We start from the raw sequence: 72,089 nt of genomic DNA on the forward strand, positions 1-72,089 counted from the left end.
CAGGGCGGTGAGGTCACAGACAGACAAGCAGAATTAATGGTGGTGTCCAGGTATCCCCTACACCCCCCTTTCAGGACGGGGTGTGGATACACCACCACAACAAGCCTTAATTCCATTGTTTCCTAACTTCTGCCTCTGCGTCATTGATGATACATTTTTTAATGCAGCTTTTTGCATGTGATAGGTTTGTAGGAGGACAAGAAAAAACACAGGACTCCCTTTATAAGTCAGTTGGACATAGGAGCATCTTTTGGTATTGGGACTGAAAATGTGTAAAAACTGATAACGCTTACTAAGGCTGCTCCCACTGTGACTCCAGAGCTAAGACAGAGGAGGAGACGATTTAGATCTGTACTTAACACCACAGTAGTGTGCACACTTGTCCCCTGTGAGGCTGTGCAATTATGACTAGAAACTGAAAACAGAAAGACACTGCATTCCTCCAGCTATGCACTAAGAATACCTACGATAGCAGAAAGGAATTTCACACTCTTCCGAGTGCCACTTCTTGGCTATGGATAAGAATAGTAAAGCTTGCTGGAGAGCCAATTAAAACCTGGCAGAGCTGACTTGACATTAAAATACCTAGCTCAACTTGCTCTAATCTTGCAAGATGGAGCCATTGCCTCAGTGTGAAACCTCAGCTGAGGGTGAGGTGTTACAATACTGTAATAACTTCTCTCCATAGAAACTGGGGGACTCTCTTTTCAAAATGGTAATTTCCTAATGTAATTTAACAAATGCAGCTGAGAAGGGTGCAGGGAAGGCATGAGGACTGTCGCTTACTCTGATTTTCAGGATAATGAGGATGATCGGAACTGCCACACTAGATCCGAGCTATGATCCATCTAGGTCAGTATCCTGTCCCTGACAATGGACCATACCAGATGCTTCAAAGGAAGGTGAGAAACCCCCTTTAGGTATAATTCTGCAGTAACCCAACCAGGGAGACACAGGTTCATAATGCATTGGGTAAAAAAGATACTGCCTTTTATCATTTTTAAATGAGTTTACATTTACTTCTTTTGGCCATCACCTTGTTGTTGTTGTTTGCAGTGAAAATAGGAGTGTTCAACTGGCTTCCTTTATGCCATTCCTTATTTATATGCCTTTATCATGTCTCCTTTTATTAATCTCAGAAAACATTTTCTAAAGCACCTGAATGACTTAGGAGCCTAAATCTCCTTGATTGCAGATGGGAATTAGGCCCCTAAGGTGCTTTGGTAAACCAACAGCAGTTCCATGGAGGCTTTGAAGAAGAAAACTGAAACCTTGAGTGTGGGGCAGTATTCAGGGAGAGGCAATGGGGAGGAGCTAGAGTGATGGATTTCACTGTCTAATTTGAAAAGTATGAGGGGCCCAGACTCCAGGAGTGTTTCAGTTCCTGACTCTGTTGGTACCCAGGAGCAGCAAGAAGTGTAGGAGATCCCCCAGGCTACATTTAACAATCTGAGGGCTGATGCCCTCCACAAAGGTTGATGTTACAAAGGCGGCGAGTTCTTCAAAGTGCTTCCCCGTCCTCACTAGCATCACTTCTGCCTTTTCCTGGAGTCACATTCAGCCAGCTGACCTTCATCCAAATGCTGCTCCCAGCAGAAGGAGCTGGGAGATAGTAGTCCTTGATTTTGACGAGAAGCTGGCTGGCTGTCATCCACATACTGCTGTCATTTTAGTCCAGGACGGCTCAGTCTCCCCTAGCAACTTCATACAGATCATGTAGAGGGGAAGGATCCTTGTGGAACTCAACAGCAGAATGCTCTGGAGCCTGGGGAGCAGTTGCATATCATGACTCTCTTGGTAAGACCTGACAGCAGTACTTGATGATCTCTCACCATAATCCGTCTACCTGACCCCTGGCACATCCCTGAGGCAGGATGTCAATATACTATACTCTCTTGAATCAAATGCTGCAAACAGGTCGAGCAGAACATACAGAGACAGTGATCCATAAGTATAAGGGTGGTGAAACACTGGAATGCGTTACCTAGGGAGGTGGTGGAATCTCCTTCCTTAGACTTTTTAAGGTCAGGCTTGACAAAGCCCTGGCTGGGATGATTTAGTTGGGGATTGGTCCTGCTTTGAGTAGGGGATTGGACTAGATGACCTCCTGAAGTCCCTTCCAGCCCTGATATTCTATGATCCCACAGTAGCCAATAAGCAATGTTCTTGCAAAGGCAAGAAGGCAAAAAACAACCCTATATTGCACATGGATCAAATACTCATAAAGCAGTTAATAATCTTTCCTGACCCATGGAGACAATTCTTTCCTGACCCCATGCAGAAGCATATGGGCATGAATTACTCTTGTCAGTCTTAGCTTTCATGGCTATAAATTTCATTCTTATGGAGTCTTTTAACTCTGCCCAACTCCTGTTCTAAAGGTTTTGGAGGGGTGGTGGTGAGTCACTCATCATGGGAAAGCCTCTTTCCCTTCCCAGAGACACTCTCCTAGCACTTGAGATCTTTCCTATTAGGCCAATGTGAAATTTGGGAAAGGTTAATGCTAAAACTCAGGATGACAGGAGAGCTACCCCCAAATCTCTCATTGCCCCAACACCATGAAAGTAGCTCCATGATGGAGAGAGAATGGGGAAGTTAAGTTTTCCTAACATATGCACCCTCAGCCTAACCAAGGGTGAACTTTTGCTTGCCCATCTCATGTTGAGTGGCACCATGCTAACACACCCTCTGGCATCAGGCTCAAAGCAGTTATTTCTGGGCAGCCCCGCAGGTCCAGTCAAGGCCTGCCTGTACCTTAAACCAGGGGATCTTGGATATATGGTGTTGCACTCAAAATGAGTTAAAGTGCCTCTCGTGAGATTGAGCTGTTTTGGTGGCTTGTGACTTCTGGAAAGTGTCATGGTGACCACACAGATCTCCAGAAATTTTTTTCAGACAGAGGCAGCAGTGGCATGACACCAGGGAAGGCATGATCCCTTATCCAACAGGACCACACTGCATGGGGAAGAGACTCTGAGAATCTTTCAAAGGGGATGCTCCTGTTTTCCTTCCAGGAGATCTCTCTTTAAGTCCTGTTATTACGATCTGCTTTGAAGGAACATCATGCTCTTGATAGTGTGTACCAAGTAGGTGTACCTAGTAGCTGGTAGTGTATAGTTTAGCACCGCAATTTTGTGGTGGCCCCACTCTTCTTCAAAGGGTAATTAATCCAGCTCTCCTCCTCCTGTCTCACCTCCCTCACCACCAAACTGTAGACTGCAGATACATTGGTAATTGAAAAAAGAAGTTTTCACTAGAGATGGATTTTAGTTTTGCAAAACCCAAATTAGGGTAGTTCAGATTTAGCTCCCTTTATACAACTCCACCCTTGTGGACAGGGAGAGGTGTGTGGCTAAAAGATTATCAGTTTGGCCTAGCTCTAGTTTTCAGACACCTCATTTCTGTGTCTATCATTCTGTTACCATAACCACACAAGAAAAATGGGGACATAACCCCCCTGGATTTAATATTTAGCAACAAATATGGCACCCAAAAGATCTAAAAATCAAATTGCTCGGCTCCTGTGAAGGGCAACACATTAATTTTGCTGTGAATACTATCAGCACTGTGGAAGAATAAAGGGGATGGGCATCATAATTTCCCTCCCTCCATTTCCCTCCACCCTCTATGACTATATTTCAAGGCAGGTCCTTTTTTGTTTAATTTATCCTTCATCTGCCTTTGAGATAACAACATCAGGCAGACAGAAGAGTTCTCATTTTATTATTTATTTATTTATTTTGTTGCCTCAGTGGGGAAAGGTTTTAATTGCCAATTCCAGAGTTGGAGGGGGAGGTGGGGAAGGAGAACATGAAAACATTTGCATGGCTAATGTATGAATCTAGTAATCAAAGGATAGTCCTGTCATCCCTCCCTATTAGAATTTAGAACAAAGAGACATCTGGAAAACCACAGAACTGGAAGAGGAGAAGGCACCTTACCTAAGGCTAGTGATTGTGGGGGCACGAGGTCTCCACTTCTGTGGTGGTACACAGGAGCCAACCAGGCAGGAATTGTAGAAACCTGGAATAAGACTTGGTGCTAAGGTTTCGCCTATTCTGCTTCAGGAGGATAGGATGCTAAGTAGCAACCTCCCTTGTGATGCTGTCAGGTGCCAGCTCATGGCCTGAGTCTCAACTAAACGCTGACAAATACGTATGTGGGATTAGTCTGGCTCACCTGTGTGTTAGTGTTAAAATAGGGATTAAAATGATAAGAATGTGTTTAGACTTTACTGAATGCTTGTGAATTGCTGAATGCATTAATCTTACCTATGACATCCATATCCCATATCGTAAGGTAATATTTGAGTGGTTGGATTGTGTCTGGTGATTTACACAGTCACAGAGAGACACTAAATCGTGTGAAGTGCTGATTTTCAACGAAAGGTGTTACATCCTGCCTAGCAGAAAATGTGCAGCAACACCAGATAGACTATTATGGGATGTTACAGAGGACAAAAGCCATTTGTTGTTCTGTTTCCTCCCCTCCACCTGTGAATATGGTTTCCTCCCAGAAGCACAGCTTGTAGCTCAAAGCACAAGGCAGGAGGAGGAGAAGAAGGAACTGATTATTTCTATGCTGCTTGGACTCTGGGGCAAGGGATTTCTAGGCATGAGCAAGAGATCTCCAGCTGCTTAGCCTGAATTAGTCCTAAAGGACATATAAAGTTTGCTGAAAAGACGCTTCTATTACCTTTTGAAACTTAAGTCTGTAAAGCATTTGTGTATATATGTTTACCTGTTTTAACCTAGTAAATAATTCTCTACTTTCCTTTTCCTATTTAATCTTTATATAGCTTATTATAAGAGTGTCTGCAAGCGCTTCCTTTGGTGTGAGAGCTAAAATGAAATTGATCTGCAGTAAGTGACTGGGAATAACCTGAATATTGCTATGATTCTTGGTGTAAGGGATCATCTATCAAGCTGGGTAGCATAATAGAGTGGCGTATGCCCGGGAGCTGTTTGTGACAGCGCCTGAGGAGTTTACACCTGATAACTGGTCAGTGAAATCTATAAAATTCACAGCCCATTTGGGGGGGTGTGCCCTGTTTCCTAACAGTCTGCCCTGAGGTTAGTCCTCACGCTCTGGAGTCTCGGCGGGCGGCATTACACCCATGTTTAGGTGCCTGTCAATTCACTAAGTAATAAGAGAACCATCTATCACTGGATCTCTTCAAAATGGCATGTTGGCAGGTCAGAACCCCTGGAGCGAGGCTGACTTGGGTCCTGTGGTTACGGTAGGCTACGTCTAACTAGCACATTTGTCAGCATAATTTATGTCCCTCGGAGGTGTGAGAAAACATCCCCCTGAGCAACATAAGTTACACTGACAGAAGCGCCGGTGTGGACAGTGCTATATCAGTGGGAGACACTCTCCGGCCGACATAGGTCCCGCCACTTGTTGGGGGAGGTTTAGTTATGTTGACTGGAGAGCTCTCTCCCATTGGCATGGAGTGGCTACCTGGGAGACCTTAGAGTGACACAGCTGTACCGCTGCAAGGCTTCTAGTGTAGACATGGCCTTAGTTACCTCTCAGGTGGATGGGGAGTCGGAACAAGCCCCTGTCTTTACTTAACGCTGATTAATGAGAGAGCAGTGTTTAAGGTATCGACGAACCATCCACAATGTAATTAAGGATGAACCTCCCAGTTTTGCAGTCCTACAATCGGAGGGTTAGAAGGGACCGCAAGGGTCATCTGGTCGAGGGCTTGGATGAGCCCGCAGGACCAGTTCTGAAACAGTGAACTCTGTCTTGGTGCTTGGGGCAGTATGACGTGGGAATCGATGCGGGGCAGGAGGGGAACGTGACCACGTTTGTAACATCCAAGCAAAAGGGGAGGATATCTCCTGCTACCAAACCAATCTCTAGACAGAGTGCCCAGGATGTAGTTTGGGGTGAAGATCCACTGCCCTTCTTTTAGTGGTTCCACCTTGTCACCCATGCTGTTCGATGTGTATATGGCATTGATGGGATGGTTACAGAGTATGGTGCGGATATCTGGTCCCACCAGCAGCAGAGTCCTGGCTGGAGCAGTGATGCACAGTGGCAAATGACAGCACTGTATTGTTGCTAGCCAGCTGCCTGAACTGTAAAACTAGCATGATCTAGCAGGCTGAGGGGCCCATTTAAGGGTGGGTAGCACCAAAAGAATCTCCTTGGAGGAGGGGAGGACTTGTTGTGGAGCAGTCAGTTAGGTCCAGGAGTTTTGGGGTGGAAGGGGGGTTAGGGTGCAAAGGAAAGGAAGCCTGATATTTTTATGCATGTGCACTACAGTTAATCAAAAGTTATTCCGCTATTTTTTCCTTTGTCTATTTCCTTTAGTAATAGCTTGAACCAAATCCAAACAGCCTTCCATGGTGGGGGAAGTCAAATCTAGATTTAAATGTGGATCCAAACATTGACCCTTATGCCCGTCTCTATTTAATTCCTGGGTTCATTGAGCTGGTAAAGGATTGCATTTTAGGAGCACTACGAAGCCAAAAAAGCAGCACTTTCACCTGGAATTGGTCAGCTGAGAGAGCAACAGACTAGAAAGCATTTGCAATGCTCATGAGACCCCTTGGAGCAGATCAGAGAGTCCGATTTTCACACCCTACTTGGAGAGAGGCTGAAATTGTATTGGTGTGTTTGTCTTGACTAACTGGTTCAGCAGGCTCTTTAAGGCAGGGCCAGTTATTACTTGTATTCTGTAAAAATAGTGTGCATAACTGTAGTGCTAGAGAGAGGATTTATAATCCTACTCTCCCTTTTCCCCCTTGTGAGATTCTGAAATAAAAGACCATGTGCATCCTGAGTGCAGGTCAAAGGGTCTTGTAGATTTCCACTTTGCTTAAGTGGCTAACTATTATAACGCAGCATAATATAACCAGGTCTAATCTAGGCATTCAGTATTTCCTTTAGAAATGTGCCAGATTTCCTCATTCCCAATATTTGGCGCCTAAAAACAAATGAGGAATGGAAATGCAGTTGGACAAATAAAGAAAATGATTAATATGAAAATCAGCTTGTCCCATGTGTGAAAACATCTCATTTGCATTCAGGTTCTGTTACCCCTGCCTACTCTTTTGTTTCCAAAGTGACAAATGGTCTTCCTCTCCCCCCGCCTTCCAGAATCTCATTAAGAGGTGTAGAAATGGGGCTTGAACAGCCCTGTGACCTTCCTTCCTTGGGGGGGTCACATGCAGAACACAATTCAATCTGTCAAGCTGGCATATTTTATCAAGAGCCAGCTCATCAGAAGAGGGTATGTCCAGCTCAGAGTGACCTAGAATGCGACTGCTACAATACGCACAGAGATACACATGCCATCACTGCCAGCAATATACTCAGCTTGCACACAGATTGCCGTATAATGGGATTTCCCATCAATGAAAGGGAGTTTGAACAATAAAAGGGCTCCATCACAAACATGAATGCCACATATTGTGTTTTGAGACATGAGCTCTTCCCCACTGCCCCAAAGTTGTCATTTGCAGTACACTCTTTTCCCCTCTAACAACAATAGACAGGCTTGTTTATTTCTGGTTTGCTTTACTCCTTTTTTTTATGTAAAAGGATGGGGAAGAATAGCATGGCATTCAAAGTGATTACATTCTAAGTAAGGTTGAGAGGCGCGCGCAGTGTTCGTAACAGTCATGGAAATTGCATTTGAGAGACAGAGAATTACATAAAAGTAAATGGATGAGAGCCAGGATCATTATAATAAATTGTGCTCTCTCTCTCTCTCTCTATATATATATATATACATACATATATAGTTTAAGAAGTAGTGTAGCTGAAATCTGGCAGAGAATGAGTTTGTTTCAAAATCGCATTCTCAAAGCCTGACAAGTTCTCAACATTGTCTCAATTCAGGAATTGTCAATGAGGTGTGTCCAGGACAGATGCACACCATTTGGTGTAATTATTTCTTAAATATTTCAGGAATTCCATGATGGGCTTTGCTAAGAAACCCCCTCACTCTGTTAGGAGAAACTTATTACTGTTGGCCTACAAGAGATGTTTCCTATTACTATACCTTTGCAGTTAGAGATATCTATAAGTCCATTGTTTTCTATCTTTTATTAGGCAATAAAATTAAAGGGTGCATTTGGCTAATAATGATTACTTACTTTCATTTGATTCAGTTTGTTCTTTGGATATCCATTTGGGCACTTGGTCTAGGTGAAGGTGTTTCTGTAAAGAACGATTGAAAGGGCAGGCTATTTGTTTTTTGATGTGGAAGTGAAATTATGCATTCATCTTGACTGATGAAGCAATCTTTGTAAGCCATCTGTTTATAAGTCAGTATGCAAATTACATACTGCACACAATGGAAGAAAGCATAGTGAAGTGATTTTTTTCAGAGAACAACTTCACCATGGACAAAATTCTCCTCACCATGATTCCATCTCTGAAACTTGCCCTGCCTTCACAGAATTCCCATTAACGACCAGAGGAATTCTATGCTTATTGCAAGAACAGAATATTGGAGCCAAGATACGCTGGGCAAGTCTGAGGTTTAAGCTCATTGAAAATACAATTGGCACAGTCAGTCGGAGGCTGTGGTGGGTGAAGTGGGCCACCTTAGTACCTAGACAGATACAGATCACATTGAAATAATTTGGGACTTCCATTCCACTTCATTACTAAATGGAATTTCATTATATCTGAAGTCACAATAGATTAATGAGTCTTTAGTATCAGTCTGGACTGAGTAAGGACTTTATGATGGTCTGTTAAGTTCATGATGGCTTTAATATTCTGTGAATGGGCCAATGGTAAGTGCCTGATAGATTGCTCATGCCTGTATGCTAAGACCATAGAGAGATGTTTTCAACTGGGATAAGAAAATCTGCTCCAAGCATGGCAGGTCTTAGTGTGAAGTCATTTTTCCCCCTTCACGTAAAATCTGAGGATGGAGTGAAAAAAAACAAATAATTCAGCAATATTTAATCTTTCCTGCTCAAAAGTTTGTATTTTAAGAGACAAACACATGGTTTAGATCAGGGGTCTCAAACACACAGCCCGCAGGGGTTCTTTTGTGCAGCCTGCCAAGCTCCCTGCACCCTCCCTCTCCCACCTACCTCCAGGCCAGTGGTGGGCAAACTACAGCCTGTGGGCTGAATCCAGCTGAGGGATCGTGCCCTCCCCTTTCCCCCCTGTGGTGCGCGGAACCATGTCCCTGCGGCCCTGGGTTGGGGGGGGGGGAGGGGGCAGAGGACTCTGTGTGTTGCTCTCGCCTCCAGGCACCGCCAACCGCAGCTCCCATTGGCCAGGAATGGGTAAACATGGTCAGTGGGAGCTTTGGGGGAGGTACCTGGAAGTGAGAGCAACGCAGAGCCCTCTGCCCCTTCCCCTTCCTCTCCCCCCCCCCCCGGGGCTGCAGAGACATGGTTCCATGCGCCATGGGGGGGGGGCGATCCCCTGGGGAAGGGGTTGGAATGGGGGCAGGGAAGGGGTGGGAAGAGGCGGGGCAGGGCCTCATGGAAGGGGTGGAGTGGAGGTGGGGCAGCAAGGGAGGGTGTCAGTGATGCAGCCCTCGGGCCAACGCACTAGTCCTTATGTGGCCCTCATGGTCATTTGAGTTTGAGACCCTTGGTTTAGACCTTCAAACCAGTCAGTCAGATCTTCAAGAGAGCTCAGCATTCAACAATTCCCAGAGAGTAGTTATCAGTGATTCACAGTCAAGCTGGAAGGGGTTGCAAGTGCTTTGGAGGATAGGATGAAAATTCAAAGTGATCTGAACAAATTGGAGAAATGGTCTGAAATAAATAAGATGAAATTTGGTAAGGACAAATGCAAAGTACGTCATTTAGGAAGGAACAATCAGTTGCACACATACAAAATGGGAAATGACTGCTTAGGAAGGAGTACTGCGGAAAAGGATCTGGGGGTCATCGTGGATCACAAGCTAAATAGGAGTCAACAGTGCAATGCTATTGTTAAAAAAAACAAAACAAACATCATTCTGGGATGTATTCGCTGGAGTGTTATAATCAAGACACGAGAAGTAATTCTTCCGCTCTTCTCTGCGCTGATTAGACTTCAACTGGAATATTGTGTCCAGTTTTGGGTGCCACATTTCAGGAAAGATGTGGACAAATTGAAGAAAGTAAATAAAGATCTAGAAAACATGACCTATAAGGTAAGATTGAAAAAAATTGGGTTTGTTTAGTCTGGAGAAAAGAAGATTGAGAGGGCACAGGATAACAGTTTTCAAGTACATACAAGATTTTTACAAGGAGGAGGGAGAAAAAAATATTCTCCTTAACTGGGCTTAAGTTGCAGCAAGGGAGGTTTAGTTGGACATTGGGGAAAACTTCCTGTCAGGGTGGTTAACCACTGGAATAAATTGCCGAGGGAGATTGTGGAATCTCCATCACTTGAGATTTTTAAGAGCGGGTTAGACAAACATCTTTCAGGAATGGCCTAGATAATACTTAGTCCTGCCAAGTGTGCAAGGGACTGGACGGATAACCTCGAGATCCCTTCCAATCCTTGGATTCTAATCCCCATTTAGGAACCTAGATAAGAGGCCAGATGTTTAGAAGTGCTCAGCTACTCACATGGAGATCAATAGGAGCTGGTAAAACTCAGTACTTTTGACAATCTGGCCACTTCATCTACTGGGAGCTGAGCTCTTTTGAAAACCTGGCTCTAACTGTGGATGCTGCACAATTACTGAATCTGTCCCCTAAATTCCATAATGTACTGGAAATAAACATTACTTCAAAATCTTCACCTGCCCCGCCATACTGCCGCATATGGAATAAGAGGCAATATACCATTAAATGGCAAATGCTCACAATTGGAATGGACAATGCAAAGAAGGTATATTAAGTGCATAGACAATAAGAATAATACAAACTCCCATAAACACCAACTCTTAATAATTACTTCAAGGGGACAAAAAAGAGACCTGACAATATTTGTCTAGGCTGCATCTCTTTTATATTTGTGAGAAAGCCACACTGAACCAGACATTTGTAGTAACTAAAGAAAAAGTCTGTCAGTTTGTAACTCCCAGTTAAGTTAATGCCATAAAAATATTTGTTGTTTTAAGGTGATGGTGCTGTAGGGAAGAAGCACAGCCTTAATTATAGTAAACTGAGCCACCTCCTAGACAAAGTTTGTCATCTCCTTTTATATATTGCCATGTTCATGGCCAAAATCTAAAAATCAAGAACTATTACGGAGGTAAGAAATGGGGTCATGTGACACAGGGCTGGAAGGAGTCTGTTGCTCCATTGGCCACAGCACAAGGCATTGATTTTCAAAAGCACCTTCATGACTTAGAAGTCCAAGTCCCATTATCTAAGAGACAGGATCCTCAGATCCACTTTTTAAAAAGACTTAAGTCATCTATGTGCTTTTTGAAAATTTTACTCTGTGTGTGTGTGGGGGGGGGGGGCCAGGAGGAGATATTGGGGCGGGGGGACACATTCATCAGTGAAATTTGAATCAGAAGGCTCAATTTTAAAAAAAAAATCATACAATGTTTTAGGAGACTGGTGAACAAGGAATAGCATCCAGAACAATGGGGCAGTGCAGCCACCCCCAGGAAGAGGAGCTGCACAAGTATGGATTACAGTGCTTCTGAACAGCCATCGTCCTTGCAGCACTATTTGAAGGCAAGGTCTTCTTCTAGAGCTACCACAGCTCTTGGGGACTTCTCCATTTTTGCTGGACCTCTCGCACTCTTGCTCCACAATGGCTTGGGTCAGGCTATGGGGGAAGGCTGGAAGGAGGAAGAGGAGGGTCTAGCTGATGGAAGTGTCCATGGCAGCTGCCTGTCACAGAGATTTTTCCCTTCATAGTCAGATTCCTCCACCACTCCGTGTATGAAACCCATACAAGAGATGAGACTGCAGGGCTGTGAAGTATCCATATCTCTCTGGACCTGAGGCACTCTCTCTCTCGCTTCTCTGACTCTGGCTTTTTTGGCTCAGAAGGAGAGAGCTCCCATTCTGCTTGCCTTTCAGGGATCAGTTTCGTCATGAGAAGACACCATATGACAGTGGACCATGCAGGTGTGAAGAGAGCCATATGTATGTGTTACTTATGCAGCCTATGCCCTCAGAGATTCTAGTAGCTGCAGATTGAACAATAAAAGAATGAGGGGCAATGGGGGCACACTCACCCTTGGAGCTCCCCCTGGCATCGGTGAGTGACATCACTGGTGTCTTTTTTCCAGCAGGCCATCTGCCTCTTACTGGGTCTTCCATTGCTCAGCCTTCTGGCCAAGTCACATGAAATTCAACTTCCTACTGAGGTAACCAAAAGATCCAAATGAAAGCCCAAACAAAATCTGAATAAGTCTTCTACTCCCTGGGGCTACTGAAGTTTTCTGCTTTCATTTATAAACCCTGTCTCAGGGCTCCCTCCCACAGGAACCTACAGTGCCTACCTGTGGGTCACTTCCCACCTGCTGCTGGCCCTAATTAATGGCTCCCCCTGCATAGGAACCTACTCTCTCAGAGAGAGAATCGCATGGGGAAGAGAGTCCTGCCTCCTCTGCAGTCTCTCTCTGGATTGTGCCCCCTTTCCAGGATCCATACAGGGATCAATTCTGTCCCTGCAGCCTTCTTTGGTCTGCCTACCCCAGGCCCTTCCCCAAGAGAGGGAATGCCCTACCCACCTCCTCTCTCCTGGGTCTTCTCCCTTCAGCTGAGCTCCCTCAGCTCCTTACAAGGCCTAGTTCCACCTCTTCTGTCCAGAAGGCAATTAGTTAATCAACGCCCAGGTGCACAGCATGCCTAATTGAGATTCTTACCCTTGCCTAGCAGGTGATAGTGCCTAATTTTCTGGTGCAGGTTCTGGATATGGAATTCTTATGTCTGGGTTTAAAATTAAGAGCCATTTTGCTACACTAGTCCAGTCTATTCTGTTTCTGCTACCACACGCAGCACCATGACACCTGGTATCCTGACAGAAACAGTGCTTCCGTCATAGCAACTAACTTGAAATCTTTACAGCACGACAGTCACATATTGCACGTGCGCATTTAGTAATGCGCCCTTCCTTGTGCATTGATGCACCATAGTATTTCTCCTAAAGCAGAGAACTACTATGGCATGTTTGCGGATACCCGAATGCAGTGAAAAACAGGCACATCTGAACGCCTCCTCCCCATCAAACGTCACAGCCCAAACTGTCATACTTGGATGCCTAAAGTAAGGTTTCCATATCCACATTTGGACACCTAATGAAAAATGACTTGATTTTCAGTGGAACTGACCTCCAGAATCCCCAGTGAGAGCCCCTAGGTTTGAACATTTAGGCTCCTACCCCTCTGTATTTTGCAGCAAGATCAGTGGAGCCCAGCTTTTCCCTCTCATACCACTCACATGAAGCTTTTATTTAAAAAAACAAAACAAAACACCACACTCACACCCAAAAAACAACCACCCCACCTCTGGAAATTCAACAGCTTTAATTTCGATTAACGTAACGTGTATTTCACAAGAGGCCGCCAATCAGATCATTTCCAGTCTGAGCCTTTTATGATTCCTTGCCACACAATTCATTTGGAAATGCTGTTTCGCTTGATAAAGTGCCAGTGATGCACAAACAAATGTATGTTATCTATAATAAGAGGCATTTTCGAATGGCGAAAAAGCAATCATGGGGGAATCTAGTTGCTGTGACTCACTTATGATCCTGGGAGATCACAAATATTCAGCTAAACTCAAAGGTGCCCTGCTAAACTCAAGATTTAGCATGATGGTTTTTGGTTTATGAGTTTCTCTCTCTCTCTTTTTATGTCATCTTAGGGCCAAAGACCCCTATCCAAAATCAGTGAGAGTCTTCTCAATTTTAACGGGCTTTCAATCAGGCCCCAAGCTTGCTGGGGGCAGGTAGTCTGATAACGTGTTGACAAAGAATCAAACACTAGCATCATTTTTCAGCTCAATGCCAAACAATGCACTTTCTGAGAGCTAGGTATTGTTTGTCTTTGAGAAATATTGGATTGTTTTTCTCCCTATAAGAGAGAACACTGCCACCCTCAAAATACTAAATGAAAACTCCCTTTGTAGGAGACAGAGGCCAGTGCAGTAAGGGAAGACCACCACTTGGCAATTGCACATGTTTCTGAGCAGTAGGATAATTTGGATGGCGTCTGCGGTGCAACTGGAAGCCCAACAGAGAAGGGAACGGATCAGAAACCAGCTTCACTCTGATATGACTCACTCTTTTCAGGCTGAAGTATTCTGAAGTCTAGTCATGACCTCCTGTGCTGTTCTCATGGGGGAGCACTCTTGTTGGCCTTATTCACAGCTGTCCAAATTCTTAGCTGGTGCAATGGCTAACAACATAAGCAAAGTAAAAGACATTGAGGACCATATTAGGGATTTTGCCTTCCTGCAAGACAATCTACCCTTGATCTCCAGGAAGCACAGGGGAAAGTCAGTATTTAAGCTACCCTTGGGTATCCATTGAAATTCAGCCATCAGAGATTTCAGTACGGGTGCAGTGATCTGGTACATCATCTAGCTCTATAACACCATACACTTCCTGAGCTGCATTGGGTGCCTGTAGAGCTTCTGGCAGAGGAGAGTTTCTGGGTGCCTTGTAACACTGCATACTTAAGAAGGGCTTTCCACCACCGGCAGTCCTCCATCAAAGTGTGCACCAGCCAACCCCTAGAGTGAATAATTGCTCCCTACATTTTATCTGGAAGGCAGTGTTCCGCAGTTACACCCAGGCCAGGGAAGCTAATGATCCAAACAGTGGACCAAATTTGGTGATGACTCTTGGTCACGTGCCTCCTGAGGCACGTTGCGCATATGCTAAGAAGATGACCCCGTTTATCACTCGCATTACAGTGGCACTCAGAGGCCCTCAACCAAGATCAGTTCCCCATTGCTCTGGGAGCTATCTACACACATCGTAAGAGACAGCCCCTGCTTTGACAGATAATGGCTACACCCACTGTACAGGTGTGTAAACTGAGCCTTGGAGTAATAAAGTGAAAGGTCCATAGTCAAGAGGGGATTTGGGTCAACACTCAGCAATAGAATCCGGGAGTCATTATTATTAACTGTGTTACAGCAGTGCCTATAGGCCCCAGACTAGATCAGGGCTCCACTGTGCTGGTACTACACAAACACACACAGTGAGCGAATGCCCCGCTCTGAGGAGCTTAACATCTAAATCAGCAAGACAGACAAATGTGGGAGTGAAAAGGATGAGTGCCTTGCCCAGGTCAAAACCTGACTCCCTGTCTAGTGCCCTATTCACTAGACTGCATGAGATCCAGTTACATTCTCTTTCCCTATAAAAGAAACTGATTGAATGGCTCCCCTCTTTCCCTTACATTTCAAGAAACATGAAACATAAACTCTAACGTGAACACAGAAAGGATGTCCGAACTCTGAAGCTTTTAGATTTTAGAAATTCTAATTTGATGCCATGGTAAAAAATGACTTTAATCATATTCATTTACCCCACTGTCATAGGACCAAACCCACGTTTTCATCATTGAAGAAGTGCCTTTAAGCATAATTTAACATACTTTAATACCGATTAGTCATTTCTAATGATCAGTTATTTCACTTTTAATTTCAAAAGACAGTTAGATATTTTGCACTGAAATGTGAGAGCAGCTGCACAGTTTGAGAATAATGTTCTGTGAAGAAACATTTTTAAAAAAATTAATAAGTAATTAGAGACAAGATGCAGTCCAAAATTCGCTCCGTGTGTCACAACATTTTGGTGTTGTGGCATTTTTTGACATTTAGCACTATTCTCAGTGGAATTCAATGTATTTGACAATTTTTATAAAGTGATATGGCATTGCTGATAGTCAACGAATCAGTAAAGCATTCCTTTTGGGTTACTGAAAGGTATGGCAGTGTAAGCAGGTGAGGGCGGTGTAAGTAGGTAATGCTCTGACACTTCACATTGGCTCTGGACCAATCTAAACCTCCTCCTGGGGTCTGCCTTTATTGTTAACTTAAACCTCAGCGAAAACAAACAAAACCTGAGCTTGGTTGTCCCTATGTTTTCCCACTGTAGGTCCTCTCTGTTTGTGCCCTTGCCTCGAAGAAACACTCAGACTCTCTTAACAGCCCTGCTTTGGAGCCCATAAGACCCATATGGTCTGGCTACCAGGATGAGTCAGAGATGCAGATCTCTTCTGCTCTGCAGGATTCCAGAACCTGACTCAAAATGCTGAAGTTTCTCTCATTTCTATTTGGCTGTGTTCACTCACACTTCACATTCTGAAATGGTTAACTGACATGAAAAATACCTGTAATTTTATTTTTTAAAATAAATATACTTGGATTATTTATTTTAAAAAAAGATCCCTGTCCATATTATGCCAGCTACTGGTGGAAAAATTAAGGATAATTGCCATTAAAAAGTCCCCTTTGCCAATAATTACCGGGCAGCAATACCAGATTCTTCTGAGACATACTTACAGAAGCAAATAAGGTCCAGTTTAACAAAGCACATAAGGATGTGCCTACCTTTAAGCACATGAATAACCCAATTGAAGTTAATGGGGCTACTCATGTTCTTAGAGTTAAGTATACACTTAACTGATTTGCAGAAATTGAATACATATCCCCTAAATATTTAGAGAAGGAACAGCAGAGGGAAATAGTAGTGGTATTTTGGATACCATTGTGTGTAAGTGTGGAGAAATGTTGACTTATTCAACAGTGGGTTATTTTACATACATGTTGTCATAAATATAAAGGGAAGGGTAAACCACTTTAAAATCCCTCCTGGCCAGAGGAAAAATCCTCTCACCTGTAAAGGGTTAAGAAGCTAAAGGTAACCTCGCTGGCCCCTGACCAAAATGACCAATGAGGAGACAAGATACTTTCAAAAGCTGGGAGGAGGGAGAAAAACAAAGGGTCTGTGTCTGTTTGTATGCTGCTTTTGCTGGGGACAGAACAGGAATGGAGTCTTAGAACTTTTAGTAAGTAATCTAGCTAGGTATGTGTTAGATTATGATTTCTTTAAATGGCTGAGAAAAGAACTGTGCTGAATAGAATGACTATTCCTGTCTGTGTGTCTTTTTTTGTAACTTAAGGTTTTGCCTAGAGGGATTCTCTATGTTTTGAATCTAATTACCCTGTAAGGTATCTACCATCCTGATTTTACAGAGGTGATTCCTTTACTTCTATTAAAAGTCTCCTTGTAAGAAAACTGAATGCTTTTTCATTGTTCTAAGATCCAAGGGTTTGGGTCTGTGGTCACCTATGCAAATTGGTGAGGATTTTTACCAAACCTTTCCTAGGAAGTAGGGTGCAAGGGTTGGGAGGATTTTGGGGGGGAAAGACATGTCCAAACTATGTTTCCCAGTAAACCCAGATAAAGTTTGGTGGTGGCAGTGGAAATCCAAGGGCAAAGGGTAAAATTAATTTGTACCTTGGGGAAGTTTTAACCTAAGCTGGTAAAAGTAAGCTTAGGAGGTTTTCATGCAGGTCCCCACATCTGTACCCTAGAGTTCAGAGTGGGGAAGGAACCTTGATACATGTAAATGTGGATATTATAACTTAAGGGTCCGGCTAGACCAACAGCTGCACTTAGAAGATCAGGAAGCAGTGGTGGTTAAGAAGGTATTTTATCATCTATGCCTGGCTAGAAGAAGGGTTCTCATTACCGTCATGTATGTTTTCAGTCACTTCAAGATCAGACTAGTGCAATGTGTTCTTTGTAGAACTCCATCCTCAATCAATTTGGGAGCTGGAACTGGTAAACAGGTAGAGAAGGCAGCCACCCCCTTGCAAAGCAAAGTGTCTTACAGAGCTCACATGGTACCTATACCCTGAAGCAACATGGATTACCATTAGTTTTTTTTATAGCGTTTGAGGTTCTGGCTCTGACCTGTGAAGTCCTACATGGTGTGAGACCACCTCTCACCTTGTGACATACTGCCACAGCTGACTCTGCAAAAGTAAAGAGCATCTTTCGGGTGGCAGCAGAAGAGTGTTTCCAGAGATATTTCATCATTGCCTAGTCCTACCCAATGACTTACTGAATGAAAACATTAAAAGTAAGAGCATGACAAGCAGGCACATACATCAGAGTCACTGTGGGAAAAGAATGCATAAGCATAGGCTGCTAAAAGATTTAGCTGCTCAGGCTGAGCATTTCAAAGCTGCCTTAGGGGATCTGGACACCCAGTTCCCATTAATTTCTAATGAGAATCAGGTATCCAAATCTCCTAGGCAGCTTTTCTACTCTCAGCCTAAAAGGTGCATTTAAAAATAGCTACAAAACATAGGAGCAAACCCCATGTTAAAACAAAGATCCCAAAAGAACCATTATCCAGGAACGTAGATATTATAACCACGCCCCAAACAGACACATATAGGATGGGTGCAGGAGTGCATTACCCCTGGTCTCCAGGCTCTAAGTGAGCTCTGGTCCTCAGGCTAGTGGAAATGGGCAGGTATAGCATCTTGCATTATCATGCATAATTTAGTGTTTAATTTAGCCTGTGTTTAGTGTTGTTTTCACTTACTGTTTTGCTTTCTTAAAAGTACCACGTTGCTTGTTGCGGTGGTTTTATTTTGCATCAAAATCAATGTCTTTGTATTTTCCAGGCTCTCCTACACACTCCATGCCTCACCTTCTATTTTAAACCATTGTGGCTATAAACCACAATCAATTTACAGCAGCAGGAGTGTAATTAAAAATAATAGCCACAGCCGCTGTATTGAAAAATCAGTCATTCCCTACAACAGTTAATGACAGATCTTGCACTAATCTGAATGCGCGACATACTCCTATAAAGGCTTTTTTTCCAATATGTGCTAGAATGGAAACCCATTTATATTTTCCACTGCAAGGTTTTGAAAAATGAACAGAGACCCCCCCGGTGTCTGCTGGAAATTGCTTCCCTGATGTCTGGGACTCTGTAAAATGCAGATGATTTATAACTCTGACAATCTTTACACCCCTGAGACTGAGCAGTGGAAAGCTTCACAAGAAGGTTTCTAGGGGACCAGGTACAATCATCCAGTGTGTAAGAAATGAACAAAAGGATAGTCACTGTACAGTATTTCCTAGGCCCTGCCAAATGCAGGGTTCCAGGTTGAAACAGTAAGAGAGGCCTTGAGAGTAAATGGGGATATAGGGAAAGAATGTGATTTCAAGGTGCTTAGTTTACTGTAAATCTGTGTCTGATAAGAACTTACGGGTGAAAAGAATTAGCCAAAAGATTTTGAAATCTTTGAGGTCGAGAGAGAGAAATCTCCAACTATTCCAATGACCTGAGAAGAGCTGGTTGAAAATTTTTCAGTTGGAAAATGCTGTTCCCTCAAAATCCAAACTTTCCACAGGAACGTGTTAATTTTAAAGAGAATTGAAAAGAGGCATTTTGATAAGGTCAGTGTGTTATGGAACCTTATTAAAATGGTTTTATGTTTGTGTTTCAAAACATTTTGTTTCAAAAATCATAAAATGCAGTGTTTTGGTTTTATCAGAACAAAAGGTTTTGATTGACTTGAAACGAGATTTCTTTCAAAAATGTTGTTTTGCAGGAAATTAAAATTTTTTTTTGTTCTGAACAAAAACATATTTCAAAGATTGGAATTTCCAATGGAGCAGAGATTCTGACTTTCAGACAGCTCTGCTGGGAAGTTAGTAGCTATACTCTAGCTCTCTCTGAAAAGCTTTAAGCAGTGCTAGAATTGATACGGTGTGGATGGTTCTGTGCTACTTGAATTCTCCCTGAAGCTAGTTGGGAAAAGGTGAAAACAGATTAAAAAATAATTGCGATAAAGCACAGCATCACTGTCAGGGGTCATTTCACCTCATCATTTACTTCAGTTTGTACGCTGCTTAGATTTGCAGCGTACCCGAACTAAGGCCTGGGTTGCATTTCAATTTCTTCATTATAAGGAATCGGGGCAACATACATACTGCAATAAATTTTGACTATTTTAGGCAGAAATAAGGGAAGATAGAGTTATACAGATAAGACCTGATTCTCCATGACCTTGGACAGCCATTTACACCCATGCAAAATGAGCCTAAATATTAGCAGATCGGAAGGGTGGCATTTCACACCTACTTTTCACACAAGTAAATGACTACACAAAGTGCCTGGTGATAGAGGGTAAGCCCCACACTCTTTTTGTCCATGTACAGTGTGTTATGGAGACAGCCACTTCATACATAAGGCTGGGTAGAGAGTTGGACTTTTAAGCAGAAGTAAAAGCTCTCTGTGTCACACTACTGAATTTAGTTTCTAAATCTGGGCACAATAACTCTTGAAAGAACAAATTAATTCTCTGGGTAATATTTTGAAAATAGAATATTTAACTGATCTGTAAGAAACATTTTATTAATGCGCCCTTTCTGAAAACTGAAATATTCCATCTTTCTCCCATTTTACTGAGTTCCTCTGGTTAAACAGCTAGAGCGTGCATCAACTCCAAACTTTTCTCTCTCTCCCTGTCTTGTAATATCTCACACATCGCCCACGTGTAATACTATTCCCCCAGGGGGATCTCCAATTTCAGATATGCCAACAGCCAGTGTGTTCCATCAGCTACATTCAGTTTTTCCAGTGCTACCAAGCTGCCTCCGTGACTCACTGTGCTCTGGGGAGACAGATGAGCAGCAGGGGCTACGGGGGAGAGAGGAGGCCCTCGGGATGTGCTGAGGTGGGAGCAGGAAAGGAGGCAGCATCAGTAGGTCATTGGAGAGAGATGGTAGGTTTGGTAATGGTGTTCAAGGGTCAGAGGGGTGTGGGAGGTTTGGCAGGGGGAAGAGGTTTGTATGCAGGCAGTTTGAGATGGAGCCATAGTTGTGCAGAAAGTTTAGCGAGCAAGGGAGCTTAGTTCCTCAGTACGAATGTAACCTGCTCTCCCCAGCCCAGCTGCCTGCGTTCTCTGGCGCAACAGCCAGCATGACCGGAGGAGTGGAGTGTCTCTGTGCTATGGCACTGGTACTGATCAGGACTTTTCCAGTGTAACAATTTTTTCCTTAAAAAAATACAGCTTTGTCAAAATGGGACCTGTTCGCAAGGAAAGGGTCAGTTTCAGCAAACCTCCTGAATTGGAAAAAATGTGAAGGAAAAGTTTTTTGACGTGATCAAAATTTAGATGTGGTCAAAATGAAAACTCACTGGAAATGACTTTTCATTTCAAATTTTGGTTACCTTATACTAAAAATGTTAAAAGGTCAGAATTGCAATGAAATGTTTTGACTCAATCTGAAAATAAAATTGGCTGATCAGGTCAAAACGTTTCTTTGAAACGTTGACTTTTTGTCCCATTTCAGGGCAGGAAAATATTTCAGAAACTCAAACTTTTGCAGGACAGCTGTCCAGCTCTAAGTGGGGGGTTGTACCACTATTGCTATTTCAGGAGAATTACACCACTAACATAAATAGCTGCCCTGGTACAAAATCGGTGTGTAGGCCAAGCCTTCGAGTCTCTTTCAGCAAACTCAAATAAAATACCCAGCAATAAAACTGATTATATTTATCTATTGATCTTCTCTCTGGAAGTTTTGTGTATGCAAGCCAAAGAATTATACTTGTTTTTTATTTTGGTTTTTAACAGTCAAAAGGACCTATAGCGGGTGTTTTCTCCGTTATTTACAATCTTTGAAAAAACAAAGTCTACATCTCAATCAGCCTCAGGCCTTCTAAAGAGAAGCACTTTGTAATATTAAATGCTAATAGCCCAATATATTGGACAGGACTTCCAGCTAGGGTTGCCAACTTTGTACTCACACAAAACTGAACCCCACTGCCCTGCCCCTGCCCCTCCCCATCTCCAAGGCCTCACCCCTGCCCTGCCTTTTCTTTGAGGCCCCGCCCCTGCTCACTCCATTCCCCTCTCCCTCTGTCGCTCACTCTCCCTACCTTCACTCACTCATTTTTACCCGGTGGGCTCAATGCGGGAGGGGTGAGGGCTCCGGCTGTGGGTGGGGCCAGGGATGAGGAGTGGAGCTGCCAGCATCCCTGTTCAACCGGGCATTTTGGATGAAAACCAGACCCCTGGCAACCCTACCTCTTGCCCCTCTAAGTCCCACTCAAAGGCCAGGTAGAGCTAATGAGTCCTGGCATCTTTTCTTGGAAGCTGACAAACCCAGGCTTTGTAGGTAGGAGTACATCCCAGCTTCCTCATGGAGAGAGCTGTGCCAGCAGTCTCCTCTCTATTATACTGAAGGAGATCTAGCAAAAGGCCTTCACTACTCTTGTACCTGCTCTTTGGTCAGATGTGAACTAAGTGCGCTAGCCTGTTTGGGAAGGTGAGCCACCAAGCATCTCTGTAGCCGACACCAAGATCACTCCAGGAACCATCTAGCAGGAGGAACCCGTGAAGCAAGCAGTCTCCCATCAGCCACCCCAACTCTCAAACGTGGCAGCTCTGCAATGGGCCTATATTCCACTGGTCTATAATGCAAGGGAAGGTCCTGAGACATTAGGTCTTTGGGGAAAGTGGTTTTACAATAGAGATCAGCCTGAACTGAACCCTGATGCTGAACTCCCACATACTTTGGATTATTTTGGATACAAATCTCAGTGTCATGGCTAGCATCTCTCTCTAGAATGGGCCAGACCAAACCCCCAGCTCCAAATACTCCTGAACCGTCAGGCCGTTTGAATTTGGATCTGAACTTTGCAGTTCATGCCCATCTCTCTACTTTAGGGAAGATATCTGTATACAGTATAATATATGACAGGTTTCAGAGTAACAGCCGTGTTAGTCTGTATTCGCAAAAAGAAAAGGAGTACTTGTGGCACCTTAGAGACTAACCAATTTATTTGAGCATAAGCTTTCGATGAAGTGAGCTGTAGCTCACGAAAGCTTATGCTCAAATAAATTGGTTAGTCTCTAAGGTGCCACAAGTACTCCTTTTCTTTTTGAGTATAATATATATGCACAGGATGAAAAATATGACGAGTGCACATCCTGATCTACTGCAGTCATCCCATTCATAAATCCTACTGCTGTATGCTGGAAGAGCCTTGCTGGCTAAAGTATGTATCTGGTATTTTTCAGTACTAACTTCTATATCTGGCAGTAACAATTTGTCTTCCAGCACTAGCAGAAATATTACTCCAGATTCTCAGCTGGTATAAATCAGCAGACTCCAGCGTAGCTGCAGGGATATACACCAGCTCGGGGTCTAGCCTGTTATGTAAGAAACTTATGTAAGAAATTACCTACCTTTGGGACCTACAGCCCTCAACAGCATAAAAAAAAAATCATATAGCGAATTCAGGTTCAGAACCTGCCAAATTCCCATAACAAAAAAACAAACAGACAAAGGAAGAACCAACAAAAAGACAATCAGGGATCTTGTTAAATCAAGAGCATGTTATCTTGGAAAGCACTGTGCTTCCTTTTGTCTGGCCTTTGTGCCATTACGGTGATAAAAATTCCCTTGCCAATTTTTCCATCTCTCTTTGCTTCAGTCAACAGTAATTGAATCTGATCAGTAACTGTCACTGACTTCACCACCAGGCATTTATTATAATTTACTCTATGTATTTACAGTAGCAATGAACCAAAACCCTACATCCAAACACCCCAGAACTGTGGAAAAGTTTGGATCTGACCCAAACTTTGGTGCTTGGGACTGCATCTAATCGACAGAAGTCAGCACAGTAGATGTACATGGTGTTTTACAGCTGGTAAGAGAATTAAATGAAATCCCTGCCCAAAAAAAGTTTAAAATCTTGAGTCAGAGGCCTACACAGTTTGATGGAAACTGTTTTACTTTCCATATGTCAACAAATCAAAATAGTTTTAGTGAGGGGCTGGGGGGGAAGAAGCAGATTTAGGGGGAAATGTATCACTTCACTAAATTTGTTTTTTGTCTGGTTGTTTGGTTTTTGTTTTGTATGAAGAGAAATTATTTTCTAAATGATCTTAATTTCCTCTAACAGTTAATTAACAATTATTTATTATTTGCACTGTATTATGGTCAATGGTCTCATACATTCTGTATGTTACAGTGTTTTTTCAGTGTCAGTAAGTGCATCAGAACGGTGATTAGTGGGGTTTGGGCTCAGAAAATGCCGATTTGTTGAAACCAAGCCTTTTTGCAGGAAAGTGTTGGTTTCTACTAAGTTTTCAACATTAAAAAAAAACTGAAAAAAGTTTTGAAGTTGTCAATGTTTTGTTTCGACATTTTCAAAAAAGAAAACCTGGTTTTCCATTTCAAAACAACTTTTAATTTCAAAATATAAGCGAATTGTAAAATACAATTAAAAATGGTCAAAATCAAAACAGATCCACTTCAAAATTATTGAAAAAAAATATTTCATTGACCAAAACTGAATTTCTTTTACCCCAGATTTTTAGTTCACAAAAAAATTTGAGATTTTGATTCAAGATGGAAATTTTTTTCGTGTATCAAAAATTTTCACAGGATGGGACAACCATTCCCCAACCAGCTCTAATGATAAGACTTCAAAAGGTGAAGGATGTGGGTCAGTCAGTTTATGCACCACAGTCACTGCTAATGAAATCCTCCAGTTTATCTGATTTTAGAGCCAGTCAGGTGGAATGACTATGGTTGAGTAGGTAGCACAGCAAACTTGGTTGAGAAGTCTTGGTGGATGAATAACGCATTCCCTCTTCTATGTGGGCTGGATGGTGGCATTACAGCACGTAATGGTCTGTAGAAGACCTGATACAGCAAGGTGCTGACTTTCCTCATCACCCTGTGAGGAGCCATAAATCTACACCATCTTCTGTAACCAGACTAGCCAAGGGTATAGAGCTAGTTAAAAAAAATATGAGGAAATTTAATCAAAATTCTTCCCCATACCATTCATTTTATTTACTTTAAAAAAAAATTCTACCAGAAATGGAATTAGGGTGATATGCCCATTCTTTATTTTAGGGGACAATCTTTATTTAGTGCTGAATCTCCTGTGTCACACATCAAGACAATAGACCACATGTTCTTCTGTGTTTCACCAAGCCCTATGAACAATCATAGTCTACAATACCAGTGTATGGTTTTTATACCAGAAATAAAAACTTTGTAATGTTTTCCCTTGAAAACAAAGCATTTTTCTGTATTTTTCTTATAAATGTCCTGTATTTATTTGACCAACAAGTGGCCACTCTACAAGGAGGTATTTCAAACCTAAAGTACCTTTCCCAGACCTGAAGAAGAGTTCTGTGTAAGTCTGAAAGCTTGTCTCTGTCATGACAGAAGTTGGTCCAATCAAAGGTATTACCTCACCCACCTTCTCTCTCTAATAAACCTGAAATCTGGCACAGTAAATCTAACCAGCACAGAAATAAAGGAGATGGGGAGACACAGGAAGTAGACTTTATTGTGCTTTATAACAAAAATGTGGAAAAGTTGTATGTTGCATTCTTGAAATACTGACCTTGGGGGGTGAGGGTGATTTTAGCATCCACAAATCATGACATTTTTATAGTGAAATTTCACTTAAAATAATCAAAGTGGTAGCTGTATTAGTTTGTATCAGCAAAAACAATGAAAGTCCTTGTGGCATCTTAGAGACTAACAAATTTATTTGGGCATAAGCTTTCGTGGGCTAGAACCCACTTCATCAGGTGCATGGAGTGAAAATACAGGAGCAGGTATAACTACATGAAAGGATGGGGGGTTGCTTTACCAAGTGTGAGGTCAGCCTAACGAGTTAAATCAATTAACAGCAGGATACCAAGGGAGAAAAAATAACTTTTAAAGTGGTAGAAGAGTGGCCCATTACGACAGTTGACAAGAAAGTGTGAGTAACAGCAGGGAGAAACTAGTATTGGGGAAATTAAGTTTAGGTTTTGTAATGACCCAACCACTCCCAATCTCTATTCAGGCCGAATCTGATGGTATCCAGTCTGCAAATTAATTCCAGTTCTGCAGCTTCACGTTGGAGTCTGTTTTTGAAGTTTTTTTGTTGAAGAATTGCCACTTTTAGGTCTGTTATTGAGTGACCAGAGAGATTGAATAGATATGTGGACAGAGTTGGCACTGGGGTTTGTAGCAGGGTTTGGTTCCTGGGTTGGTGTCCTGAAGGACGATCCCTCACTCTCACAGACCTTGGGAGACAGGCCAGTCTTCGCTTACAGACAGCCCCCCAACCTGAAGCAAATACTCACCAGCAACTACACACCACACAACAAAAACACCAACCCAGGACCAAACCCCAGTGCCAATTCTATCAACATATCTATTCAAGGGACACCATTATAGGACCTAACCACATCAGCTACACCATTAAGGGCTCATTCACCTGCACATCCACCAATGTGATATATGCCATCATGTGCCAGCAATGCCCCTCTGCCATGTACATTGGACAAACCAGACAGTCGCTACGCAAAAGAATAAATGGACACATATCTGACATCAGGAATCATAACATTCAAAAACCAGTAGGAGAACACTTCAATCTCTCTGGTCACTCAATAACAGACCTAAAAGTGGCAATTCTTCAACAAAAAAACTTCAAAAACAGACTCCAACGTGAAGCTGCAGAACTGGAATTAATCTGCAAACTGGATAGGCCTGAATAGAGACTGGGAGTGGTTGGGTCATTACAAAACCTAATTTCCCCAATACTAATTTCTCCCTGCTGTTACTCACACTTTCTTGTGAACTGTCTGTAATGGGCCACTCTCTCACCAATTCAAAAGTTATTTTTCCTCCCTTGGTATCCTTCTGTTAATTGATTTAACTCAGACACTTGGTAAAGCAACCCCTCATCCTTTCATGTATTTATACCTGCACCTGTATTTTCACTCCATGCATTCGATGAAGTGGGTTCTAGCCCACGAAAGCTTATGCTCAAATAAATTTGTTAGTGTCTAAGGTGCCACAAGGACTCCTCATTGTTTTTACTTAAAAGTATGTGGAATATAATTCTGTGGGCCATTTTGTAAGAGAGAAATTTAGGTTTTGTCATGTAAAATAAATATTTTGCAGCATGACTGCTTTCACATTGAAACTTACAAAACTTCAATTTTTTTTTGCATGTTCAGTATGCACAATAATCACTGCCAAAACAAAATGTTCTCATTTGGAAATTTTTAAATAATCATATTTTTCACTCCAAATTCAGACCACTTTGAAAAAGGAGGGGGGGATACAAAAAAGACCTACTTGCACTGAAAAAAAAGATATCCTTTTAGAAAACAAGCAACAGAAAGGAATAATGTTTTATATGAGCAGGGAATGGCTTCACTTCCTCATATATAACATTTGGGAGATATTATGATCGAGCTGCTTTACTAGTGAAGTAGGAATCAAGAGAGTTGGGTTCTATTCGCAGCCCTGCCACCAACGTTGTGTGCTCCTGTTTCCCCTTTTAATGTTTGTCTGTTTTATCCTTTACGACTGTATGCTCTTTGGGACACATAGTCTCTCACTACTGCCCTAGTTCAGGAAAGTTCTTAAACGTATGCTTAAGTCCACCTCTATTCAGGACACCATTTAAGCATGTGCCTACGTCCCATAGACTTGAGGGTTTGTACAGTGTCTTGCATAACGGGACTTCATTCTCACTTGCAATGTCTAAGTCCTACTGTATTATAAATAGAGATATGCAAAAGCATACAGGCCTAATCTTCATTCCTTGTTCATTTTTGTTATTCCAGTGAAGTCCATGGAAGTACTCAACGAAATGCAGGATTGGGCCTCTAAACAATCAGGCCAAAGATGATGTCCTATAATTAGAATGGATAAGTAACATAAAGACATTTCAGTCCAAAGTGACATCAGAAATAGACCATCCCCAATTATTTCCTAAAGAGAGACCAGCAGGAAGAAGGAGTTCAACAGTCAGTGCTAATGAAAGCAACCAAAACAGAAGGAAACACCAAAGATACGCCATTCACAGAGATAAATAAAGCAAAGGCCACAAAACATCTAAACATGGTTACATGGCAGCTATTAATTACTTAGTTAGAAGAGAAGCAGCTGAGAAACATGTGAACAAGGCTTGGCTCCAGAGGTACTAATGGCAGTAGAAATCGTTGCCATGGAGACCACCAAGAAAAGACGACCAAAGGAATTACTAATACATCTGAGTCTAAGTGTGTCTGACATTGAATAATGTAAGTTGATTCCATGACAGTCCAAAAATATTTCTGAACCTGAAAGAACACTTAGCTCGTGCAGTTTTATTCACTTCGTTGCAACCGGCAGACACATGTTTTGTTACATTTGCTTGTATAAAAACAAAAAACCAAAAACCAAAACAGAACAGCTCCCCTTCGCCTACGCTCGAGCACTAATACTGTTGATGTTACGAGGTAGTGCTGAGCCATCCATGAATCACAGAAATCAACTACAATGCAAGGAAAGGGGGAGAAAGAAAACAGATAACGCTTGGTCATTAGAAAGCTAAACCCATAAGGAACACATAGTAAGCATAAAATATTATTAATCTCAAAATAACAATGCTATGATGTCTGACATTTAAAGGCTGAAATTATATTGCAGTAATGAAACACACAATTCTTTATTCAGGCAAAGTGAGTTGGCTGCCTTAACAATTAATATACTCCATAAAGTGTCTATTAATAAAGGACCAATATGTTTTTTTCTAGGTTTAGGTAGTTATAGAGGGAACATAGCAATTTTTGTTAAAATATTAACGTTTATTCAAATAACAAAAGGAACTTCAGAAAAGAATGAATGAGCTAATCAGTAATGAGCTAATCAGTAATGAGATGGCTTATTCAAATATTTGTTGAAATTAGTTACTTGATTCAGTTTCAATGAAAGGTCAGCAGGCTCTTTTGCTGAAATACAGTAATTCGTTAGCTCGAAGGTTCAGGTATTCTGTTGCTTTTTAAAATCTAAGAATAAAGAATCATCAGACTGCTCATTTACAGACTATGTATTTAAAATTGCTTTGTCGGGACTTCCCTTTGGCTAAACAGAAATATACACTTAAAACTGACCTTTAAGAACACGTCTGATAATTAATTATCAAAACCTTATAAATTAAAAACACACCTTCCCTACTGCCTCTGTCCTTCAAAAGATCTGAGTAAGCAAGTGCATGACAAGAAACTGAGGGCCAGATTTTTAAGTTATTTAGGTTCTTAACTGTCAATTGGAGTAAGGCTTAAAAAACCTGGCCCTGAGTAAAGATCTTTTGTAGAAGTCTAGTCAAGCACAGTTGTCATCCCTTTCTGCTTTGGACCCAGTGTGGCAAAACACTAACTCTACATCTTTGTGACTGCTGGCAGGTGTTGGTTTTCTCAAGAGGACCAGACTAGAATCTTTCCAGAATTATAAAGTTTCTTGACTCAAGACATTAAAATAGAAATTTCAGAAGTACAATCAATCTAGTAAACTTTTTGAATCCCAGACTCTCATGTAGATGGTGGTGGCAGCCAACTTGCAAAGGGAATTATTGTTCAAATATAGTTTGAGGAAGAAAGTTTCTGAAAGCAGAAGAGCTCTGAAGCAGACAAGAGTTGAAAGGCTTATGCTTCTACCCCCAAAGGAAGCTGCCTCTCTTGTAGCAGAAAGATATTAGAAAAGTCTCAGAAGCCATGTTCCTTTCAGATAGAATTCCTCGGTGATGATATGTTTGAATGCAGACACCAACATATAATGTACCAATGGGAAGGTTTTGGACCATTAGTTGAGGTAGAATATTAAGCACACAATGCATTTATGCTACCACAGATTATATTTTAATTAAAAAACAAAACACAATAGAAAGAAACTAAATCAAACAGAGACTTGGTGGGGTAACTCACATGACTGGAGCACTGTCATGGATTGGTATAAACTGTTCAGGAAGGACAGGCGGGGGAGAAAAGGTGGAGGAGTTGCACTGTATGTACGAGAACAGTATGATTGCTCAGAGCTCCAGTATGAAACTGGAGAAAAGCCTGTTGAGAGTCTGTTGGGTTAAGTTTAGAGGCGAGAGCAATAAGGCTGATGTCTGCTATAGACCACCTGATGAGGAGGATGAGGTAGACAAGGCTTTCTTTGGACAACTAACAGAAGTGTCCAGATCACAGGCCCTGGTTCTTATGGGGGACTACAAGCACCCTGACATCTGCTGGAAAACCAATACAGCAGTGCACAGACAATCCCGGAAGTTTTTGGAGAGTGTTGGGGACAACTTCCTGGTGCAAGTACTGGAGGGACCAACCAGGGGCCGTGCTCCTCTTGATCTGCTGCTCACAAACCGGGAAGAACTGGTAGGGGAAGTAGAAGTGGGTGGTAATCTCGGCAGCAGTGACCATGAGATGGTTGAGTTCAGGATCCTGACGAAAGGAAGAAAGGAGAGCAGCAGAATACGGACCCTGGACTTCAGAAAAGCAGACCTTTACTCCCTCAGGGAACTGATAGGCAGGATCCCCTGGGAGGCTAATATGAGGGGGAAACGAGTCCAGGAGAGCTGGCTGTATTTTAAAGAAGCTTTATTGATGGTGCCAGAACAAACCCTCCCAATGTACAGAAAGAATAGCAAATATGGCAGGCGACCAGCTTGGCTTAACAGAGAAATCTTCAGTGATCTTAAACACAAAAAGGAAGTTTGAAGTACTCAATGCTTTTTTTGCCTTGGCCTTCACAGACAAGGTCAGCTCCCAGACTGCTGCCCTGGGCAGCACAGTATGGGGCGGAGGTGAGCAGCCCTCAGTGGTGAAAGAGCAGGTTAAGGACTATTTAGAAATTCTGGACATGCACAAGTCCATGGGGCTGGACCTAATGCACCTGAGGGTGCTGAGGCAGTTGGCTGATGTGATTGCAGAGCCACTGGCCATTATCTTTGAAAACTTGTGGTGATTAGGGGTGATCCTGGCCAATTGGAAAAAGGCAAATATAGTGCCCATCTTTAAAAAAGGGAAGAAGGAGAATCCGGGGAACCACAGACTGGTCAGCTTCACCTCAGTCCCTGGAAAAGCCATGGAGCAGGTCCTCATGGAATCCAAAATGAAGCACTTGGAGGAGAGGAAGGTGATCCGGAACAGTCAACATGGATTCACCAAGGGCAAGTCATGCCTGATCGACCTGACTGCCTTCTATGATGAGATTACTGGCTCTGTGGATATGGGGAAAGCAGTGGATGTGATATATTTTGACCTGAGCAAAGCTCTTGATATAGTGTCCATAGTATTCTTCCCAGCAAGTTAAAGAAGTATGGATTGGATGAATGGAATATAAGGTGGATAGAAAACTGGCTCAATCGTTGGGCTCAACAGGTAATGATCAACGATTCGATGTCTAGTTGGCAGCTGGTATCAAACGGAGTGCCCCAGGGGTCAGTCCTGGGGCTGGTTTTGTTTAACATTTTTATTAATGATCTGGATGACGGGACGGATTGCACCCTCAGCAAGTTCACAGATGACACTAAACTGGCGGGGGGAGAGGTAGATACGCTGGAGGGTAGGGATAGGATACAGAGTGACCTAGACAAATTGGAGGATTGGGCCAAAAGAAATCTGATGAGGTTCAACAAGGAGAAGTGCAGAGTCCTGCACTTAGGACGGAAGAATCTCATGCACCACTACAGCCTGGGGACTGACTGGCTAAGCAGCAGTTCTGCAGAAAATGACCTGGGGATTACAGTGGACGACAAGCTGGATACGAGTTGGCAGTTTGCCCTTGTTTCCAAAAGAAGGCTAATGGCATACTGGGCTGCATTAGCAGAAGCATTCTCTATGTGGCACTGGTGAGGCCACAGCTGGAGTATTGTGTCCAGTTTTGGGCCCCCCCACTACAGAAGGGATGTGGACAAATTGGAGAGAGCCCAGCCGAGGGCAACGAAAATGATCAGGGGGCTGGGGTACATGACTTTCGAGGAGACGCTGAGGGAACTGGGCTTATTTAGCCTGCAGAAGAGAAGAGTGAGGGGGGATTCGATAGCAGCCTTCAACTACCTGAAGGGGGATTCCAAAGAGGATGGAGGGTGGTGAAGCACTGGAATGGGTTACCTAGGGAGGTGGTGGAATCTCCAACCTTAGAGGTTTTAAAGGCCTGGCTTGACAAAGCCCTAGCTGGGATGATTTAGTTAGGGTTGGTCCTGCTTTGAGCAGGGGGTTGGACTAGATGACCTCCTGAGGTCTCTTCCAACCCTAATCTTCTATGATTCTATTAGGCAAGAAGGGGATGATTGGGAAATCTCAGGGGACACAGTATCTTCATTTTATAGAGTTTAAGGCCAGGTGGCTCACTAGATCATCTAGTCTGACTTCCTGAACATCGCAGGCCACTAAACTCCACCGAGTTACCCCTACCTTGAGCCCAACAACCTGGAATAGAGTAAAGTTTACAGCTCTCAGAAGACTAAACTATTGTGTGCTCCAGACAGAGAACAGGAGGCACCAATGCTTGAGGCCCCTGCAACAGTAGGGCATTGATTTCGTGAGATATACCCAGGTATCCTAACAAATGATCCATGTGCTATTCTGCAAAAGCAGGTGGTTCCCCATTTCCTCCCCCCCACCCCAAGGCCCTTGCCAATTGCGGGGGCTGGAATTCCTTCCCAACACTAAAAGTCACCATCAGTATGAGCCTGATCATGTGAGCAAGAGCCAGCAGCCATGCATTTGAGAAAGAGAATTTTCTGTACCACCTCAGAGCACCAGCCTCCCCACCTAGTGTCCCATGTCTATCCATGGCCATCCTGACGTTTCAGAGGAAGGATAAAATAAACAAATACACTGAGGGGGAAAATTCCCTTCCTGACCTTACTAGTGCCGATCTGAAGCCCTGAAGCATGAGATTTAGAAACATAAGATATAGGACCTGAAGCATGAGATTTAGAAACATAAGATATAGGACCAGAAGGGACCTGTTGGGCGACCAAGCCCACCCCCCTTCACTTGTAAGCAATCCCACCATCCAGTCCCACTTACAAATGTATCAAGCTCTATTTTAAAACTAGTTCAATTGTTTGCTCCCACAACTCCTATTGGGAGGCTGTTCCAAAACTTTACCCTGTGGTGGTTAGAAACCTTCCTCTAATTTCCAGCTTCAGTTTATTCATGGCCAGTTTATACTCATTTGTTCTTGTACCAATACTGTACTTTACCTTAAATAGAGCTTCATCCTCCCTGATATTTAACCACGCCACCCCCCAATGTATGTATGGAAAGCAATCATATCCCCTCTCAGCCTTCTTTTTGCTAGGCTAAAGAAGCCAAGCTCTTCCAGTCTCCTCTCAAGAGAGGCCCTCCAGTCCCCTGATCATTTTATTAGCTCTTCTGTCATAGTTTAGACTGGTCTTTCTTGAACATGGATGACCTGAATTGTACACAGTATTCTAGATGAGGTCTTATCAGTGCCTTATACAAAGGCATTAATACTTTCCTGTATCTACTGGAAATACCTCGCCTAATACATCCCAGGATCACATTTGCCTTATTCACAACCACATTACATTGGTGGTAAATAATCATCCTGTGATCGACCAACACACTCAGGTTTCTCTCCTTCTCTGTCATCTTTAACTGAAGAGCCTTCAGCTGATGGCAGAAATTCTTGTTATTAGTCCTTTAGTGCAAAACCTTGCAGTTTGCTCTTCATACTATTAAATTTCATTCCATTTCTATTACTCCAATCTGCTAGGTTATCCAATGCTTCCTGTATAATATTCTGATCCTCCTCTGTTTTGACAATGCCTCCCAATTTTGTTTCATCTGCAAATGTCATTAGCATAGTACTACCTTTTGTGCCCAGGTTATTAATAAAAATATTCAATATGGTCAGTACAAAGATGGATCCTTGAGGGACTCCACTAGTAACTTCCCCTCAGCTCAATAGTTCTCCTTGCAGCACAACAGATTGTCTTCTTTCCTTTAGCTGGCTCCTTACCCAACTTGCAATTCTTCTATTAATCGCCATCCTCTGCAATTTAACTAAAAATTTCCCATGTGGTACCATATCAAATGCTTTATTGAAATCCAGATATATTAGATCTACTGTGTTTCCCTTGTCTGAAAAATCAGTTATCTTATCAAAGAAAGATATCAAGGTAGTCTGGTACAGTCTATCTTTGGTAAACCCATGTTGTGTTTCCTTCCATTTATGTTCATGTATATAATTGTTCTTTCCTTCAAAATTTGTTATAGAATCTTGCATACTAATGAGATCAAACTAATGGGTTAGCATTTGCCCAGAACACCTATTTCCCCTTTCTTAAACAAAGGTACAATATTAGCAATTCTCCAGTCATACAGTACCACCGTCGAGTTGATAGATTTATTCAAAATAATTGCTGCTGAGGTTTGCAATTTCATATGACAGTTCTTTTGGTATTCTGGGATGGAAATTATCCGGTCCCCTGATTTGAGCACATTAAGGTCTTTCAGTTTTGCTTCCATCTTGGATATGGTATTTTCCATCATCCACCCTGCCTTCATATGGATATTCATTGAACACTGAGAAAAGTATTCTCTGAGTGTTTGGGCCATACCTAAATTATCTAGTCTCTACCCCATCTTCACTGCATAGTACGCCCACCTCTTTATGTAACTAAAAAACCTCTTACTATTTATTTTTCTTTTCAGTGTCTAGGTCACTGGTTCTGATGCAGCCTCATAGCTGTAGTGATTGAAAGTTATTTCCATCTGATAACTCTTTGATCATCTATATGAAGTGAGTTAGTGGCTTCACTCCAATTTCCAGTAGGTCACAACAGAAAAAAAGGACCTTAAAGACTAACCGATTTATTTGGGCATAAGCTTTCGTGGGTAAAAAAACACTTCTTCAGATGCATGTAGTGAAAAGTACAGATACAGGCATATATATATATTGGCACATGAAGAGAAAGGAGTTACCTTACAAGAGGAGAACCAATGCTGAAGGCCAATTTAGTCAGGGTGGATGTGGTCCACTCCAGCTTCAACTCAAGGAATATTTTCAACACACCACTGAATAGAGCACTGACATACAGGAACCCTCCTACCAACACTACAAGAAGAAGAATTCTGCGTGGACTCCTCCTGATGGTCAAAATGACAGACTGGACTTCTACACAGAGTGCTTCTGCAGACTGAAATTGTGAACAAAACACATCACTTACCCCATAACGTCAGCCATACAGAACGCAACTGTACATTAAAATCAAAGGGGCTGACAAAAGAGGTGCTGTAGTCCTCATGAACAGGACAGATTACGAACAGGAGGCTGCCAGACAACTCTCCAACACCACATTCTACAGGCCACTATCCTCCAATCCCACTGAGGAGTACCAAAAGAAACTACACCATCTGGTCAAGAAACTCCCTGCTATAGCACAGGAACAAATCTACACTGACACACCCCGAGAGCCCCGACCAGGGCTATTCTATCTGCTACCAAGATCCATAAACCTGGAAATCCTGTTTTTGTGGATACAGACTAACATGGCTACCCCTCTGATAACTATTAGTACTAACTGTTACCTTTCAGAATCTCAGAGAGGCCAGGGAATGAATGGATATGAAGACTTAAGCAGCTGTGAAAATCTGACATTAAGGGATTTGTGCACCTAACTTCAACTAATATTTTTGATAATTGGGCCTTCAAATCTCCTAGGAAGCTTTGAAAAGCTTAGATTTAATTAACCTTCTAGGTCTATATAGCTTTGGGTTATGTACAGCTCTCATCACGGCAGTCTCTCAAATCAGGGTTGCATCACATGAGTGGAACTGTGACAAAGTTTGAATTGCCATTTCTCTGTAGTACATGAAGAGGCTCCCCACATTTCCAAGACTATAAAATCTCTAATGCTCTCATTTTAAAAAAAAAGTGAAGAGAGAAAGGAGTGAATTTTATACTATTCTTAAAATATCTTCAGTCACTTCTGCCTCTGACTGCTCAGCCCACAAAGCGTGGGAGTAGCTGTCACAAAGTTGGCTTCCAAGCCACAAGTGATATGTCCTCGTCAACAGAGCCTGAACATCAATTGGCAAAGAAAGCCAAGAAATTCACAACATTCATTTCGTTGACTGTATATATTAGTTCTCATTACTGTATTCACCATGGACAGCAACAGCTTTTCTAAATAACTTTTAAATGTATATGTATATACTTGTGTATACGTGTGAATAATTAGTGTGTAACTGTTAGCCCGAAACAGATAATAAGGTGTTTACCTTCTGAGGCCATTCAGAAGATGGGCTCATCTGCAGGCCCTCCCCCATCCCGTATCTATCATCGGGGTAGTTAAGAATGAAACCTACAGGGTAAGGTGCAAATACAACAAGATTTATTAGACCAATATGGTCTTAAAAGCAGAACTCTTGTTACAAAGCTAAATAACATAAGTAATAAAAAATGGCTCAGTTGTTAAGAGTAGATGGAAATGGACTTAAAGTCCAGAGCCCACAAACCGGTTACACTGTGATAACCGAAAGACAATAAAAGGAAACTACAGTACCATCTCTCTCCTTGTCCGAGGCACAAACCCCGACTGTCCAAGGGATGGACCCTGACTGTCCCATGGAACAAACTCTGACCACGACAAGGATGATTCTGGAATCCTGGGCAGAACTAAGGAGAACTGAAGATGCTGGACCACAGGAACACTAGAACACATTGGATCGCTGGAACAGGACACGATGATCACCAGGTAAGTGGCTTTCCTCTTTTTTTCTTCTGTCCTCCGTTCCCTATGCGTTGCCCTGAGCGGTATGCACGGACTCACAGGTGAAAATGAGAACGGGTGCATGCAGTGTATGACACAGATGAAACTTCACGCCGTATACTACAATCCTGGCCTAGCTGGACTCCTTCCACAGGCTGGCAATGTGGGAGACACTGGCCTCCTCTAGGATGGACAGCCCCGAGCAGCGGTGAGGCTGCCATCTAAATAGTCTGTGGTTGCTAGGCAGACTCTCCAGTCACATGATCCTAACCGCTCCTTGCCTTTTCCTGCTTTAATTTGAAAAAGGCAGGGAGGAGGGGCAGGAAGCTCTCCGTGAAGGAGGGCATCCAGCATGGAATCCTACTTGTTGTTTAGTAAAACAAGATGGAGACTAGAAGAGAAACATACCAGAACAAGATTTTACCTCAACATAACCACAAGCAGGATCGCAGCCATGGCAATTTAACACTGTGACAAGTTGAATTGGAAATATGGAACTTATAGAGTCACCTACATTGCACACATGCAGGTACATACACTGCAGAAGGCCTAGATAATACTTAGTCCTGCCATGAGTGCAGGGGACTGGACTAGATGAGCTCTCAAGGTCCCTTCCAGTCCTATGATTCTATGATCCCAAAGAATGATATAAAACTGACTTCTCTGATCATCGTCAGAGAGATCAGAGATCAGGATAAGGGAGAATCACCCATAAAGGCAACTCTCAGAACTTCACCAGGTGAGTCAAGGCCTCAGTCAGCTCCACATACAGAGCGCAGCAATCCGCAGTGGGCAATTAACTCTTATAATGAGACCCTTAAGGAAAGGTTTTTTGCAACTTTGCATAATTGTCATGAAAATTTACCAGGCCAGGCACAAAACCAGCCCAATCATCCTGCCCTATGAAAAATATATGATAGGTTAACATTTATTTGTATTATGACATCACATATTATGCTACACAATACGCATAGAAAAGAAAAATATAGTCCCTACTCCAAAAGAACTTGCAATCGGCAGACCCATTACAAAATTCTACACCTTACCTTTGGGAAGTGAGATTTGCACGGCTGGTTTAACAAATATTACGTTTCCACATTCCCCCTCCCAAAAGAGAGAGACAAATTGTTCCCTGGATCCAGGTTAAAAGAAAAGTCAAAGCTATAGAAATAGCTCAAATTTAGGCAGTTTTGTCTGACAGGCCCAGATACACAAAGGAACATAGGTACCTAACCCCAAGATTTACATGCCACAGTCCCATTTTGAGGGGGTCTGCAATCCACAGAACCCCCACTCAATGCTGCCTAACCCTGTTGCTGCTGAAACTCACTTGGCACCCTAAGTGTTTGCAGTAAAAGTTCTCTCGGAACCTATGTTTCTGCTTCTGGGCATGCACACTGCAGCCTCCCTTTGGGTGCTCAGATGCCTGCCTCCTGCATAAGCCTCTGAGTGATCCATGAACCACAGAAGTGAGGTGCTCCTCTGCTTAATGTACATGTGGGGCCCAATCAGGCCACCATGCTCAGCGGCGCCTCGATCTGCACGGAACAGGATCTATGTTATAAATCACTGGTTAGAGCTCTCATCAGGATTTGGGTCAAGTCCTCCCTCTGCCCGATGAGAAGGATTTTTAACAGGGGTCGGCCATCTCTCTAACCACTAGCCTATGGAGAGTTTCTCTTTCTTGCTCCAACTAATATTTAATTATTTAATTTAAAATGCAACAATTTCAATAGGAGAGATTAAAGGAGAATATCCCATGGCCCAGTGGTTTGAGCACTTGCCAGACAGATGGCAGATCCCTGTTCAGATCCCTTTTCCTCATCAGTTAGAGGGAGCCTTGAACAGGGGTCTCCTACATCCTAGGTGAGTACCCTAACCACTAGGCTAAAGTTATCAGGGAAGTGGTCCTCCTTCTGCTCCATCCCCCACACTCCTCAGCTGCTTTGTGCAGAGGTAGGCAGAGGAGAGCCTATCTTCCCCACTTCATGGATTGCTAGCAGAGATAGGTGCCTTGCTCACACCCCTCTCCTCAGCATCATCTGTTGGCTAAGTTAGGGAGCTCCCTGCCTAGTGTGCTGGCATTTGTGGACCATATTCTAGGGCACCTATCTCTCCCAAGTCCTTGTATAAGGAGCCTATGCGTCTAACTCAGGGTTTGTGGATTGCAGGGTTGGTCCTGTGATTTTGTAGGTGCTGTGATGCTGAGTTTCACAACAAATGAGTCCCTTCGTGGATCTGGGGCACGGTGGCAAGTACCAGATGCTGTAGAGACATCTGGCACAAACCCTTAAATGGGCGATTATACAATAATTTCCTAGAGGGAAGTTTCTTCCCACCCCCACCCCCTCTGGCAATAGATTGTTTATGCCTCAAGCATGAAAGTTTCGTTCTCTTCCAAAGGCTGGGTTCTAGGGGCAGTTAGGTTTTGTTGTTGTGGTTTTTTTTTTTTATGACTCTATTTTGGGCAAATATGGATGTTGTCATTAGTCATGAAGTCTGATTAATTAAACACAATCTGAATTGATCTCAGCTGTGTTTGTATTCTGTGTGTGGACAGTCCTAGGAATAAGCATATAGGCTAGTGCGTTCACGGAACCAACAAATTTTAAGTGAATATTCACAGCAAGTGAACAATGGAATATGAGAATTTACAGCAGTGGCCTGATTCTAGTAATTACATGGCACATCAAGTCATGAGACAGAAGCACACCATGTCTGTTTCCAGGCATGCCTAAGACATATCCACAACTTCAGTTTTGAATATTTAAACTAGCAGACAATCCACAGACCAGAGGTTATCTTTCAAAATCATTTCAAACAATGAGTAAGTTCTGCAAACAATTAAGGAGTCACTCTTGGACAATTCACAAACAAACAAAAAAAGAAACTAAATTAGTTGAGCAAATTATTTGCTACAAATGATTCTCTTGGAGCCAGTAAACAGCTACTTCTATTGCTTCGGGGCAGCAAATAAACAGGTTCCTTACTTCATTACAGCAAATAGCCAGTATGGTTTCTTTTTCTTGGCTGGTGAAAATAAACCATCCAGATCCTTTCCTGGCAGGGTCAGATAAACACAGCACTTCCCCCTTCGGAGCAAAAATGAATTAAACAAAAAGGAAAACTGGTTCCCTTGCTGGAAGGCACAAATAGAAGAGCTCTCACTTTGGAAAAGGGAAAAATAAATGGACAATATTCTTCTGTCTACAGAGGTACTACGTCAGTCACTAGGTTCAGTACTGTGGCTTCCAGGCAAACAGAGTCACACTCTCTCTATGGGGGGTGAAAATTAGTTCTTCCTCCTCAGGCTGACATCCCGTAACACCTGACCTTCTTTACAACTGCCTCTCAATGAGCCACAGCAGAAGGCCTCGTCTCCTAGTGGCGAATGCTTATTTTTCCTGCCTGAGTGCATCTATGCAGGGACAATAAGAAAGAGACTTTCCCTCTCTGTCTGGAAGCAGGCCACCAGACACTAACTCCTGCCCCCCCCCCTTTGCAAGGATAAGCTGAAAAACCTGAGATTTGTCCTCCTGAGTGAACCTACTCTGCCCAAGAAACAAAATAAACCTGACCCGTCAAATTCATTGTTTTTAAGACAAGAAAAGGATAAAGCTGCTTTCCCTTGGGGGAATCTGGATGATAGGAGAAACGGTTACCCTTAGACCTGTCTAAACAGGACTCATCTCTCAGTTGTTCTTCTAGCCTATTTACAATATCAAAGACGCAGCACCTGTGGAGAGCCACAGCACCACCAGCAGCTCAGGTTGATGGCTCGAAAGCCCTCTGAAAGCCTGTAGCTCACGAAAGCTTATGCTCAAATAAATTGGTTAGTCTCTAAGGTGCCACAAGTACTCCTTTTCTTTTTATGTTCAAACCCAAAGTCTGAGTTTTGGCATTTAAATCTCCAGGATGTAGTAGCATCTGCAGCCCTCTACCACTACTGCTAACCCTAAGCACCCAAAAATCACAGGTGAGGCCCCCCAAAAGTCGTGAGATGTAAAAATAAAATGGTGAGTTCCTTTGATTTGCTTTCTGGTTTCTAAACCCTTAGGATGCACTCGAGTCATGTTTTCATTTCTCTGCAACTCTGAGGGCTAGAAACTTTCGAATGAATTCACTATAAAATTAGCATTCAAGAAATTAGCCAGTTCCTTGAATGACTTTGCGAGCAAACTCATTCTCGAGGATATTCACAGCCAGGACACAATCCTGCAAAGTGCTGAGCACTCTAGGAGTGGCAGGTGTGCTGGGCCTTGCAGAATCGAGCCCAAAGTGAACACAAAAGGGATCTAAAACACAGCCAAACTGAATTAAGAATGTTCCTTCAAATTCAACGCTGTTGTCATTTACCATGCCCATCACCAGGGTGTGTGAGTGTGACAGCACGCCCATCACCGGGGTATATTTGTGTGTGTGTGTGGTGTCAGTCGAGGTGTAGTGGGTGGAGGAATGTTGAAGGATTCACTGTGTTCTTCCTAAAAGCATGTTTGTGTCAAGAAAATCAATGATCCAAATAATCTTCTACCTGCATAAGTGTGCTTATAATAATACCTAGATCTTTCATAATTCTTTCATCAGCAGAGTGAAAGACAATTCACAAAGGAAGTTAGTATCATTATCCCCAGTTTTCAGATGAGGAAACCCTCAGGCACAGGGAGGTGAAGCCACTTGCCCACGGTCACCACGGCAGGACGAAAATCCCTGTTCCTGAAGTCCCAGTCCAGAGCATTAGCTATGGGGCCACACCAGATCCCTTTCTAAACACCTATAACCTTTCCAGTACAGGGGAATAAACGTTACTGGTCTAAGTACCTTTATGGTGCTATAATTGTGGTCCACATTAGGATTCTATTGGTATAAATATTATTGATTTAAAAAAATCACCCTCCCATCCCCTGCTAGAAAAAAGATAGGTGGACCAGGCATTAGATGAAAGCAAGAATTTTTTTTTGCCCCAGTAAATGAACATCTTTAAATCTAGTTAAACAAAGATCATAGAAATACCTTAGAGCAGGCATTATAGGGCACTGAGCCGGAACAATAGCTGAATATTGCAGAAAGTCCCTTGCACTTTAATTTTTATGCCTCAGTATTTCATGCCTTATTTATAAAGCTGAAGTAGTTGAAATGGTAAGTTTTTTTCAACAGGAAAAGCATCTCCACTCAGAAGCACAACTCCGGAGAGCACCAGAGGCTCAGATCCAAGAGGATGTCAAATGGAACTCTGATTACACCAGGGGATTAAGCATAGAAGGTTATTCCCTTCTTTAAATAGAAATGCACCAAGTAAAAGTTCAGAGTCACAAGCAGCAGGAAAGGAGCTAATGGCTTTGACTGACAGGCAAGTGATAGGGTCAGGTTGAAGTGTGGGGAGAAGCAAGAGGGGCTGCACTTGGACTTTGGGATCCCCCACTTAGGTTGGAAACGGAGGCCACAGTCATCAGCTGTTAATAGAAGAGGCTGGTGGCAGTGGAGTGGCTTTCTATGCTAAGGGCAGTAGTCATGCAATGACTGCTCTTCTGGAGAGCCCAATTTTAGCACCACCAGCTGAGAATGAAAGGAGAGATTCTTCATTTTGATGAAGCAATTTTGAAAAGACGCTCCCCCTTCGGGGAAAAGAGGAGACGGCTTGGCAAGAAAAGCTGAGAACAATTTAAGCCATTGAGTGGGGTTGTTGTCACCATTGATAACAATTATTATGGAGCAGCAGCGTGTAGGGTAGAAGAGAGAAAACAATTCAAGGTTAAATTAATCAGAGGTTATGTTAACCATAACATCTTTCTCTGTGTGAAATATGAACACACTATTTTCACTTCCTGGTGTAGTCCCTGACCTCCTATACCTGTTATAGCTACTACAGAACACCACTCCCACCTCAGCCAGCTGCACTGAACTAAGTGTTGGCATTGTAAGCTCTCAACCATCAGCCAAGCTATTTCATTTATCTCCCTCCCCCCCCCCAACACACAGCTCAATGGAAATATTTGTTGGTCAGGCAGGACATAAAGTTAATAAGCTATTTGGAGCAGGCAGAAGGGGAAGAAATCAATGAGAAAAATAATGTGGTTCCACATCGACTCTTGCCGGGAGATTGGGAGTGTCTGGAAACAAATTGTTTCCAAAGGAAAAGGAAATTGATTTATCTGTTTGTAGAGGAGGATGTTTTTGAAAAAAAATCAATTGCATGGCAAAGTCACATGAAAAAATGGATAACAAAGGCGGTAGCACATATGAAAATGTTGGTACTAATTCCCCTTCCTCCCGCTGTTAAGCTACAGTAGACTGCAAATTAAAAAGAGTATGTCCATAAAGGCCCATTTTCCCTCTGAACTCCCTATTATTCATGTTCTAGGGTTGTCCGATTCTTTCCTTCCAATACACAAAGAAATTAAAAGAAACTTCTCTGAAAAGCTCCCTTTCTTGGTGTGAATCAGAGTTAGATTGTAGCTTTAGCAGCCATCACTGGTGAGATGAGGAGGGGCAATACGACAGTGATCTGATCTAAAGCCCATTGAAGTCAATGGAAAGACTCACACTGACTTCAATGAGCATTGAACCAGCAATTGAACCAATGAGCAGCAGCAGCCAAAAGCATTCATGCCAGCAAAGGGCAGAGACAGACAATATCTCCACAGGCATTCTGGGAGTGCACATGGTAGTAACTATTTCTAAACACCTTAAAAGCATGCAACTCATACTTCCCTTGTATTAAAACACAAACTGGTATGAAAAGGGAGGACTCGCCCATCCCCACCTCCTTGTGGGTATTTATAAACACCCCTCTGCATTATGTTCAGGAGAGTGAGCCCCAGGATCCTGGCTATGCATCTGCCCAGGTGAGCAATGAGAGCTGGGGGCGTGGGGGTGTGTGTGTGAAGAGGGATTCTCGCTATACCCTCTCTCCTCCACCCCCCACTTTCACACATATGCAGGAACAGCCACATTCTGGTCCACAGAGATTTCTAGAAGGAAAGAAGCAGAGAACCAGGTCACATCTTGCTCATCTAAACCCAGTTTCCTTTTAATAATAATTTGTATGGGTGACAACTGAGAAATTCTGTGGGGTAAAAGTGTCAAACAAGCTAAGTGCCATTATCTTCATTATATAGGAAGTTACATATTGAGACACAGAGAGAAATCCTGGGTCCGAGTCAGTGTCCAAACTCCCATCAACTTCAGTGGGACCAGGATTTCACCTTCATAGTTTAGAGGAGGCACAATAGAATCTGCATATCAGTTTTGTATTCTACCTTCACTGGATTGGGTTGATCCTACTTCCCTTGAAGTTCATGGCAACGCTCCCGCGAACTTCAGCTGGGGCCCTGTTTAGCAAGTCCACTTCTGATACCAGGCAGAAACAAAGGGCAGGCCACCAGGGGTATTTCTGGCCTAGCCAGAAGGAAACTCTGAAATTTATTTTAAGTTACCTGTGAAAGCCCACTCCTGAGTTCCAGATCAGTTCAGTAGATTGAAAAGCCTAGGATTGTTCTCAGATATAACTGCATTGACTTTAGTGGCACTAGACAGAGAATCAGTTTGGTTCAAGAAGCTCTGATGCAACTCTCTCTTTAGCTGTCTATCCAAGTTACATACAATAGTTAATGAATATGCTCTGAGAGCTTATACTTTTGGCGAAGAATCCAAATTCTGGGATTTTATATAAAGAACAGTGAACCCATCCTAGGATTGTTCTCAGATATAACTGCATTGACTTTAGTGGCACTAGACAGAGAATCAGTTTGGTTCAAGAAGCTCTGATGCAACTCTCTCTTTAGCTGTCTATCCAAGTTACATACAATAGTTAATGAATATGCTCTGAGAGCTTATACTTTTGGAGAAGAATCCAAATTCTGGGATTTTATATAAAGAACAGTGAACCCATCCTACGAAGCTTTTGATGTACTCATCACTAATTTAAAGTGCTATCTTTTAATCAGTTCTGTATATCATTTTTAAGATGCATATTTTTTATGCACATTGAATTGCACACTAAAAATCTAGCAGAAAAGTAGCAATGCTCATGAGCAGTAGTCACAAAAAAGTACCAGAAAACAGATTTCTAGCTTTCGAGTTTTCTTTCAAAAGACATCAACAGCAGTTTTAGATCTAATTGTGTTAATTATTCATATTTCATATATATTTTTTAAACTCCATGCTACCTTTTTGATCCAGTGATAGTTTGAGTGAATACCTCTAAAAACTGTCCCTGAGTATTTGCTTGGATAAAAAAATTAATTCCCTTCAGCTGTGTTTGCCATCCTCACCCTCACTCATTTTGTGTTTTGTTTTCCAACCAGAATATTCATAGAAAATGAATTTTGAACTTTGAAGTGTGAGAATTTACACTGTAAACCTGATTCTAAAATTCACTTACGCACAGTCATAGAACTCAGCATTCTACAGGATCCAATCAAAATGAACCCAAACCATCCAGGATACTAAATGCTCACATTAAATTGGTCATGAAAAATGTGCAGAAATCATTCATCACAATTTTGAACAACTAAATATGAAAAAGCCATGATCTACTTGCGGGTAGCTTGCAAAGAGTAAGACATGGGATCGCGTTTTTATTTACTGTTTCTGTGAGTGTATCACTCAGCTTATTTGAGGATCAATAAATATAAACTTCCCTTTTTAATGCTTTCAGCTCTCAGACATGGCTATGTAAATATTATTTTTTATATCCATTTGAAAAAGAAAAAGCTTCCCCACAGAGTAAGATTTTTTTTTTTAACATCAGGTTCCAGATAAGCAATTTTCTCTGGTTGAGAGTACGACCCCTGAAAAATAACATTTATAAAAAGGAAACCCTGACATAATCTTCATGTATCCGTCAATTTGTCTCCATAACAAATATACTTCTCACAGAGGGAAGAGTCTCTTTGAAATAAAAAATATCCACTTTAGAAGAGCTCTGTGAAGCTCAAAAGCTCCTCTCTTTTATAAACAGAAGTTGGTCCAATAAAAGATATTACCACACCCACCGTGTCTCTCTCATATCTACTTAGTCACTCATCTGTTTCATTCAATAGTGGGTCCTGGTGACTTAAGTTTGTCAGAGATGCTATCAACTGGTGTTTCAATGTACAAAGCTCTCGGAGACTGATCTGAATTCCTTTGGCACCCCACTCCTTCTGACTTCCATTGGAGATTTGGGTGGATGGAGGAATGTGGATCTGTTACAATTTATCACCACCCGATATTCTTGATACAATGAGTAAAATCTAAAATAAAAATATGACATTTAAATGGAAAAAAATCCAACCTAATATGCAGTGCAATGGGGTAGTCTGCCCATCCCTAGTGGTCAGCCCACCCTGTCACATAGTGTGACCCTTTAAGACTTTGAAAAAAGGGTGACACACACACGCCTGGGAGATATCGCTAGAGAGGATGCAGCCCCAGGAATGGGTAGTGCTTGGGAGGAAATCCCGTCAATATGTCTTCAAGGACCTGTGAACAGGAGCCTTCCAGAGAGGGGTGTACGGCTAAGGCTTCCCTCTCACGCAATGGATAAGCTGGGAGAAGGGGACCCGCACAGATGCTGCCTTCTCCCTTGCAGTAAGGCAGACACCTGGAGACACCAGTAGGCGAGGGCTGCCTGCTGAATCCGGGGATGATTAGCACAATACAACACAAAGGGAGCTGTGGGCTCTCCTGTGCTGATGAGAGAGCAAGCAGACAGCTCATTAAGAGTTTGTCTACACTGTGCAAAAAGACCCACAGCAACAGGCCTGAGAACCCAGGTCAACTGACTCAGACCCATGGAGCTCCCTCTACAGGCTAGAAATAACAGTGTAGAAGTTTGGTCTCAGGCTGGAGCCTGGGCTCTGAAACCTGGCGAAAGAGGTGGGTGTCAGGCTGCTAGATAAGAGAATAAAGTCCAGAACCTCCAGGGTAGCATTCTCTGAAATGTCACCAGTTCCACGTACAGGGCCAGGTTAGTCAGGAAGAATTCCAGGGTCTCAATGCATGGGTGAAACAATGATGGTGTAGGGAGGAGGGTTTTAGGCTTATTAGAAACTGGGGAACTTTTTGGGAAAGGAGGAGCCTATACAGGAAGGGTGTGCTCCACTTAAACCAAAACGGAATCATAGATATTAAGGTCAGAAGGGACCATTATGATCATCTAGTCTGACCTCCTGCACAACGCAGGCCACAGAATCTCACCCGCCCACTCCTGCGAAAAACCTCTCACCTCTGACTGATGGCATGTAAAATTAAAAGAGTAGTAGAGAATATTTAAAACTAAGGGATGGGGGAAAGCGGACGGGTGTGGAGGAGTGCATGGTTTGGGCAGAGACATCCCTTAGGGATGAATTTATTAAAAGATGAGATTAATCCATGGGGCAGTAATACCAGGGTACAAAATACACAGGAATGACAGACTAGGTTGTGCTGGCAGGCGAATGGCACTACATGTGAAAGAAAGTGTTGAGTAAAATACAGTAAAAATCTTAAATGAATCAAACAGTACCATAGAATCTCTACGGATAGAAATTCCATGCTTGTGACAGCTAGTCCTGGAACCCACAAGAGGAGAGGCAGTTCTTGATGGAGTCCTAAGTGGCACAATCTGCTCCAAGAGGTGAATATAGCTGAACCACTCAGTAATAATGACCATAATGTAATTAAATTTAACATCCCTGTGGATGGAAAAATGCCAAGGAAACCCACCACAGTAGCATTTAACTTCAAAAAGGGGAACTACACAAAAATTGAGGAAGCTAATTAAACAGAAATTAAAAGGAAAACAGTCACAAAGATGAAATACCTGCATGGAGATTATTTACAACCACTATTATAGAGGCTCAAACTAAATGTATATCTCAAATTAAAAGAAAAAAAGTAAGAAGGCCAAAAAAGTCACCATGGCTAAACAGCAGAGTAAAAGAAACAGTGAGAGGCAAAAAGGCATCCTTTAAAAATTGAAAGGGAAATCCTAATGAGGAAAATAGAAAGGAGCGTAAAATCTGGCAATTCAAGTGTAAAAGTATAATAAGGTGTGCCACGAAATAACATAAACACCAACCAGCTAAAGACACAAAAACTAGACCGCAAAAAAAAAAAAAAGTTTAAATACATCAGAAGCATGAAGCCTGCCAAACAAGCAGTAGGGCAGCTGGACAATGTAGGTGTACTCAAGGAAGACAAGACCATTACGTAGAAGCTAAATTAATTCTTTGCATTGATCTTCATTCCAGAGGATGTGGGGAAGATTCCCAAAACTGAGCCAGTTTTTTTAAGTGACAAATCTGAGGAACTGTCTCAGACTGAGGTGTCAAGAAAGGAGGTTTTGGAACAAATTGATAAATTAAACAGCAATAAGTCACCAAGACCAGATGGTATTCACCCAAGAGTTCTGAAGGAACTCAAATATGAAATTGCAGAACTACTAACTGTGGTACAAAACCTATTGCTCAAATCAGCCTCTGTACCAGATTATACTGGAGGATAGCTAATGTAATGCTGATTTTTAAAACAGGCGTCAGAGGCGATCCTGGCAATTACAGGCTGGTAAGCCTAGCTTCAGTACTAGGCAAACTGGTTGAAACTATATTAAACAACAGCTTTCTCAGACTCATGGATGAGCATGCTATGTTGGGGAAGAGTCAACATGGCTTTTGTAAAAGGAAATCATGCCTTGCCAATTTTGAGGGTGTCACCGAGCATGTGGACAAGGGTGATCCAGTGGATATAGTATACTTGGAGTTTCAGAAAGCCTTTGACAAGATCCCACCCAAAGGCTCTTAAGCAAAGTAAGCAGTCATGGGATAAGAGAGCAGGTTCTCTGAGGGATCAGTAACTGGTTAAAAAGATCGGAAACAAAGGGTAGGAATAAACAATCAGTTTTCATAACAGAGAGAGGCCCCCTAAGGATCTGTATTGGGACCTATCCTGGGTCAACGTATTCATAAATGATCTGGAAAAGGGGGTGAACAGTGAGGTGGCAAAATTTGTAGACTATGCAAAATTACTCAAGATAGTTAAGTCTACAGGCGACAGCAAAGAGTTACAAAGGTGAAGAGTTCATGTAGCGTTCATGCACCTGGAAACAATCAGGGCACACCCTGACTGCTGTGTAGGAGCGATGCACACATTGCTCTGCTCTGTCCAAGGACATGGACCATGGGAACATGGACCATTTGGGAAGTCAAAATAAGGACATCAACCGTGGGAAGCTTCCTTGGCCTAGGCTCAAGGCCTGAGAACAAAGATTGTAGTAGACAGAGGCTGGTAAATAAGAATATTAATCAAAGTCATATTATTTCCTTTGTTGATGCCTTTTGCGGTCGGAGTATGTAATGCGCAGGGGGGAGAGAAAAAAAAGAGAGGTGGAAAAGCTGACAGGGAGGATCCCGTCAGCAGACCAGCCTGCTTGCTTGCCTAAAGCCGTGTCCTGTCTTTTATTGAAGCACCACACAAAGGGATCTTACAAAACTGGGTGACTGGGCAACAAAATGGCAGGTGAAATTCAATGTTAGTAAAGGCAAAGTAATGCACATGGAAAACATAATCCCAACTATACATACAAAATGATGGGATCTAAATTAGCTGTTATCACTCAAGAAAGAGATCTTGGAGTCATTATGGATAGTCCTCTGAAAACATCCACTCGATGTGCAGCTCACCGTAAAAAAAGCTGACAGAAGGCTAGGAACCATTAGGAAAGGGAAACATAATAAAACAGAAAATATTGTGATGCACTATATAAATCCAGAGACACCCAGATCTTGAATATTGTGTGCAGTTCTGGTCACTCCATCTCAAAAAAGTTATATTAGAATTGGAAAACATTCATTTCTCACCCCCCCCCCCCCAACTCCTTTTCTTTTTGCGAATACACACTAACACGGCTGTTACTCTGAGGCGGGGGGGGTGAGAAAACCTGGATTTGTGCTGGAAATGGCCCAACTTGATTATCATACACATTGTAAGGAGAGTGATCACTTTAGATAAGCTATTACCAGCAGGAGAGTGGGGTGGGAGGAGGTATTTTTTTTCATGCTTTGTGTGTATATAATAAGATCTTCTAAACTTTCCACAGTATGCATCCGATGAAGTGAGCTGTAGCTCACGAAAGCTTATGCTCAAATAAATTGGTTAGTCTCTAAGGTGCCACAAGTACTCCTTTTCTTTTTGCGAATACAGACTAACACGGCTGTTACTCTGAAACCTGTCCCTTTGGAGTGGCTCATACGGTCCAGCATTTCTGGCCACTGTCAGAGCCAGGAAACCAGATTAGACTGACAGTAGATCTCCTATGACAATTCCTGTGATTGGACTCTAAAACTCACACACACACACACACAATCATATTACAATGAAAGCTTTGTTATCCAGCATGTTGGGGGTAACGGGGGTGCTGGTTCATCAAAAATTCTGGTTAATTAAGAGTTATGCTTACCAATGGAGGGAGCGAGGGAGTTTGGGTGCGGGGAGGGGCTCAGGGCTGGGGCACGGGAGGAGGTATGGGGTGTGGGCTCTGGGAGGGAGTTTGGGTGCAGGAGGGGGCTCAGGTTAAGGGGTTAGGGCGTGGAAGGGGTTTCAGGGTGCCGGATCCAGACTCACCTTAGGCGGCTCCACGCAATCAGCAATGTGTCCCTCGGCTCCTAGGTGGAGACATGGCCAGGCAGCTCTGCACGCTGCCTCCACAGCTCCCATTGGCCACAGTTCCTGGCCAATGGAAGCTGTCAAGCCAGCACTCAGGGCAGGGTGTGGGCAGCGCATGGAGCCCCTGTAGCCATTCCTCCATTGAGGAGCAACAGGGACAAGGGGACATCTGGCAACCCTATTGAAGATTTGTACACACACACACACACACACACACACTTCTTTCTGCTGTAGGATAACTGTTTCTTGTTGCAAATTTAGGGTCTGAGTGCTCTCAACCCACAAGGACTTCAAAGGAAATTGAATGCACTCAGTACCTTGGAGGATTGGGACGTGCAATACATTGTTAGGCAGTATCTGTGTAAGCGGGGAAATAGTCCCGCTATTGTGGGGAACTTTCCTGGCTTCTGCACTACCCCGGTGAAGTGGGCTAGCGAAAGGATCTGAGACCTCACTCCCACTTCTTTTACCCAGTGGCCTCCCTGCCCTTGAGGACTCCCCTTCCACTCTCCTGTCTGGCAGAGTCCTCGTAACCCCAACAAGGCTAGGCCCAGGATTCCTGGGGGGCTCGACCCCCAACCCTGCTGTGGTCACCTAGGACAGGGGCTAGGGTGTCCCCACTCCAGGGTACTCTCTCTGCACTGGGCACTTCTCTGACCCACTGACCATTACATACAATTTAAAGCAAATGCAAGTTATTTAATCAACAATTAATTTTAAAAAGAATAAGGAAAAATGGGAAGGTTAAAGGAAACACATCACCCCGCTCTGCGGCAGGGAACATCACAAACAGTGTCTCTGGAATGTCGGGGCAGTTCACAGTCTGTTCCTTGTAAGTCCCAGGCCTCCTTCTCAGGCCCTGGCTGTGCTGCAGGGATGCTGTGGGTTGGACACTTGCTCTGGTGGTGGCCACACGCTCCCAGGCTCTAAGTGGCAGGACCCTTCTTCCCAGTGTCACCCCCGCCCTGTCGGGGTTATTATCCAAGCCTGGCCTGCAGAGCATCTTGGCTGAGGTGTCTCCCTGTGCTGGGCCTGCTGCCCAGGGTCCCCCTCACTCTCCTCAGCTGCTCACCGCACCCAGCTCAGGACCGCTCCAGCCCCAGCTCCACCACTCGGTCTCAGCACGGCTGCTGCTCTGCCTCCAGCTCCCTGGGCTGCTTCTCTGGCCCCTCTGGTTGCTGCAGCTCTGCTCCCAGGACAGGTCTGCTCTGCAGGCTGCTTCTGTGACTCTGCTCCCAGCACTGACCTGCTTCCTGGGCTGCTTTTCTGGCCCCTCTGGCTCTGGTTGCTGCAGCTCTCCTCCCAGGGCAAGTCTGCTCTCTCGGGGCTGCGCCTCTGGCTTTGGGGCTGCAGCTCTGCTCCCAGCACAGGGTCTGCTCTCTCTGGGCTGCTTTTCTGGTCCCTCTGGATCTGGCACAGCTCTGCTCCCCAGCTTAGCTTGGGCCCCTGCTTTCTCCTTAGCTCGGCCCCACTCTATCTGACCCAGGCAAATCCAGCTCACACAGAGGACGGGACCTCCCTGGCCTCCTGACCCCCTGATTAGCCTGCCCGCCCCATCATTCAGGCTGACCTAGAGCATTGCCCTCTCCCCATTGTTCCTGGGGACTATCAGTCTCAGGGTCCTGATTTCCCATAGACCCTTCCCCTTTTAGTACTGGGAGCTAGCCTACCAAAACACCCCCACTGAATGTTAGTAAGGGGGCAACTGTCCCCTTACATCTGTAACATGAGACATCTCTTGTGCTTTGTAAGCAGTTATGGTAAGTCCTGGTAGTTATGAGTTATACTTAGCGATCCTGTCAGGAAATGCCGAAACAAGCTAAAACTTCCTCTCATTATCTCTGCTTCTACTCCCGTAGAGATGGCTGTTGACATGCAGCATTGAAACGCTTGAACTGCTGGTCGCTGTCCATTAAAATGATTAATAGTAACACGGCTCACTGTTATTCATTCATTGTGGCCATGGGTGACCAGCTTCATTAGGCCAAAGAATGAGTCAGGAAGAAAATAAGGGTTATATGCCCACAGAAATGAAAATGTATTAGGGGTAGGAAAAAAGGGAATTTCTTTTCTGGAATCTGATTTTGTGAATGCTAGGATGAAATGCTCACGGATTATCTTAGCTTTCTATGCAGAATAAGGATGGATTGAAGGAAAACACTTCGTCTTTTTATTAACCTTGGATTTCCCCCTCAAGGGAAAGGGCATAATTAACTAACCCGAGGACTGGCTGACCACCAGGACTACATTAGTAAAAGGGAAATAGGCTCCAGTCTGGAGATACTTAACATTCAAGGTATTTCTTTCTGTAAAGCAATAGACATCACAATTTATTGGACAACCTCGATAAGCAAATATACTCCTGATTTGCTGGGATGGTGCTACTACTCCAGCACCATGACCAAAGTCCTAACAAACCACCCCAAATTGTTTCAATCCCTATACACTCCTATCCAGCCTCACTTCTTCCTGTTCTCAGCCTCATCCTCTTTACCTACTAAGGACAGGCCTGATGTCTACATGCAGTACGTATTCTACTATGGGACTAACCTAACTTATGCTTCTGGTATCAATGTACTTGCTACTTCCCCTCATTCTCCACCCTCATTTGTTTTAAATTGCCGGCAAACATCTCTACATGACTAAAAATCCACTATTGAAATAAGTGGGTACAACTTAAAGTTTCATGAGACATACTGGTTTCTTAATCACCTTAACTGCTGCTAAAATTGTTAATTGTTTCTGCCTCTGATTCCCCATCTGTAAAATGGAGATAATTATGCTACTTACTCAGTTCCTGGGTGTGCTGTGCAGATTAATCAGCAAATGCTGGTAAAGTGCTTTGAAGATGCAAAGCACTATAAATAAGAGTCAAGTCTTATCAATTCCCTGGATATCATGTACTAACATTAACATGATGCAGCCTTTCAATATTCATGTGAATTTATTATGTGAATCCAGAAGAACTGCATTGTAACTTCGGACTTAATTAATATCCACTAAATATAACCCTCAAGGCTGCACTTGCAGACTGGCTAGTTGATGTTGAGGAGGGAAAGAGTACTGTATATGTAGTTTTTAATTAAGCAACTCTCGGGGTTTCATTTTTGTGTTGTTATGACAAATGCTGTACTATCAGGAGAGCAGTTCTTAAAAAAAGACCGTTCACTTTCTTCAATGAAGAATATCTAGTAAACTAACTGGGATGCGCACGTGTGTGAAGCGGACTCTTTGATTCAAATTGAATGATATGTGCTTTTAGTTAAGGCTTTCTGGAAACGTTGGTTTCAGTATAGAAGTGGCCACCTGATTTGGGCTTGAGCTTGAGATACCTTGGGCCAAATTTTCAAAAGAGCTGAGCAACCACACTTCAAGTTAAAAAGGAATGAGAACTGCAGGGGCTCAGGGTCACTGAAAATTTAGTCTCCAAGCATCTTAAATTGGGTTTCCAAAAAACGAAGCATCCCAAAACTCTGTGGCCAATTTTGAAAACTTTTCCCCCAATGGCTAAGTTCTCCCACTGTCAAGCTTCAACGTTTCCAAGGGCACAAGCTTGGTCTTGAGAAGCAAGGAGGGGAAATATCATAAATACAAAGAGTGTTAATGAACCAACTGGCTTTATGGTCCCTATCAGGGGGAGTTCCTCAAATCAGGTCCCTGAGATTCAATAGAGAGTTCCATGACTCTAAAGCTGCATGGGTTTCGTCTACACCATGAATATTCACACAGTACTGCCTAATGCTTCCTCCCAGAATGCACTGGGTTCAGTGTGAAACCTGGGAATTGCTAAGGTTGTTCAAAATTGTTGGTCAGAATCCACAGAGGATACGTCCAGAAGATTCCACTTTACTCCAGGGGATTTTTTAATCTCATAGGGTGAATTCTATTAAGTTCCTAAAAAACTGACACTCACTCCCTTCTTGCAGAACAGAGGGAATTTTAAAGCTACAGAAGAGTCTGTTTTAAATTCTGACGAGTGCACAGTGATCACACTGCATCACTATACATTGAGCATAGGCAGGATGCCAGCATGCAGCACGACTAATATCTTCTCTTCTACCCAGTGAACACCTAACCCAGCTTCCCCACCTGTTGAAATGTTCAAATCACCTCCCATTCACGTGCTGCATTCCCTGCTGCTCCCAATAGTTATTCCATCTTCCTAAGGCTGAACTCAAGACATTTCTTGTGGGATCGAAAAGCAAGATCTCTTCCCAGCTGCCGCAATCCACTGGGATTCAATACAGAAACACTGAAAACAAAAAGCTAGATGAGGAAATTCACATTCTCCTTGGCAATGGGCCTGTTCCTGCTCTTTTGTAAAGCCCATCGTAAAATTCCCTTTGACTTCAATGGCAATCGGATTGTGCACAGCGGGTGAAATCCTGGCTCTGCGGCACTAAGTGGAAAAACTTCCATGTAATTCAGTGGGGCCGGGCTTTTGCCCAGTGTTTTTAACATACGGTTATTTTCTGCTTTTAGTGAGTGTGCCATAAGGGACTATGTGCAGGGAAGAAAGTTATGTCTCCCAGGGAAATTACTTTCCATCAAGCTATTACCGTGCATCATCTCATCCCCAGAATTACTCAGCCTCCTCACTGAGTTCTGCTCACACCGTGATTTATCACAGAACAATGAATGAAGAATAGAAAATAAAAGATCAAAAGTCATTGAAGCTCATTCACAACAGATCTGTTCTAGTCGAAAGCCAGGTTCTATTCCCAAAGTAAATAAAATAAACCAGCTGCTGGCTCAGAAATCATTCTGAAGGTGTTTGAAAATCTCTCCATTTTCCAAGGCACTTCAAACGTTAAGCTTTTGAATCACTGCTGGTGAAAGCAAAGATGTCTGGTATAAGTCTGTCTATAATGCTAACATGATCATGATATCGGATGCTGAGACCAGGACCTCTCCAAGACATTTCATTTATAATTTGATTTATAAAACCATGGCCCCATTGCCTAAGCCACTCAGTGCATTTTCATTAATAAAAATTGAAGTGTTTGTACGTGTAAATAAATAAACAAACATCCAGCTTCCAACAGTGAGCTGCTACAAAAACACTACTTGGATTTACAATTTACAACTCCCACCTGCATAATAAAAATGGACACAAAAACCTCAGTAAACAAATGAGTTTTCATCATGTCTTGAAGGGCAACACATTGGGAGATCTGTTGGACCAAGGGGAGGAAGTGAACTCCAGCTGTTAGGACTCTTCCCTGTGACTTTGGTGGAGACAGAATTTTAACTCTAATGTCATGGCAGAACTCTCAATTGATTTCAATGGGGCCAGGATTTCCCCTTTTTATTACTCGAGCTCACCTTTGGCTCGGACTGTCCAAACTCACACCACAGTCCGTCGTCTCCCAGCTGAGTACTCCAGAGGAGCCATTCCTTATATGAAAGGTTCTGGGTCTGAAAATATGAAGGGTTATTAGCTGGGGATGAACAGTTCAACATCTTAGTATTCTTCCTTTGATTAGGAACCTTCAAAGACTGTCTAATGAGCTCTTCCAAGATGAAAAAAGCAGCAACATATCTACAGTGGTAGAAAAAATGTCCAAGTTAAGATTGAAGCAGAAGACCAGCCAGGGCACAATGCTGCTGGGTAGGTAGCCACTGATTTTCCACCCTCCAAAGTCATGGTGTGAACTTTATTTCGGTTTATCCAGCAACTGGAGCTTACACCAAAGTAGACTGATTTTCAGTGCAAGACTGAATGTGAGTTCCTTGTAGGTTTCATCTTTAAAAATGGCATGAAAAGAGGAAAGGACTTTACTTCAAATATCAAGAACAGATACTGATGTGCAAGGCACAGAAAAGAAAAGGAGTACTTGTGGCACCTTAGAGACTAACCAATTTATTTGAGCATGAGAGGCATTTAAGAAAAGCGACCAACATTTTGCTGAGTACATAAAACAACCAACAACAACTGAGTACATAAAACAACAACGAGGAGCACTTGCTGCAAGGACCTAGCAAACAGGGAGGTATCGACCATTCGAATTTGTCACAAGAACCTGGCAAGCTTCTGCACAGCAAGGCATGTTTTCAATGCACCACCTCTATGATTAATCTGCAACCAGTGAAGCTGAATGCAGGTTAAGTTGAACAAGTGGAACTTTACTAAACCCTGCAGACATCTCTGTCCGTGTGACAGAGGGCTTCCAGTCTAATGCTCCGTGTTCCCAATTCCCCAGGTGCCTCCTTAATAATAGGCCCTTAGGGGAACATGGGCCCTCTGACTCCAGTTCCACTGATCATGATCTACTTGATCTATCTGATCTATTTAAAAAGCCCTGTAAGTTATAGAAAAGGTGGATAGCACAGCTTTGGCAAGGCTACAGGGGCCTGTTGCCTCAGCTGAAAGAGCTGCTGCTGTAGTCTGTGGTCTGCAGAGGATCCTGATACAAGTCTCCTTGTGGTAACATGCAGGGTACAGATATCACAGGTGTGTACAGTAAGTCAGGAAACCCACCAAGTGGCTATGATTGCTTGAAGCGGTTTGATGCATCACTTGTCCTTGCAATGCTTTAATAAGCCCACATAGCATCCATAGACAATACATCTCGCAAGGGCAGTCTTACCAGTGCACTACAGGAACTGTGTGTGAGTGCCCAGCATCTTTACTAGCAACAATGGCTTTGCAGTAATTTCCAAATGTGAAATATTGCTCTGTGGCACTGGGTAAGGAAGGCCTAATGAAATGGTGCAGTTGGAGCACTTGTGGTTTGCTTTTCATCATTCTAGATTCAATTCATTCAGCCATACCTGACTCAGGGTCCAAGTCCCTTTCTATTTAGGCTTATCAATCAGGAGAAACTCCACTGAAGTTCATGGGCTTACACCGGTATAAAATTGGCGTGAGGAAAATCAGGGCCACCGTCAGTGATAGCTTAAGCTTTTCTGCTGTGCTGGGACAAAACGAAAGATGTAGCCCCCAGCCTGGTCCACCAGAGGTCAGAAGTAAACTTCTTAAGATCTTCCAGGGTCAAGACATTAGTACTAAATTCAGCACAGACATGAGAATGCACTGGATAGAGCTTGTTGAAAAATAGAAGACAATTTCAGGAAAAATTTTGGAGTTGTTTCTTTGCAAGGTACAAAACAGAACAAGTTTCAAAACATTTTCATGAAATATTTTGAAAAATTTCAATTTTTTAAAATATTTGTTTTATTCCCCACTTTGCCCCTCCCCCATTTTGCTGTTGAGTGCAATAAAATGAATTAGGTTCAGGGCTGGAGGAGAAAATATACAGTGGCAAAAAGAGAAATGGAGGAAAACAAAAAAGCCCACACATCATTCATTGTTCATTCAATTGCATTCAGTGGCAACACAGAAAAACAGGAAGAGTAAGGAAACACAAATATGAAATTTAAAACATTTAAATGTAACGTTTTGATTTTCAAAAATTAAAAATGAAACAAATTTCAAATGGAAATGAAATCAAGTAAAGTTTGGTTTTGAAAATTTCAGGTTGAAAAACTGAACAAGCTAGCCAAGTAATGTTTTGCCACAAAAAAACCAACACTTCATTTCTCAACAAAAACCCACTCTGGGAGGAATAATTTTTAAAAAAGAAATATGATCAGCTCTGGCACTGCTCACGTGAAAATTATGGCCGGGAAGAGAAGCAGAAAATAGAGCACATTGGAGACATTGGTCATTTGGACTCCATTTTCCAGTGTGTGCAGAAAGCCAGGAAATAACAAAACACATGACTAAGTAAAGCAACGAAAACATTTTCTGAGAAAAAAGCCAGTGTAGCTCTTGTCTCTCTTTTCTTTGACTGCTGGAGGGTGCCATTTCATTTGCTGTTCCTGAGCCATAGCTCATGGATAAATCTGGCGCTGGACACATCATCATCTCTGGGTGAAATCCTAGCTCTGTTGAAGTCAATAGGAGTTTTGCCACTGACTTCAACAGAGTGAGTATTGCATCTTCCACCTGTGTGATTTTAGTAGAAAAATGCCAAACAGTCTGTGGAAGATGCAGGTAAATCAGAGCATGGAGATATCCCTTGACCGGGAAGAGAAGCAGAAAATAGGGCACCAGTTCTGTTATAAATAGTAAGAATATAAATTAAGATTAGGGGGAAATATGCATTTTTAACAGAAACCCCACAGACAGAGATAAAACCCCCTGGAGAGTTATGTCAAATCCTGGGCATTAAAGTCAGGAACAGGAAAACCTCTGAGACCTTGGAGGTTTTGTGAACACCTTGAGCTATTTTGGAAGGTTTGTAATGTTCAGAAAATACCACTAAGACTACTTGGACTAGGCTGGTGCATTGCAGCTCCTCAGAAATCTCCTGGCACAGAGATCTCCCACTGCTTTTATCTCCTTCAAATTACAGTACATCGGCTTTGCTGCTCACTCCACACCATAGGCAACCTGTTTAAGCAGCTTTGGTGGCAGCTGGAGTCCAAAAAACCTTAATTTTTTTTCTGTAACTGAAACCCTTTTTTTCACCCCCAAGGCTGATTCAGTTCAGAAACAGACCTGCTTTTTTACCAGCTAATGGGAAGCCTGCTTTGTATATTAGGATTAAGAAAAAAACACTGAAGCTGGGCTGCATAATCAGTGCCCTTTGCACAAAATACAAACTGTGATTCTCATTTACACTAAAACCCTCTCTCACCTCTCAGATAATCATAGAGTTGTAGGACTGGGCGGGAGCTTGAGAGGTTATCTAGTCCAGTCCCCTGCACTCAAGGCAGGACTAAATATTATCTAGACCAGTGTTTCCCAAACTTGGGAGGCCGCTTGTGCAGGGAAAGCCCGTGGCGGGCCGGACCGGTTTGTTTACCGGCCGCGTCTGCAGGTTCGGCCGATCGCGGCTCCCATTGGCCACAGTTCGCCACTCCAGGCCAATGGGGGCTGCAGGAAGTGGCACAGGCCAAGGAATGTACCAGCCGTAGCTTCCTGCAGCCCCCATTGGCCTGCAGCAGCAAACTGTAGCCAGTGGGAGCCATGATCGGCTGAACCTGTGGACACAGCCGGTAAACAAACCGCCCCGACCCGAAGGGGCTTTCCCTGAACAAGTGGCCTCCCAAGTTTGGGAAACAGTGATCTAGACCATCCCTGGCAGGTGTTTGTCTAACCTGCTCTTAAAAATCTCCAATGACGGAGATTCCACAACCTCCCCAGGCAATTTATTCCAGTGCTTAATGTTACAGGGGGCTAGTGTAAATGAGAATCAGGCCCTGTATCTCTTTTCCTTGGCAGTCTTCTCAGCTCTTTTTTTCAGTCTCTCTGTATTTGTTCTTCATTCTGACCATCCTCTGCCCCTCTCTGGTCCTCCCCCTCCCGCAAGTCATTCCCAAGCAAATGATGAATCCAGTAATGTTCAGGAAGGAGCAGAACTTCACCACCCACAATGATCAAAGGGGAAAATGAGATCATCCATCCCCTAATTAAAAGTAAACATGGAGCTCAGCAGCAAAGATTTGGTCTAGATTCAAACATGTCCAAAATTCTGTAGTGGATGGAGCCAAGAAGATTCTGGCTTGGACCCATGTCCAAGTAATATAAAATGGCACCCATCTCTGTACTAATTCAAATCCCTACGGTAAAACATTTTAGAACTTTCCCAGAGGGAAGGATCAGCAGCTGCAGACCAGTATCTGTGTCTTCACTACATCAGGGCAATTTACAAGGGTGGGCTTGATTCACACCTAACGGCAAGGGGATTGCCATTGCACTTCTGAGCCTGTGTGGTTTGCCATGTCTCTTGGGGGATTCACTCCAGGGGATGCCAAGCTTCACCTGGTGTCCCAGGGGAATGTTATGCTGGATGCTGAGGCCTTTAAATTGTGGTTGGAGGCTATCCTGGCTACACACATTGCTCATGGACCAGAATTGTCCCCTCAGTGGGCTAGATAGGTCAGCTACAGTGTCCCTTGAACGCACCACAACCTATCCTCAGGGCAGACTGGATGTGCCAGGGTCCCTCTGCTCCAAATTATGCTGGCATAATCCAGGGCTAAATCTAGCCCTGGATGAGTGCCTTTGTGCATGGTGTTCCAAAGGATACACAGATACATCACAAAGCATGTCACTACTCTACATTTTATAAGTTACTGGCCTGGTCCTGGTCCTCTACTAGTTGATACATGGATCTTTCAGGCGTAAGAGAAACAGAATAAATCAATGCTGAGAAATTCTGTGCCTGGCAGAGCAGGAAGGGGAAAATGTATGAGTAACACATCAAGAAAGAGGCAAAGATGTCACCTTATTGATCACTGCACAGAGGAAGCCAACCTTATATTCTCATCAGGACCAGCTGGAGGCCATGATAAGCATTGGATTGCTGAAGGAGGGCACAATGGAAGGTCATGGGAGCACAGAGGGGGCCAGGTGCAGGAGGTTAGTAATTAGGTGCAAAAAGGGGAGGAGTCATTAGCCTCACTGCTAGAGAGAAGTTACGGATGGATGACCTCAAACGATTGAGGCAGTTTAGTTTCTATAACCCAGGCTCCTAGAGTTTCCAGCCAAGTCTGCTGTAATTTCTTTCGGGAACTATACTCACAAAGTTAATGATGAGGTGTCAGGTTTCAAACCCATTAGGAAGAAATTTATTCATGAGATTAAAAAAACAGCAGTAATATTCCAAGGTTTCTTGTTGACCCAGCCATCGTTAAAGCTCTAACATGAATTTCAGGTCCTCACATCCTATTCTTTCATTTCTCTTCCCCAGTTTTATGCTCCAGGCAGCTCTTTGGTTTGGTGAGCTATTTACAGATGATCATTTAAACGTTTATATAAGAAGGATGATGTAACAGGACTAGCATATACCTGAATCTCTCAGGGTTTCTTGGCAAGTTCACTCCATCTAATCCTGACTGTCCCTTAATTACAAAGTATTTCCAGTATTTTTCAGCTGCGAGAATGTCACACTTTTACCCTCAGTCAAATGAGGATTGCACATAGATCCCTTTCCTCTTCCCCAAGGCACTTATTTCCCCCCCCTCTCTCTTTTAAATGGGGGAACTTGAAGATGCCTGAACAGAAGTGGAAGATGAAAGGGAAGCCTGAGGTTTGTGTGCTTTGTATATTTGTCTGATTTATTTTTAGGACTTTTTCTTTGGGCCTTTTACTTTCTCCTATTCCTTGAGTCTCTTGGACTGTTTGCTTTTTAACCCTACACGTCAAAGTGTATTATTTTTTGTAGCTCAAAGAACTAGATTCTGTTACATCACAGCAAATCCACTATCTTCAGATGAGTTACTCCAGATTTTCATGGCCATAACTGAGATCCGTACCTGGCTCTATATATGGAAGTGGAGCCAATTTGATATATTTCTTTCATATCAAGCTACATTTAGAGGTAATACAAATCCTTGATTAGTGCATCAATATTTGAATGTTTTCATTATGAGATTGTGCAAAACCTATTATCAAATAAGAGTCAAACGCCATTTCTAATTGACTATGATTCAGTATACTCTGGAAACAGACCACTCTAGGTTTGTTTGGAATATTTACCAGCATATTTTACAGCTACAGACCAAGTAAATTAATCTATTTTTAAGTTTCCAGTTAAAGGATTTGTTAACAAAAATAATCTATGGCAGCATTATGTAAAATCTACTAAAATTTTCAAATTTGCCGAGAATGAATAAACAATTACTAACAAAAAGCCTGAAACTGTAGAACGACATAAATAAGCTCTACTCATCAAATTATTCCATGTGAGTGCAGACTGCCTAAGATTTTCAAAAAAGCCACTAGTAATTTTGGCTGTCTAACTTGACACAATTTAGAAAGGCTTGATTTTCAGAAAGTGCTGAGTGCTCACGTTCTGAAAATCTGGAGCACTTTCTGAAAATCTGGTCTGCAGTCTGTTGCAAGGCAGACTCAAACTGAGCGCTCTCACCTGAACCCTGTACTTTTGTTCTTTCTTATTTTGTTCTTTACCTCAGTGTAGACAAAAAGCCAATCAGACAGAAGGTCCGATTTTAGAAAATCCAAAATGTGGTGATGAGTTTACATGGTAGCTAGTGAACAGGAGGGGCTAACAGGGGAGTTTCATGAGGGAGTTCTCCAGATGAAGGAGGAGCGATTATGTGACCCTTAGGATAAGTTTGTTGTCTGCAGTGCGTGTTTGTGGTGTTCTTACTGCTTGACTGAAATATACCATGAGGTCAGTTTGTTTGGGGGACTGTGTATGCTGAGCCTAGTGACTAATAGGGGAGTTCCGAGAGGGAGTTTACAGGGGGAGTGTGTGCCACTGTGGCTGGCTTGGGCGGGCAGGGAGGAACTGCCCCCCAGCACTCACCGGCGGTGCAGCTGGGGCCAGGTCGCTGTACTTCCCGCCACCGATGAGTGCAGGCCCAGCCCTGCTGCAGAGTCCTCAGGGGAATGGGGGCTGAGCAGGGGCAGAGCAGAGGCGGGGGCATTGGGGAAGGGGTGGAGTGGGCGCAGGGCTGGGCAGAGCAGGGGCGGGAAGAGGCGGGGTTGGGGCAGAGCAGGGATGGGGGCCATGGGGAAGAGGTGGGGTAGGGGCTGGAGCAGCACGCAGCTGCACAGGGCACCAGGAAATTTGGTGCCCCATTTCTCCTGGTGCCCTACGCAGCTGCATACTTTGCGTATGGGTAAGGACGGCCCTGCCTGGACTGCTTGGTAATAATGACCATAATATAATTAAATTTAACATCCCTATGGTGGGGAAAACATTACAGCAGCCCAACACTGTAGCATTTAATTTCAGAAAGGGGAACTACACAAAAATGAGGAGGTTAGTTAAACAGAAATTAAAATATTGGTAGAGTGCCAAAAGTGAAACCCCTGCAAGCAACATGGAAACTTTTTAAAGACACCATAGTAGAGGCTCAACTTAAATGTATACCCCAAATTAAAAAACATAGTAAGAAAACCAAAAAAAAAGTGCCACTGTGGCTAAACAACAAAGTAAAAGAAACAGTGAGAGGCAAAAAGGCATCCTTTAAAAAGTGGAAGTTGAATCCTAATGAGTAAAATAGAAAGGAGCATAAACTCTGGCAAATGACATGTAAAAATATAATTAGGGAGGCCAAAAAAGAATTTGAAGAACAGCTAGCCGAAGACTCAAAAAGTAATAGCAATTTTTTTTAAGTACATCAGAAGCAGGAAGCCTGCTAAACAACCAGTGGGGCCACTTGACGATCGAGATACTAAAGGAGCACTCAAGGACAATAAGGCCGTTGCGGAGAAACTAAATGAATGTTTTGCATCAGTCTTCACAGCTGAGGATCTGAGGGAGATTCCCAAACCTGAGCCATTCTTCTTAGGTGACAAATCTGAGGAACTGTCCCAGACTGAGAGGTCATTAGAGGAGGTTTGGGAACAAATTGATAAACTAAACAGTAATAAGTCACCAGGACCAGATGGTATTCACTGAGGGAACTCAAATGTGAAATTGCAGAACTATTAACTATAGTCTGTAACCTACTGTTTAAATCAGCTCCTGTACCAGATGACTGGAGGATAGCTAACGTGACACCAATTTTTAAAAACGGCTCCAGGGGTGATCCCGGCAATTACAGGCCGATGAGCCTGACTTCAGAACCGGGCCAACAGGTTGAAACTCCATGGATAGTAAAGAACAAAACTGTCAGACACGTAGATGAACATAAATTGCTGGGGAAGAGTCAACATGGTTTTTGTAAAGGGAAATCATGCCTCACCAATCTACTAGAATTCTTTGAGGGGGTCAACAAGCATGTGGACAAAGGAGATCCAGTAGATATAGTGTACTTAGATTTTCAGAAAGCCTTTGACAAGGTCCTTCACCAAATATTCTTAAGCAAAGTAAGCAGTCATGGGATAAGAGGGAAGGTGTGCTCATGGATTGGTAACTGGTTAAAAGATAGGAAACAAAGGGTAGGAATAAATGGTCAGTTTTCAGAATGGAGAGAGGTTAATAGTGGTGTCCCCCAGGGGCCTGTACTGGGCCCAGTCCTATTCAATTTATTCATAATTCATCTGGAAAAAGGGATAAATAGTGAGGTGGCACAATTTGCAGATGATACAAAATTGCTCAAGATAGTTAAGTCCTAGGCAGATTGTGAAGAGCTACAAAAGGATCTCTCAAAACTGGGTGACTGGGCAATAAAATGGCAGATGAAATTCAATGTTGATAAATGCAAAGTAATGCACATTGGAAAACATAATCCCACTATACATATAAAATGATGGTGTCTAAATTTGCTGTTTCCACTCAAGAAAGAGATCTTGGAGTCATTGTGGATAGTTCTCTGAAAACATCCACTCATCCAATGTGCAGCAGCAGTCAAAAAAGCAAACAGAACATTGGGAATCATTAAGAAAGGGATAGATAATAAGAAAGAAAATACCATATTGCCTCTGCATAAAAATATGGTACACCCACACCTTGAATACTGCATGTAGATGTAGTCGCCCCATCTCAAAAAAGATATATTGGAATTGGAAAAGGTTCAGAAAAGGGCAAAAAGATGATTAGAGGTGTGGAACAGCTTCCATATGAGAAGAGATTAATAAGACTGGGACTTTTCAGCTTGGAAAAGAGGTGACTAAGGGGGATATGATAGAGGTTTATAAAATCATGACTTGTGTGGAAAAAGTAAATAAAGAAGTGTTATTTTCTCCTTCTCATAACTCAAGGACTAGGGGTCACCAAATGAAATTAATAGGCAGCAGGTTTAAAACAAACAAAAGAAGTATTTTTTCATACAACGCACAGTCAACCTGTGGAACTCCTTGCCAGAGGATGTTGCGAAGGCCAAGACTGTAACAGAGTTCAAAAAAAGAACTAGATAAATTCATGGAGAATAGGTCCATCAATGGCTATTAGCCAGGATGGGCAGGGATGGTGTCCCTAGCCGCTGTTTGCCAGAAGCTGGGGGTGGAGCACTTGATGATTACCGGTTCTGTTAATTCCCTCTGGGGCACCTGGCATTGGCCACTGTTGGAAGATAAGATACTGGACTAGATGGACCTTTGGTCTGAGCCAGTAGGGCCGTTCTTATGGTACTCTGGATTTTACCCATTTCTAATTCTGGGGTCAGGGGAAGGGGAGAGAAATACAAATGAAATGATAAGCCTCATCCACTTTACCAATTAAAGGCATCTGACTAAATACATATGCATGTCTCTTCAAAATAATTTGCTAAGCTACTATTGTTATGGTATAAAAGGGTTTCAGAGTAACAGCCGTGTTAGTCTGTATTCGCAAAAAGAAAAGGAGTACTTGTAGCACCTTAGAGACTAACCAATTTATTTGAGCATGAGCTTTCGTGAGCTACAGCTCACTTCATCAGATGCATACCGTGGAAACTGCAGCAGACTTTATATATACACACAGAGAATATGAAACAATACCTCCTCCCACCCCACTGTCCTGCTGGTAATAGCTTATCTAAAGTGATCATCAGGTGGGCCATTTCCAGCACAAATCCAGGTTTTCTCACCCTCCACCCCCCCACACAAATTCACTCTCCTGCTGGTGCTAGCCCATCCAAAGTGACAACTCTTTACATAATCAAGTCGGGCTATTTCCTGCATAAATCCAGGTTTTCTCACATCCCCCCCACCCCCATACACACACAAACTCACTCTCCTGCTGGTAATAGCTCATCTAAACGGACCACTCTCCAAGTTTAAATCCAAGTTAAACCAGAACATCTGGGGGGGGGGGTAGGAAAAAACAAGAGGAAACAGGCTACCTTGCATAATGACTTAGCCACTCCCAGTCTCTATTTAAGCCTAAATTAATAGTATCCAATTTGCAAATGAATTCCAATTCAGCAGTTTCTCGCTGGAGTCTGGATTTGAAGTTTTTTTGTTTTAAGATAGCGACCTTCATGTCTGTGATTGCGTGACCAGAGAGATTGAAGTGTTCTCCGACTGGTTTATGAATGTTATAATTCTTGACATCTGATTTGTGTCCATTTATTCTTTTACGTAGAGAAGGAAGTAACTGTGGAAGCCTTCCAGTTTCAGCAGGTGTACTTTACCGATTCAGTTTTAACAAAGAGAATTCACAGCCTGTCTCTCTGCCACTAGTTATCAGGGATTTCTTACACTAAAGGCAAAACCAGAATTATGAAAGGCATTTTCACAGAGATCAGCTCAGCATTGCAGAAGCAGCAAGTACATAAAACTGTGCATAAGGCATCTGCCTCCACATGAAATATGGGCCAGATTTTCTCAAGAGCTTAGATTCTATTTAGGCACTAAAATAAGTGGCCAGATTTTTATAAGAACTCCACACACCGGGTTCTGAGCTCTTTTGAAAATATGCTCATTAATTGCCCTAATGGGAGCAGCTGGTTGCTGAGCACTTTGGAAAAATCAGGCAATTGTTTAGATAACTAAATGGGCTTTTCTGAAATTCTGGCTCAGCATCTGAACTGATCACAAAATAGCCACAGACTCCTAGGTGGAGCACCAAGAACACTACACACATCAGTTTATCCTATCTACACCACAGAAAATTATGTACACTTGAGCCCCAAGAAGTGAGCCCTCCAGACCAGGGTTGAAGCATGTACTTGCAGTGCGGGGTGGAGAAAATCTCATCTGTGCAAGAGACAGAACAGTCTCTGGGTCTGGTCCAAGACTGTGGAGTGAACTTCCCCAGAAATTAAGGACCATGACAAAGCGTACCCAACTTCCACTCCAAGTGCAAGGCAAATTTTCATTGTCCTGCCTTCTCTAACACAGACATACAGAAACATGCATATTTATTTAAAAACCCTACCAAAACAAGACCCTCCCCTGCACATGCTTCTCCCCAGGGGAAAGGATGAGAGACCAAGCAGCATGTGACAGAGGTGTAGTCACGTTTCTTTATGCATTACAGGAAGATACTCAGATACTATGGTAATGAGTGCAATGTGAGAACCTACATATACCAGAATCCCACACTGCAGCTATCAGTGCTATGCCCAATCTATGGATAAATAAATGATTTTGGTCTCCAGGGTTGTTACCCTGACAATTTTTGTGAGCACTAAATTGACCATTTTTTTTTAAAGACCTACTGAAATGACCTTGTTTAGTGCATTAGAGACCAAAAGGACATTTTTAGAACAGGAGGCAGCAGGAGAATGAATAAATGATCAAATTTTCCAAGTTTTCCCCAGTTGATGGTAGCTAAATGCACCTTCAAATGTTGAAGATAATTTAGAGGGGCCTCGATTCTTACTGAAAGCTGGCAAGCTAGAATTACAGAAACCCTGTCTATAACTTTATTTCTTCTGTCCATTTAACTCCACCACCTCTTTGACCATCCTCTTCACTACTTCTCCATAGCCCTGTATAAACCTCACAGAACGATGAGAGACAAAGGAAAGAACCAAAATGATTTCAGCCACTTGGCCAAGCGTATACAGTGAGAGAAGAAACTAAAAGTGAGGGAAAGTCATTGGGACAGATCCTCAGAGGGTGTAAATTGTTGTAGCTCCATGGAGTTGGTGCCGGCTGAATATCTGCCCCAGGGAGAAGTAACATCATGTCTGATACACTTGTCTTTAAGCTGAATGCCTTTGGGCTCAGGAGCTTCTGTTCAGGTGTCCCAAGGATCTTTGGCTCACAGACACACTGAACATTTATACCCATGCTCTGAAACTGAACGGATTCTCTTAGGAAGATACTCAGAGAGGTAGGATATTATAGTTAAGAAAAATATAGTATGGCTCAGGCAACTGGCTCAAATGGATGGAAAATTTATGCTGTCAGCAAAAACCCCCAACTTGGTTAAATCCACTCAGCTATATGGCCACCAATTGGGAGACAACATGCCCTTGGGAAATATCCATGGTCATGAATACTTTTCAAATGCGACCTTCTCCCTGGTTATGACATACCAGGGTACAATCCAGGCCAACGAGTAGCTGTGTCACCCCTGCCCTGTAACCTGCAGTGCCCTTTACAATGCCTTGCTGCTCACAAACAGCTTCCAGCACGCAAGTTACTCCCACTTACGTCTGTGTTTGTGTTGTGGCCAGCCATCCTAAAAAATCACCCCAACATTTCCTTTGTCTTCCCTTCCTGCTATTTACTGCTTAAATGCAAATTAAGCAGAGAACACATTCCTTTGTTTCAGAGAGACCTGTTTGCCAGCTTCTGTTTGGGCAGGGCTCTAGAGTTTGGAAGAAGTGTTAAAAACATGCAGGGGTAACTTATAACCTCACATTTACAGTGTTGCCATACATTTTACCAGGACAATATTGATCAGTAAATTATGAGTTTTCAAATGATACCTTAAAAGGCATACTTGGTACAAGGATTATTACAATAGTGTGTATTACAATAGCACAGGGTATGAATACAGTGATATATTGTGTCACACTGGTACCAGCACATTAGTATCAGGGCTGTGGAGGGACAAAGGCAGAATATGTTGTAATCCCCACAGGCAATGGAAGGGTGAAACACAGCAAGAAAGGAGAGGAATAGTTTACAGAGGACCATGGGGATATAACTTAAAAAAAAGTACATATTGGTAAAATATCAGGAGCTTTTTCCTTACTTTGGGCCCATCAGGACTTCTCACATGCTTAATGATAAGCTGGTGCTTTACTAGATCAAGTCTATATCCCCTTACGGGATCTACTGCTTGATAGAAGACTGGAATCTCCATCCATTCTTCCACTAGGGAGGGGTGTAACTCATTCTCTGTGAAAATAGATGAGGTTTAACTCCATAAGCCCCAAGATTGACAGAGACCTTAGGAGATCCCCGGACCTCTCCCCCATGTTTAGCAGAGGTGGGGGAGCTGTATTCTTCCCCTTTCCTTGGCATCCCTTTACTTTAACCCCTGCATATACATTCTAAACATATGCAATACTGGTCAAGTCAAACCTGCAGCGCAGTACATGTTCATTTATTGTCTAAGGGCACCTACTATAAATAAGGGTTGTATAGAGAGTGCCATTAAATATAAGGGCTGCAGTGGACAAGAACTGCAGAATGGATTTGCAGCAGTTTATATTGTACACAAGAGTATTCAACTTGCAGGCACAGAAGGTTTCTGTCATCTTGCTAGGATCAGAGCAGCTTCAGCGTAAAGACACGCATGTACCAAACATCAGTTGACCCCATTTCTCTTTCCCTGTGCAGGAGAGAGGACAGCCCAGAAATATATTTCTTGAAGACAGGATCAAAGAAATTATATACACGCATACACAAAGAAAGAAAGGAAGCACAAATGAAAACAGTAGCTATCTAACCATATGGCAAAGCCACAGGCAACTCCGCATTTCGAAGTAATAAAGGTCAGTAAAACTAAAATGGAGCCCTTGAGAATGATGCAGCCCAGGCAGCTTGTCAGATGTAACCACAGGAGAAGAAAAGGTGTTGGATGCAAGTAACATAAATAGTGTTATAATACCCACTAGTCTGGGGGTCAGATCAGCAGCTGGAGTAAAGGCCCTGTACTTTAAGCACATTGAAGTCAATGTGGTTACTCCTATGAGTAAAGTTAAACTCATATGTCAATATCTTGCTAGATCAGTATATCAGCTGGTGTGAAATGCTGTTGGGGATCTATGGTGTCATGCAGGGGAAGGATGGCTTAAGGCACTCCTGTTTACTCCTCTGCACGGGCTACCCATACCCTGGGTAGCAGCAAGTGAAGGACAGCTGCCCCTGAGGTGCCGCTCCATCATCGCCAGCACACGTGGGTGCAGACCGAAGAGTGACTTAGCTTCCCACCCCAACATTCCAGCCAGCATAACTGCCCTGGGGAACAGACGCTGCACCGGGTATAGACCGTTCGGGATCTGGGAAACTGGGAGGCAAATTATGACTCTCAGACAGTGTGCCCCTGGGATAGCACAACAGTACACAGTTCCTTGATCAGACCCTCTTGGCAAAGCCCTAGTTTAGCGTTACCGAACTATGATCCTAAGTGATCCTTTCCACATTCTGGTACCCCTAACTCAGGATGACTGGTTTCCACCTACTTCTCAAGTAGTCCCCTGAATCCAGACTCACACTGAAGCCAATGGGACTGCTTATGAAGTAATAGCCACATGCCACTCAACATGAGGAACAGTTGTAGAAACTGAGCCCTATCTTTCTCCTCCTTTTTGTGTCTTTATCCATTTTTTTCTTCCTTCCTTCATCCTGTTCTTCTTTTCTCCTGTCCCACATTAATTACGACCAGATGTTTAACGCAATTCATATTAACCTCAAAGGAGAAGGAGCTCAGGTCAAAATACGGAAACAACAATTAAAAGAATATTTAGGTAAGTTAGATGTATTTCAGTTGAACTCCACCCTAGCATACTTAACAGAACAAGCTGAAGCAATCTCAGAACCATTAGCAATTATTTTTGAGAACTCCTGGAGGATGAGTGAGGTCCCAGAGGACCGGAGAAGAGCAAACATAGTACCTATCTTAAAAAAAGGTGGGGTGGGGGGGTGGGGAGAGGAGGAGTTTTTGCAGATGACACCAAGGTGGGAAAGTTTGCTAGCCCTTTCGAGGACAGGATTAGAATTCAAAATTATATCAAGAAATTGGAGAATTGGTCTGGAATCAGTAAGATGAGATTTAATAAAGACAAGTGCAAGGTACTACACTTCGGAAGGAAAAATGAAATGTACAACTACACATTCAGGAATAACTGGCTAGGCACAGTACTGCAGAAAATGATTGGAGGGTGTAGGGGTCACACACTGAATATGAGTCAAGAGTGTGATGCTGTTGTGCAAAAGGCAAATATCATTTTGGGATGTATTAACAGGAGTGTCCTATGGAAGGCATGAGGGGTAATTGTTTTACTCTGGTTATCACTGGTGAGGGCCTCCGATAGTGTAGTGTATCCAGTTTTGGCCGCCACACTTTAAGAAAGACATGGACAAGTTGGGGAGAATCCAGAGGAGAGCAAGAATAATGATAAGAGGTTTAGAAAACGAAACCTGTGAAGAAAGGTTGAAAGACCTGGGCACGATTAGTCTAGAGAAGAGAAAGCGGGGTGGAGGGACATAGTCATCAAATATGTAAGAAGTTATGAAGAGGGCAGCAATTGTTCTCCATGTCCATGGAGGGTGGGACAAGAAATACTCATCTTAGTTTTCAGCAAGAAAGATTTTGGTTGGGTATTAGGAAAAACTTTCTGATCAGAAGGGTAGATAAGCACTGGAACAGGTCCTTCTAGGGAGATTGTGGAATCCCTTTCCTCGGAGATTTTTAAGAACAAGTTAGACAAGCACCTGCCAAGGACGGTCTAGATATGCTTAATCCTAGCTCAGTGCTGGGGGATGGACTAGGTGACCTCTCGAGGTCCCATCCAGTCCTATGATAATTAAAATGGGCTCTAACACTCATTTCTTGTCTTAGCCCCCATATCCTGCAGCACCTGTTATTGCCAGTGACTGAATGGACTCAGGAGGCAACACTTCTACTACCCACCTATCTCAGGTTCTTATGTGGCCCCCATTCTCATCGTGGCTGAGCACTTCACAATGTTTAATGGCCTTATCCTCAGAACAGGGAGGGCAGGTCTATTACCCGATTTTATGGATGAGGAACTGAGGCTCAGAAAGACTACGTGACTTGCCCAAGGTCACACAGGAAGCTTGTAGCAGAGGAAAGAATTGAACTAGGAAGTCTCCTGAATCACAGGCGAGTGTCCTAATCACTGCTTCCCCCCTCCCCATTCCTCACTCCAGCTGGTGTTGAATTGGTGAAGCAGGAGTACCTGCTGATTGGAGGCAGCAAGTTACAGCAAGAAAGTTTTCAGTATTTGAAAACTTTTAAAATGAGGACATAGAATTTTCAAAATCATCTGAGTGATTTTATTGTCTCGAAGCAACCTTTTCTGGCTACTCTAAAGTATTTCGGCAAAGAGTCCTGTGGCACCTTATAGACTAACAGACATATTGGAGCATAAGCTTTCGTGGGTGAATACCCACTTTGTCTGATGCATTCACCCACAAAAGCTTATGCTCCAATACGTCTGTTAGTCTATGAGGTGCCACAGGACTCTTTGCCGCTTT

The sequence above is a fragment of the Caretta caretta genome, chromosome 5 (genome assembly GCF_965140235.1).
Source record: "Caretta caretta isolate rCarCar2 chromosome 5, rCarCar1.hap1, whole genome shotgun sequence".
Lineage (NCBI taxonomy): Eukaryota > Metazoa > Chordata > Testudines > Cheloniidae > Caretta > Caretta caretta.